This window comes from Delphinapterus leucas, chromosome 6 (genome assembly GCF_059928025.1).
Source record: "Delphinapterus leucas isolate spDelLeu-1000000601 "Yukka" chromosome 6, BTC_Dleu_Yukka2, whole genome shotgun sequence".
Classification (NCBI taxonomy): domain Eukaryota; kingdom Metazoa; phylum Chordata; class Mammalia; order Artiodactyla; family Monodontidae; genus Delphinapterus; species Delphinapterus leucas.
This window is the reverse complement of record NC_143134.1, coordinates 44,166,227-44,226,017: the sequence shown is the minus strand read 5'-3', so window position 1 is coordinate 44,226,017 and position 59,791 is coordinate 44,166,227. Positions and strand designations below refer to the sequence as shown.

Here is a 59,791-nt window from a genome sequence, read left to right as displayed (position 1 = left end):
AAATTACTGCATAATATTTTACTATGTGTTCATTAAGGCCACTCCATAATTTTGTTCAACCATGCCCCACTGTTGGATATTTAAATATTTCCTCTTTTCTACAATTATGATCAATCCTCCAACAAACATTCATGCATTTAAATCTTTAGGCATATCCTCGGATATTTCTTAACATAAATTCCTATACATAGAAATTTGGGTCAAAAAGTATAAATACTTGTTAGGCTTTTGATAAATATTTCCAAATTGCCCTTTAGAAAGGTTGTACTAATTTATGGATGTCCATTTTCCCACAACCTCACCAACGCTGGATATTGGTTTTGTTTTGGATTTAGTTTTCACCAGATTTTGTTTTGTTTTGCTTTGTTTGTTTGTTGTATCCAAAATGTATTGATTGGGATGGTTTCCCATTCACCTTGATTCAGGGTGCTTTTAGCGCTGCTTCCGTCTGAAGGCGCATCCTTCTGTAAGCCTTGCTTTTCCTCCTGCAGGCTGGCAGAGGACAGTAGAGCAGCCAACGCACAAAACTACTGTGTGTGCATGTTGGCTAAAGACGGTGGGTGATTTTATAGCATCCTGGGCATTTCACATCCATGAAGTAGGAATTTGGGCTCTGCACCAGGTGCTTCTTTTTGTGTTTCCTCTTCTCCTCTTCTAGAGAGGGATGAAGGAGATCCTCTGCATGTTCTCGTGGGGAGGTGGTCACCACCCTTCACCAGTTTAATAGTGAAAAGATTGCATTGTTTTATTTTGCATATCTTTGATTGCCAGTGAGGGTGAATATTTTTTATGTCATGGGCCACTTTGGCAAGGTATTTAACTGTCTATCAGGGTAAGGGAAAACTTCTAGTTCTAGATTTTTTTGCTCCAAGGTTTTTATGGGACTATGAGGCTTAGAGTTACCAAGTACTGGGAGTATTGCTGTAAGAGTAAACTTAAGGTGGCAAATTGGAAGGTAAAATGTGAATTAGAGTTGAAGTAGCTTAAAGAACAGCTGGGTGTCATTTCACAGTTGGTCCTGGCTATTAGCGTCCAGGCTGTATGGGAAGCAGTAAGGAGGAACCAGCTCTTCTGGTCCCACTACTGGGGCCAAAGACCCACCACAATGTTCCAGCTAAGTCCAGAACCCCAGGGCTGAGGTGGCTATGATCTTCCAGGCAATGAGAACTCTGGCCTGAGCAGTTCCTTCAGGCTCTTCCGTGAGTGGTCTGTTGCATGTTTCGTGTTCTATGTATTGGGACAGAGCTTGGCTTCTGGGAGGATTTGCGAATGAAAGGGCTTTCTACAGCACTGCTTGCTTGTCTAAGCAGGTCAGACACTCTTGATTCTCACATGAGGTTTTTGTCCAGGATGAAGATTCAGGGACCGAAGTAGGGGAAGGGACAGATGAATGGGCCCAGTCCAAAGCCACAGTTAGACCCCCTGACCAACTGGATTTGACTGATGCAGTAAGTAAGCAACATCCTACCCTCGCTCCTTCCACCTCCTCCAGCCTCAGAGATGTATTGTGCCCAGAACCTAGGTTGTGAGATGTCTGCTGACATCCAGGGGAATCATCAGAGGGGGTGGGGGGCCCTCTACATTTGACCCTGTTGGCATTTCTCTCCCTTAGGAGCTAAAGGAGGAGTTCACCCGGATTCTGACAGCCAACAACCCACACGCACCCCAGAACATCGTCAGGTACAGCTTCAAGGTAAGTCATCCTCTCTGGGGCAGGGGCCTCTAGGTGCTTCTTGCCTTGGTGACTTGCTGTGTTGCAAAAGCCTCTCAGCTCTCATAGAGATCACCTTTAAAATGAGGTCTTTGGCTGAAACCCTGAGATTTTACATGGAGTTTTCCAGAGATTTTGAAGTTTCTTGATGAATCTCCCTTCATTCTCGCTAAAGTGCCCTGCAGAGCCACTCTTTTCAGGAATCCTGAAGTGAATAATTTGGTAGGAGAAATACTTTTCCAGTGTATACAGTGTGTTTGTCACTAACATCAACTATTGGGTCTCCAGAAGCCAGTGTGCCAGTGTCAGGTCCTATATTAGAACTTTTATATAGGATATCTCATTTAATCCTCAGGTTTCTTTGATATAGGAACTATTTTTATCTTTATTTTATAGAAACCAAAGATAAATTAGATAAAACAAATTACAAAAGTCACACAGCCAGGATTCAAAGCAAAATTTGAACTAGTTTGATTGACTCTAAAGCAACATTACACTGCTTCTTTAAAAAAAAAGTATACATATATATACACATACACATATCTATACATACAGACACACACATACAGAGTTTTGAATATATAATAGAAATCTAGAAACCCATGGTACTAATTTTAAGAGTCAAAAGAGCAATGAAAATACAATGGAAATTAAACCTCCCTCTCCTGTTCCTTTCCTTGGGGACAACTACTATTAGCAGTTTCTTTCTCTTCTTTAAAAACAATTTTATTGAGATATAATTTACATATTGAGATAAAATCACCCATTTATTTTTTTAAAAGATGGTATTTAGTTTTTAATTATTAGTGTTTAAGAATTTTATGATATTTGCTGAATTAGCAGATATTCTCTAGTATTAGAAAAATATATTAAAAGATCATTGTGTCTTATCCAGTCAATCATCCATTTTAAAGTGTATAACTCAATGGCTTTTAGTATATTCACAGGTTATGCAACTATCACCACAATCGATTTTAGAACATTTTCATTTCCCCCAAAAGAAACCCCATACCTCTTAGCTGTCACTCCCCAGTCCTCCATTCCTTCCAGCCTTAGGCAACCACTAATCCATTTTCCAGCTCTACAGATTTGCCTGTTCTGCCAGATTCTCTTTCATAAAAAGAGAATCAAACAATATGTCACCTTTTGTGACTGGCTTCCTTCATTTAGCATACTGTTTTCAAGGTTCATCCATGTTGTAATATGTATCAGTACTTCATTTCTTTTTATTGCCAAACAAGATTCAATTTTATGACTCTACCATATTTTATTTATCCATTCATCAATTGATGGACATTTACATTGTCTCTGCATCTTGGCCATTATGAACAATGCTTCTATGAACATTCGTGTACAAGTATTTTTGGCCATGCTGCATGGCTTGTGGTATCTTAGTTCCCTGACCAGGGATTGAACCCAGGCCCTGGCAGTGAAAGCACTGAGTCGTAACTACTAGACCACCAGGGAATTCCCTTGTGAACTGTTTTTTTTAACACACTGCTTCTTATTCAAGACTGAGTAGTCAGCCCCCTCCACAAAGAGGTTAGGACAAATCCAGCATATTTCTTGAGAGGTTCCACTCCTGAGTTGTGCTAATGGCATCCCTTAGGCAGCCTGTAAAGGGGCAGGGGATGGGATGGGCAGAGAGAAGTTGCCTCGCCCCCCTGAGCTTATGCTGGATTTGTGATACACTCTATGGGCTCCTGTTCTCCTGACCTCTGAAAGAGAGTCTCTTTAGGACTCAGTGTGCCAGCCGTGGGAGGCATGCTACGGGCAGAGGATTGGTGTCAATGCACCTCTCTTGGCCCCTGGGAAGCTCAGTTATTAGAAGAGATTCCTGTGAGTCAACTGTCAGCTGGGTAGCCATAGACTCCCAGGCAGGCTCACCTCATGAAACCTTCTAAAGCCTCCCAGGCCTGCCTGGCATCCTCCCACAGAGCTGGCCTCCATCTCATTGGTCCTTCACTGAGATCCAAGAGCTTTAGGTCTCCAAAGCTATTACTTTCCCTTGAAGTGCTGGCCTGAAGAGGCAGATGGTTTGGACCTAGGCATGCCTCTCCTCCTCGCACAGAAACAATGGGATCTGAATTCCATCCCTAAACTGAAGAGGAAGGTCCTAGTCACCACTGGGGATAGGATGACAGTGAAATCTCAAATGATACCTATATGGATAATTTATTCCCGTGGGACCCTCCATCGTCATCATAATAATAGCTACTATTTTTATTGAGCACTTATTATGTGTCAGACTCTGTGTTAATAGATTGCTTTCGTTATTTTCAATACTCAACTATCCTGCAAATTAATTATTATCCTCATTTTGCAGATGAAGAAATTAAGGCTTAGAGTGGTTAAGCCCAAGATCATGCAGATAATAGGGAGTAGAATCAAAATTTGAATCCAATTCTGCCTACATCCATAGATCATGCTCTTAACCACTGCACTGTCCCATCTTCCCATCCATCTGAGTTACTGAGAAAAGAAGAGCTTTGTGGTGACTTTTTGAGGCAGAACATCCCAGTCTGTATGCAGAAATAGTGATTCTTGCAGTCCTCCAGGGATAGCTGTGTCTGGTACCAACCCATGGGTTGGTTTCCTCTCTGGTGAGTTTACCCCAGTGTGCCATACAACTGTAATAATTTTCTCTATGACTTGCAAAGGGTTGGAAAGAACTTTTTTGAAAAATGAAGTGACCCCTGGTCTCAAAGTCAACTTTAGGACTAGGATGCTGATCAAAGAAGGGGCAGCCTAGGGCTTCCCTGGTGGTGCAGTGGTTGAGAGTCCGCCTGCCGATGCAGGGGACACGGGTTCGTGCCCCGGTCCGGGAAGATCCCACATGCCGCGGAGCGGCTGGGCACGTGAGCCGTGGCCGCTGAGCCTGTGAGTCCGGAGCCTGTGCTCCGCAATGGGAGAGGCCACAACAGTGAGAGGCCCGTGTACCTCAAAAAAAAAAAAAAGAGGGGGCAGCCTAGAGGAACAAAACTATAGGCTCTATGAAAGCAGGGATCATATCTGCTTTTGCTAAGCTTTGTATCTCTGGAACCTAGAATATACTTGACACATTGTGTCTATTCAAAAATTATTTGTTGAAGAAGGAATGAACCCAGTTGCCTGGGCAAGTGCCTTGTGTGACTTGACAAGTGCCTAACCCAAATCTTTTCTAGATTTCTGTGATCCTCTTGTATGGAACAGGGGGACTGGGGACTTGGTGTCTCTGAGGATCTATCCAGCCCTGGCATCCATTAAATAGAGTGGAGAAAAAGCCAGGCCAGGTGTGTTTGATGACTGTTTGTGACCTCCCTGAGGTCTGGTTAGACAGGTGAGACAGGATCCCTTGGCATGGATGTAGGAGCCAGTGATAGGTAAATCCAGAGCTGCTCAGAATTGGAAGAATGTATTTTAAAATATGTCTTTGACAGCTACATATAAACTAATAATGAAATTAAAACATTCTCTAACATCATATATAAAAGGAAACTCAAAATGGATTAAAGACCTAAACGTAAGACTGGAAACCATAAAACTCCCAGAGGAAAACATAGGCAGAACCCTCTTTGACATAAATTGTAGCAATATTTTTTTTTTGGATCTGTTTATTAAAGCAAAGGAAATAAAAGCAAAAATAAACAAATGGGATCTAATTAAACTTAAAAGCTTTTGCACAGCAAAGGAAACCATCGAGAAAATGAAAAGACAACCCACTGAATGGGAGAAAATATTTGCAAATAATATGACCAATAAGGGGGTTAATATCCAAAATATATAAACAGCTCATACAACTCAACATTAAAAAAACAAACAACCCTGTTAAAAAATGGGCAGAAGACCTGACTAGACATTTTTCCAAAGAGGACATGCAGATGGCCAACAGGCACATGAAAAGATGCTCAACATCACTAATTATCAGGGAAATGCAAATAAAAACCACAATGAGATATCACCTCACACCTGTCAGAATGGCTATCATCAAAAGACCACAAATAACAAATGTTGGTGAGGATATGGAGAAAAGGGGACCCTCGTACACTGTTGGTGGGAATGTAAATTGGTGCAGACACTGTGGAAAACAATATAGAGGTTTCTCAAAAAACGAAAATAGAACTACCGTATGACCCAGCAATTCCACTCCTGAGTATATATCTGAAAAAACCAGAAACACTAATTCAAAAAGATATATGCACCCCAATGTTCATAGCAGCACTGTTTACAATTGCCAAGATATGAAAGCAAGCTATGTGTCCATCAACAGATGAATGGATAAAGGTGTGGTATATATATACAATGGAAAACTACTCAGCTATAAAAATGAAATTTTGCCATTTGCATCAACATGGATGGACTTGGAGGATGTTATCCTAAGTGAAATAAGTCAAACAGAGAAAGACAAATACTGTATGATACCACTTAATGTGGAATCTAAAAAACACAACAAACTAATGAATATAACAAAAGAGAAGCAGATTCACAAATATAGAAAACAAACCGGTCGTTACCAGTGGTGAGGGGTAGGGGAGAGGGGAAATATAAGGGTAGGGGATTAAGAGGTACAAATTATTAGGTATAAAATAAGCTACAAGGATATATTGTACAACACAGGGAATATAACCAATATTTTATAACAACTATAATTGGAGTATAACCTTTAAAAATTGTGAATCACTATATTGTACACCTGTAACTTATATAATATTGTACATCAACTATACTTCAATAAAATTTTAAAAGAATAATGGAAATAAAAATAAACAAATAGGGGCTTCCCTGGTGGCACAGTGGTTAGGAATCCTCCTGCCAATGCAGGGGACACGGGTTTGAGCCCTGGTCCGGGAAGATCCCACATGCTGCGGAGCAACTAAGCCCGTGCACCACAACTGCTGAGCCTGCACTCTAAAGCCTGTGAGCCACAGCTACTGAGCCCATGTACTGCAACTACTGAAGCCCACATGCCTAAAGCCCGTGCTCTGCAACAAGAGAAGCCACTGCAATGAGAAGCCTGTACACCGCAACGAAGAGTAGCTTCCCCCTCGCCACAACCAGAGACAAGCCCGCGTGCAGCAACAAAGACCCAACACAACCAAAAATAAAATAAAATGAATTAATTAAAAAATAAAAATAAACAAATGGGACCTAGTGAAACTTAAAAGCTTTTGCACAGCAAAGGAAACTATAAACAAGACAAAAAGACAATCCTCAGGGCTTCCCTGGTGGCACAGTGGTTGAGAGTCCACCTGCTGATGCAGGGGACACGGGTTCGTGCCCCGGTCTGGGAAGATCCCACACGCCGCGGAGCGGCTGGGCCCGTGAGCCATGGCTGCTGAGCCTGTGCGTCCGGAGCCTGTGCTCCGCAACGGGAGAGGCCACGACAGTGAGAGGCCCACGTACCGCCAAAATAAAAAAAGACACATGCACCCCAATGTCCACTTCAGCACTATTTACAATAGCCAGGTCATGGAAGCAACCTAAATGCCCATCGACAGACGAATGGATAAAGATGTGGTACATATATACAATGGAATATTACTCAGCCATAAAAAGGAACGAAATTGGGTCATTTGTAGAGACGTGGATGGACCTAGAGACTGTCATACAAAGTGAGGTAAGTCAGAAAGAGAAAAACAAATATCGTATATTAAGGCATATATATGGAGTCTAGAAAACTGGTGCAGAAGAACCAGTTTGCAAGGCAGAAATAGAGACACAGATGTAGAGAACACGCATATGGACACCAAGGGGGGAAAGTGGGGGTGGTGGTGGGGGTGGTGGGATGAATTGGGAGATTGGGATTGACATATATACACTAATATGTATAAAACAGATAACAATAAGAACCTGCTGTATAAAAAAAAATTCTTTTAAGAAAAGAAAAGCAAAAAAGTCTTCATGAGAACTTAAAAAAAACTTTATTTCATTTGCTTTCTCTTCTTTAAACTGGCAATGCAATGAAAACTTCAGGTTAACTGAGGATTTAGTAAGTTATAATTCTGTTAATAGATGGACTATCTTAGGCCTTTAGAACAAAGGCAGACTGTATTCTGATTCCAGCCGTTTCAGGGACCTCTGGTCTGACTCAGCCCCTTTCTTCTTAGGAAGGCACATATAAGCTAATCAGCTTTGTGGACCAACTGGCAGTTCACTTCAGCCAAGTCGGAAACCTGATCCCCAAAGACTCGGATGAAGGACGGCGACAGCACTACCTCGATGAGTTAGCAGCAGGTAAGCCTCTGGGCCAGCCTGAGGCTGCAGCCTAGAGCGTGGTCCCCTTTCTCTGGTCACTCTAGGGAAGAGATGGCTAAGCCAGAACTTTGCAGAGCCTCTTCTTACATAAGCCTAACAGCTGGCTGTCCTGGGTAGGTCTGGGAGCTAACCCATGAGGCTCAGGCCAAGGAGAACCCTGGGGAAGGCGAGCTCTGAAAGGCAGAAACCAAGAAGGCCTTACCCCTCCAGGGTATGGGGGAGTGGGCTGGACTTTGAGCTCAACACCAATATCCTACCAAGGTTCTCAGGAGTCCGCCAAGGTGGTGACTTCAGAAACAGAAATCCTTGAAGAAGAAGAAGAACCCAAGGAAGCTGAAGCTGGGAGTCAAACAGATGTGCCTGCCGCTGAGGTTCAGTATAATATTGCTCTCCATCCCACCCCTTTTCCGCTCCAGCTATGGCTGGAGGCTTCAGGGGTGACTCACCGGGGCTGGGGGCTGAAGGTGAGAAGTCAAGAGACCTCAGGTGCCAACACCTCTGGCATAATCACTCTCTCCCACTTCCATCCTATCCCAGGACACGACTTCTCCCCACTCCCCATCCTGCACCACCACCTTCTCACAGCTGAGTCCTGGTCCTGTGGTCTTTCTTTCCAGGCACCTGAGAAAATGGCCGAAGAAGAATCGATGACTCCTAAGCAGCCCAAGGAACGAAAGCTCACCAACAAGTTCAACTTCAGTGAGAGGGCCTCACAGACCTTCAACAACCCCCTCCGGGTAGAGCAACCCCCCCTCCCCCAAGCCCCTTCCCCTCGCAGCTCCACACTGTGCATAGCGGGGAGGGAGCAGGCCTGACCCAGCCCCAGCAGCCCTCAGCCTGGCAGGTGACAGGGCGGATGGAAGAGTTTCACTCTTCCAGGGGAGCTGGGAGCATGTGTTCAGGTCCCAGTAAGTCATCCAGGCAGGAGTTCAGAGGGAGTAACAGGGAGGCTGGATCGCTCTACTGACAGCCTGAAACTTCAATTGGGCCTTGAAGTGAAGGTCAGGATTTGGGGAAGGAAGGGGAGGCCAGAATGTGCCAGGGAGTCAAGATTAGGAGCCAGTCTGACTGAAGTTGATGGTCTCCGTGATAGACTAGCTGGTAGTTCCCTGGCTCATAAGTGTGGAGGACCCTGAGTACCAGGCTGAAAGAATCTCTCAGGGTTTCAGGTGAGAGACTCACATATGTTAAGGCAGTGTTCTCCACAAATCTGAGAGGAGGGCAGCAATCTACAGGGTGGGGTTTCGGCGGCTCCTAACCACCCTCTGTAGTCCCTAAGCTGACGTTCAGTAATTTGGGTGATACACAATGGGGAGGGGATGCATTCCCCTGGTGGAGTCACAGACCCAACTATTAGGGGGAAACCTTCTCAAGGTGAGGAATATTAGCCCAATGGCCTGCCAGGGGTTGACCTCTGGTCCAGCATTGGAGGCTGGCCAAGGACTGAGTTCTTGCAGATCTGAGTTCTTGCAGATCTGTTCATCCCCCTCTTGGAGTTCTTCCTGGTTGAAACTGGCACAATCAGCCTTCACTGCCCCTACTTTCTAGCTTAGGCTTCTTCTGAAGGAGCCCTGGATGGAAATTTTAGGCTTTCACCATGTCATTTTGTCCTTTGCCCAGGCCATCCTTTAATTCCCCAGTGCTGTGTCCCACCCCTTCCTCGGCTCCAACAAAAATGCTTTCCTGCGGATATACCATTGGGTTAAGTGAGAAGGAGTTGAGGGCTTTCTGTGGGTCACCTGTTGTCACTGTTCTCTAGGACCGAGAATGCCAGATGGAGCCTCCTCCCAGGACAAACTTTTCAGCCACAGCCAATCAGGTGAGACCCTGGGCCAATCTAAAAGCCATCACTCCCTACCCCTCTGTATCCTTGTCTATCTCCCTTGGCAACAAGGGAGACTGGCGTGGTCAAGGATCCCTCTGGAAATCTGCCCTCCTCATCCACCCACCTCCCTCCTCCTTGTCTAGTCTCTGAACTCCAGGCACATGAGACAATAGGTCTCCACCCAGAGAGCTCTATATCAGCCCAGGGCAAGACTGTCCAAGGGGGAAACAGGTATGGCTTCTGGAAGTTCCTGCAAACTGGGAAAACATTCATTCCCCCGGATTCTCTACAGCCTGTGGCACCTCATGGCTGACTCTGAAGTGTTAGCACTCTGACCCTGCCCATCCAGCAGCCTTCAGTGTTCCTGCAGACACTCCTTCCGCCTCAAGTCCCACTGGATAGCCATGCTGATTTGGGCAGGATATGGTGCCAGGTGACCTGAGCTCAGCGCCCAACTCTGCTGCTCACACTGCAAGATCCTAGGCAAATCATGTCACCCTTAATGCCTTAGTCTCTTTCTCTGCCAAATGAGGATGAGAAGCAGCCTCACAGGGTTGTTGGAGGGCTCTGAATAAACCCTGAAGTACAGTGCAGTGTGGAGAACTGGCCCATGGGTGAATTATTAAATGTAAAGTGTGCCTATCTGGCCTCCAGGGAGCAGTGGCTGCTCAGATCTGGGGAGCACACAGTGCGGCCTGGGGCATTTGCCCAGCCTCAGATCCATGCTGCTTCCTCTGCTACTATCCTTGGGCTTCTCTTACTGTCAGAGACAGTTAGCAGGGGTTCCCTTACTTTTGGTTATCTTTTATGCTGATAAGTTTTGCTCATGGCTGTAGACAGCCAGCCTGAGCGAATATGTTTATCCCATCCCTACAGGGGGAGTCATTTTTAAAATTTCCTAGTTCAGAGTCTCATAAATCACTAAGAATACTGTGAGCTAGCTGATCTTTGCCCACTTGTTCTGCCCTAGTGGAGGTGGTAGGCTGGAACGATACTGCATCTCCAGCTGACAACTGAGCCCCTGGGTTGCACGGTGGAAAGCCCAGCCCCGGGGTGCTCTGAGAGCCCCTTCATTCCTGTCCTAGAGCTGACAGCAGGGGAGACACTGAATACATAATTAAGGTGGGCCAAGTAGAGGATACTATGAAGACCTGTGACGGGTTGAAGATCGACTCCTCAAGCCCTAAAGGCTGAAGAGGAGCTGGCTGGGTGGAGGTTTTGCCCTAAGATGATCCTTCTCATCTCTCCCTTGCCTAGTGGGAGATCTATGATGCCTACATAGAAGAGCTTGAGAAGCAGGAAAAGACTAAAGAGAAGGAGAAGACAAAGACCCCAGTGGCTAAAAAAATGGGGAAGATGGCGATGAGGAAGATGACATCTATGGAGTCCCAGGTTTGGTGAGGGCTCCCATGGTTCAGTCACAGAGAATGACTGAGTGGTACCTTGGCTCCTGGGTAGACAGAAGCCTGGCTGTCTGTGAGGACTTCACAGACACTTAAGGCATGATGCTAATGATACTTATGAACAATTCTTTCCTTGTGGGAAGGTGTGAGGAGAGCTACAACTGCCTCTGGCATTCCACAGATCAGCCCAATTTTATATAGGTCTGGAGGCTAGCAGGAATTCAGGATTGTTGGGCTAGGCGGCAACAGAAGACATGAATGTTATTAAAAGCCTGATGTGCACCCTGGAAGAGCTTGGGAGTCTTCCCAGGGCAGAGTGCCATGTGAAGATAAGGCACCACCTCCCTGGCCAAAAGTTCATGGGGTTTGGGAGGGTGATTTTCTCTTGGACCTTCAGTCTTTGGGTTTACTTGCACTCAATTCTTCATGTCCAGGAGCCAAGTCAGAGCTGATCACAGCTGATCATAGAGTCCAAGCCAATGGGTACTGCAACCCTGCGTTGGATTTGCCATGAAGAGCTATGCAAGAGTCATAATAGAGGTCATGGTTGGGAGCTCACTGTAGCCAGCATAGGTTTGGAGATCATCATGGAAGTTAACAGTGATAGGTCACTGCAGGGAGGGTCACCACAGGGAGTTGCTGAGGGGCCACATTTGTCCCTTCAATAGAGAGAGAGCTGGGTCAGGAGCCAGAGTCCCATTAGGGAGATCAGGATGAGTTTGACGTGCAATGGGGAGGGAAGGACAATGTCCACAGGAAGCCAGGGTCAAGTTCAGCACCTCGGAGAGCTCCCAGACAGCTCTCAGGGAAATGGTTCTGCTCCACTCCAGAACAGAAGCCAGATCGTACTCTTCCTTTGTCTGAAGTCTGCCCACTTCCACTCAATTCCATGCCTGTGAAAAGTCACATTTTAGGGGAGGTTTGAGGGTTCCCGGCCCTGGCTTAATAGGAACTGCCCAATTCAGTTTCATTTAATCACAGAGCAAGCACTTGGTGATCATGACCATGCTGAGTACTGGAACCCTGAGGTGAAAGATAAGTCCCTGCCCTGCAGGTTGCCCTGTTCAGACCCTTAACTTTCCCTGCACCGTTCCCTAGAGGTTAGGGGCTTCAGAGGGGCTGTTGGACTGGGTCCAGTTTCGCTTGAAGGTCCATCAGGGGTTTGGCTATGGGCTCTGGGACGTTGGTTAAAGAAACCTTAACTGCAGTCACCAGGACCCACAGACCAGAAGAAAGATCCCTGTGACTGAGACTGAAAACTGTCCTTGGGTCTCAGCCCTACCAGAGTTGGTGTCTAGGGAGGCAGGACCACACTGGGTTCTTCCAGCTTGGCTAACACGAAAGGCTGTGATGCAGGCAGATTCCAGCCCTCTGAACCAAGAAATGCAGTGGAACAGGACACTGGGGGTATAACATAGACAGTTAATACTTTAGTATTCTACTCAACCTCCCCCCAAGGGAATTGATCTCTAACTGGGACTCCCAAGTACTGGGCAAGGCTATCTGTAGAGCAGATTGGGGGTGGCAGTGACCTTCCCCTTTGCTGAGGCCCAGCACATGAACAGAGTGATACCCCTTTCCCAGAGACCCAGATCTGATTAGGCTGGTATAAAATTCAAGTGTGTGGGAGGAGAGAAAGCAGAATAACTTCATGATACTCTGTCAGAAGGTCTGCAGTGGTAGATCTCAGGTTTCTGTCTCACTAATGATTTGGGTAAATGTACAGAAATGAATGTAAGTTTGTCTTATCTGAGAGATTAAGACAGCAAAGGGGGAAAGGGCTCAGAGGCCACAAGTTCAGTCAGAACCAACAAAGAGCTGTGTCTGCTCAAGTAGCATAGTTTCTGGAACCATACTCTCTCCTCAGAGCGCATGTGGATCCCTGAGTCTCCCAGGACCAGGAAAGGGTGGTCAGGCTGGGTAGGAACTGGCTCTCTTTGTGGGGCTGAGAGCACAGGCCCTAGAGTCCACAGATTTGAGTGTACATCCTGGCTTTGCTGTGGAACTGGATTTTTCTAAAACCTGTTCCCTCATCTGTAGACAGCCTAATGATACCTGATTTGCAAGACTGTCATGAGAACCCAAGATAATATATGCACAGCACCTAAAATAGTACTTGCTTGATACTGGTTGACAGGTGGTGGCTGTTAATATGCCATGCATGGCTGATGGAACTGGGAGGGTTCGCCTGAAGGAGTGCTGACTCGAGGAATGAGGCACTGTCCTCCTACATCAGAGGACCTAGCATCTGGCACACAAGTCTCTATGGCTGGAGGACAGAGTTAGGACCATGGGTATAAGACCCAGGGAAGTAGGTTTCAGCTAACAGGCTGTCTTACCGTACAAGATACTGCCTGACTTGGGGAGAGGTGTTTGCCAGGAAGCTGCTGAGGGGGAAGGATTCCTGCTTTGGGTCAGGGAATAGGGGGTAGTGGCTGGGACCAGGTGAACTCTGAGTTGTGATTATAAGACTCCAGTGAATGTCCTTGGTCAGTTTTCTGAAATAAGCTTGGAGTCGGTTTGCAAACTGATGAGAGTCTCAAAGGCAGTCCCCCATGTGTGACTTTGTAAGTAATCCCCCACCACACTGGGCCTCATGTTTCCTCTGACACCACCATCACCATCACCACCGGGCACTGGGCTACTAACACCACAGTGCTTATTACATTTACTCCTACAACGACCCCATGACACAGGTGGCATTATCCATCCCCACTGTATCAGAGTACTCTAAAACACAGAGATGTAATTTACCTAAAGTTGCCACTCAGCTCCTAATCTGTGGGATGGGATGGGGATGCTGGTCCGTGTGGTCCCAGAACCCGTTCTCTTAACCACTGCCTGACACTGTCAGTCCTGGGAAATCTCATCTTTGAGAGCCATGGGCCTGGCCCTCTGGAGCCCCTCTGGAGGGCTGTCCACTCCACTCGTTCATTCCTGCCACCTGCCCTAAACTCTTTAGGCCCTTCTTGCCAGCCCCAAACTCTTTGCTCCTCTTTTAACCTGTTAAATGGTTTACGTTATGGAATTTCACATAATGATGATCTTGTTTTTTTGTTCAGAATGAGTCATTTTCCCCTGACATGAAACTTCACGCTTTCTCCTTGGCCTGGGCCGTGGACAGGGCCCTGGGTTAGGAGTCAGTTCTGCCTTGTACTCCCTGTGTAGAAGCGGGTCTCTTTCCTCTCCCTGGGCCTCGGTGTCCTCCTCAACTCTTGACTAAATAAGTTGGACCAGAAGATCTCTGAGAACTTTAACAGGAGCACTTGTTGCTCAGGCTGGTGAAACTTCTGTCCCCACCAAAGAAGTCTCCTACCTACCCTGTCTGCTGTCCCCTCCAATACCCCTCCTGGGCTCTCTTCAATGCCCTGTCTTGTGCTCAGAGATACGCCTTCCCCAGGATAAGCTCAGGATGAAAGAGCAGGAGGCAGGCTCTGCCCAGGGGCCAAGTATGGCAGTGCAGACTCCTTGTGCCACTTGTGAGCTGGGCATTCCCAGAAGAGGATGTTGGGGAGAACTGGGCCTTGAGGCACAAAGAGATACCTTTACAGAGCTATCTGGGGTGGGTGGTGTCAAAGAGGCATCGCTGAACCAATTGTAAGTCAGGGCTGTGGCTCAGGGCACGACCTTCCAGATGCTGGCTTAGGACCTGTGGCTCCTGTATCTCCACAGAGTGATGACATCACCAAAGTGACCCAAGCTGCTAAAATCGTGGAGCGGATGGTCAGCCAGAACACATATGATGATGTTGCTCAAGGTTAGACTTAAAGTGCTGGCAACTACTATTATTACCTGTATTAAAAATCCCTCGTACAGGGGCTTCCCTGGTGGCGCAGGGGTTGAGAGTCCACCTGCCGATGCAGGGGACACGGGTTTGTGCCCTGGTCCGGGAAGATCCCACATGCCGCGGAGCGGCTGGGCCCGTGAGCCATGGTCGCTGAGCCTGTGCGTCCGGAGCCTGTGCTCCGCAACGGGAGAGGCCACAACAGTGAGAGGCCCGCGTACCGCAAAAAAAAAAAAAAAAAAAAAAAAATCCCTCATACAAAACGAGTATTTGAGTGTCCCATGCTAGGTCCTACAGGTGCAAGGGGAGAAAAAATAATCCCTTCTCTGGATGTCACTAGGGAGATAAGGCTTAACACAGGTCAAACAGGAACAATGGCGTAAGAAAAAAATGGGTGTGGTGATGAGATCTGACAATGGTGCAGCAAAAAATCTCCACATTAGTGATTTAATAGCATCTTTCTAACAATCCTGGGAGGCGGCAGAGCAGAGATTTTTATCGCTTCTTCACACACGACAAAGCTAAGGCCAAGGCCACCTGACTGGTGAAAGGCAGAGAGGACCCAAACCTAGGTCTTAAGCCACCTAATTCTGTGCTCTGTTTTCTACTCTGTCCAGCTTAGGGACCATATAAGTGATAGAATGCAGACAGAAACTGCTCTGGGGATCGTCAAGAATGGAGGAGGGGAAGTGAGGAGTGGCAGCAGTCGAGGAAGGCTTCAGGGAGGGCTGAGCTGGATGCCAAGGGATAAGCAGAGTTTGAGTGGGAGATTAGCAGAGGGCAGGTGTGCTGGGCAGGAGACAGCACGAGCAGTGACTCAGTGGTGAAAATGAATTGGAAAGGACTCTGGGAACAAGGGGCAGCAGGCTCAGTGACCCCGACAGGGGCTCTGTTGGAAAGTGGTGAGAGTTCAGGCTGGAGAAGTGGTCGGGGCCACTTAAGAAAGGGCCTCGAATGTCACGCAGGGAATCTGAGCTTTCTCTGCAGAGAGTTCAAAGATACTGTCCAGGCAGGGACACAGCCCGAGGAGAGCAGGGCTGGAGGAGGGTACCACTGGGCAGAATACAGCGGCAGGGGCGAGGGTGAGGTTCCGGTGTGGGTAGAGTGGGCCTCACTGCACCTTACCCAGAATGCATCATCAGGGTTGGAGAAAAAGGTGCAGTTACAACAGTGAACAGCAAGCACCAGCCTTCCCTGGGAATGGCCTGTGTACCAGGCATTGTACTGTGCAATTTACATGTATTATTCTATTTCATCCTGACAGCCACACTGTCGGGTGAAAACCACTATCATCTCCATTTTATAGATGAGACATTCAGGCTGAAATGTCACCACTTGTTCGAAAACACAGCTAGTGTGAGGTGTGAGCGGCACAATCAGGACTCGAACACAGGCCCCCTGGATCCATAGCCTAAGCACTTTAGCACGAGGCCACAGAGCCACTGAGCTGGAAGAGACATTTCAAATAAACACTCAATAGGTCTATGTGAGTGATTAATTAGTGACGAGGTGAAGAAAGAGATTGATTCAGAAACGCTTAAATCCTGGGGGCCTGGGAAATTCTGGTGTCTTTGACAGAGCCAGGGAAACGGAATCCTTCCCATGGCATGAACAGCACATTCCCAAGTGGCTTGTATTTCCCTAAGAGGTTGTGCATTTATCTGGAGCAGCTGCCTCCCCAGAGCTGGCAGCTCCCCACTGCTGGCTGGTCTCCTCTGCTGACAGCCCAGGGCTCTTCTTGGTGACCTGATGCTCATTGCTCACCCATGGGACAGAGAAACCAGGGCTGCCAAGACCAGCAGCCTAAACAAGCCCCCTTGTTATCATTCAGGCTGGAAAACGACCTTGAGTGCTTTTCAAAGCTGTCAAAGTACACGGCAGCTGTGAATGAATTTGTCACTCACACAGCTTGGCTTCCTGAAACCCAGACTCTGCAATCAGCCCACCAAAGAGCTGCAAACATGATTAATATCCATGGAGAAATTGGCCTTGGTGAACCTTTTTCATCTATAAGAACACAGTCACAGAAAAATGCATTGAACCTTGATTTTTTAAAATTGCATACACTTTTCCCTTTGGGAAGAAGTGAAAACAGAGAAGTGTTACCAATTAATCTCCTCTCTGAAACGAAGTCTTTTCAAAGTTAGTCTGAGCTCAGGGGTCTCTGATGTGATCAAGGCTCATGCCTCTGACCACTCTAATTTTTTTTTTTTTTTGTCTGAGCCATTTTTGAGGGCTGAACGTAGTGCCCAAACCTCGAAGTGTGGGGCGTTGTGAGAGAGGCTGGGGCCGTGCCTGGGCATGTCCTTGACCACGTTGGATAAGAGGATCATTTTCTAATGGGTTGGAAAGAAGACCGAGAACCATTTCCCTTCTGTTGATCTATTTTGTTCCCTTTTTTGAACAGTCATCAGGTGTCTGCTCTGTGGCTGGCCCCTGTGCTAGGGACTGCGGGTCCAGAGATGAAAATAACGTACTTCCTGCTCCCCAGGAGCCATCTGCCAGAGGGGGGAGACAGGCAAAAGGATAAAGAGAGGCAACGACGCTGTATGACACACGTTTCAGCAGACGAGAGGCAGGGCTGGGACGGAGGAGGAGGTGAACTCTGCTCAGCAAGAAAGTGAAGGCCTCACAGAGCAGGGGGAGTTTGATCTGGATCTAGAGTGAGTGGGAGTTTTCAGGAGGAGCAGGACATTTTAGACGCTGTTTGATACAGAGGGTAGGTGAACAGTTGGCTGGAAATGACATGGAAGTAGTGGCCAGCAGCCTCGGTCTGACCAGGGAGCCCCTGTGCAAGGGGTTTTCAGGGCAGCAGGGGAGGTGGTTTATCCTGCAGAATGTGGACTGGAGGAGTGTCCGGAGGTAGAGAGACCAGCTAGGAGGGTGGCGTAAGAGTCTGGGTGATGGCTTTTGGGGCCTGAACCTAGGAAGTGGCTATGGGTCTGGAGAGAAGTGAATGGACTAAAAAGATAATCAGAAGGAAAACATGAGAAATGATGGGAAAAGATCAGTCAAGGTTTACCAAGATTTCTGGTTTAGACAAGTACAAGGATGGAGGGGGCTTCTTCCTAAGTTAGAGGAAACGGGAGGTAGAGACAGTTTAGGACAGGAGATGAACTTGAGCTCAAAGGACCCATGAGGGAGCCAGGCAGCTTCACTCCAGCGGGGCTTGGCCGTGGATATGAAGATGGACAGACCTGGAATTATTATCCTCAAGGACATAGCCACTTTAGTGTAATTTACCTCCAAAAACAACAATGACAGTAACAACAACATTGTAGAGAGCTTACTCTGTGCCAGGTATTTTTCTAAGTACTTTACATATATTAGCAATTAATCCCCACAACAGTCCTTTGAGATAGGTACTATTACTATTCCCACTCTGAAATACAAAGAGGTTAATTGTTTTGGCCAAGGAGGTCCAGAGAGAAAGTGGCAGTCCCAGGGCTGACTCAGCCTGTGTGTGTTTAAGATTTTAAGTACTACGAGGATGCAGCTGACGAATACCGGGACCAGGAGGGTACGCTGCTGCCTCTCTGGAAGTTCCAAAATGACAAAGCCAAGCGCCTGGCCGTCACCGCCCTCTGCTGGTGAGTATAGACATTGCAGAAAACCTGGACTCCCTGAGCGCCTGCTGCGTGCCAAGCCCTGAGCAGGGCGCTTCTACCGCGCTTAATCACTTTGAAGGTGACGCGTAGCATTACGGAAAAACGTGAGACTGGGATTCTTATGGGATCGTCCCAGGTCTCTAAGCTCAACAGTAGATGTCTACAGTGTAGTTAAGGCACCACTGTACAGGGGAGAGCCATGTCCATTTCCTGGGCCAAGGGGTTCTTATTTCTCTTGCAGGAATCCAAAGTACAATGATCTGTTTGCGGTGGGACATGGCTCCTGTAAGTAATCCGGCTATTTGTTCATTTTCTCACTCAACCAGCAAACACGAAGTACCTACTCAGTGCAGAGCTCTTTGCCAGGTGTGAAAGATACAAAGATGACTAAGTCTAGCGCCCTCAGGGTGCTCACAGTCCAATGGAGAAGACCCACTGTCATACTGGTAATTAGTGCTGGATGAAGGAATATGCCAAAATGAGCCTCGAAGGAGTTATTATGGTAAAGGGAGCAGCATATGCAAAGGTCTGGAGGCATGAGCGATATGGGGAGGAAATGAAGCTGTAGAGGGGGCCAGGGTTAGCCCCCAAAGGGCTTGGTAAGCCATTCCAGGAAACTTGGACCTTCTCCGGAGGGGAAAACACTGAAGGAGTTTGACAAGGGCTGGGACACAACCACTGCAGGGGGGATTTGCAGGCGTGAGACTGGAGGCTGGAGACCAGCTAGGAGACTGGGGAGGCATCCCAAGGAGAGATGGCAGGATCTGAACCACCAGCGTGGAGTGGAGATGGAGAAGTGGATTTGAGAAGGATGAGAAGGTAGACTGGACCAGACCTGGGGAGGGATTTGGTGGTGAGGCCTGAAGGAGGAGAGTTTCCTGAGCAGGCCCTGGAGCAGGCGGGGTGGGGAAGGGGGGCAAGCGCTTGATGTTCATCACTGGCCCCGAACCCTGGGAGACCACCGCCTTCCGGGATGCTCCCGTCCCGCCAGTTTCCATCACCCCACAGCAGGAGGCAACACTGTGGATACCGTGTGGCACTTTGCTTTCCCTTCGTGTTCCTTGGTCCCTGCAGAAGCCCCTGCCTCTGCACTGGCCTGGGCGTTCCCTCTTCCTAACGGGAGAGGGCCCCATACTTCGCGCTAGCCGCAGCTCCCTAGGCGAACAACATGTTCTCTGGCTAGGAGGATTAGCTTCTGCGGACAGAAAGACCTTCCCATTCTCTAAGCTGCTTCTGGCTGGCAGGCGTACAAGCTCCTGGTCTCTGCCCCTCAGACCGCCTGTCCGCCCAGCCCATTCTTTGACCAGTGTCGGGGAGGGAGGGGAGGGCCAGGAGGAGTGGGTGTTTGTCATTCCTCTCAGGGAGAAGCCCTTGGAGCTGCGCCCAGTCTCATGGTCTGGGCCGCCTTTGAGGATGCCCTAAATGCCCGCTTTGTGTCCCCACTCCTGAGGACGGGCTACTGCCAAGAGGGAAGCGCCCACCCCCTCTGGCAGGGAACTAGCACATTCCTCCCCCTCTGCTGCAGCTACTGGGCCGGGAACAGGGCAGGGGGCTGAGCAGGCCCTCCCAGGAGTGGGTGTGGACCCCTCTCTGAGGCTGATCAGCCCAGGCTCTCTGCCCAGGACTGAGGTAGGGATGTGGGGTGCTCCCCAGCAGATGGGAGGAGAAACTGCTTCAGCTCTAGCCCTATCCTCCTCTCGCTGAGGGCCAGGAGGGGCGTCAGCTGGTTGGGGTCATATAGAGGTTGTCCATGGGGGCAGCCTTAGCCAGGAGCGGTGGAGAAGAGTAACCCACCCCACAGGAATCGATGGCCCCAAGCCCAACAGGCCCAGAGGCCTCCTTTGGGCAGGCACACACCCAGGAAGGGTCTCCTTGTCCTTTGTTGGCCACACCCACGTCCCTGGATGGCACTGCTATCAGGGGCAGACCTTCTGGCTGGAGGGTCGCTTCCCAGTGGTGTGACCTCGGTCAGAAGCTGCTCTCAGCCTTGGTGTTTTCACCGGTGACCCGGAGAGGCTGACACCTGCGGGCCCTTTGTCCCAGGGCCATCATGAGACATGCGTGGAAGAAAAGCAGCAAATGTGCCCCATGAGCTGTAGGAACCACTCGCATAAAGGACAACCATTGCTGACTTGTCTGGCATTCTGTCTCCTAGCTTTCCTGCAGGACCCTCCGGGGCCCTGAGCAGAGAGCGGGGGCTATAGGGACAGAGGGGTATCAGACAAGGCCCCTACCTCTTCTCTTAGAGAGCTGGGCCCGGCAGTGGCGGCGGCGGTGGTATTTGCTGTCACTGGTATGGGAGCTGTTGACCAGTTTTCCAACGGGCATCTATTCTCCAGAGCCTTGTACATGTCAGCATCAATCTGCAGAGGCCTGAGCAGAGCCAGCCTGGGCTGGAATGCAGAGGGGCCCCTGCATTCACTCCTGAGGTCACCCCTGGGAGTCCCATGCTCTCAAGTGCCCAGGTGCCTCCCTGGAAGAAAGAGGGGCAAAGCTGAGGCAGGCAAAAGGCACCCTAGTTACTGGGCGGGGTCATTGTGAGGGGCAGCTGGCTCACCAGCATCCATCACACTGTCTTTGGAAATTCCCAGCAGCCAACCTCCCAGTATCAGACTCGGCCTCCTGTGGCCAGACTCTAAAGTGAGAATTTGGATTTGTTGTTGGGTTTGACCCTGATGAGCTCAGCCCAGGGCTCTTTTGCCTGGAATTCCCAGATGTGGATTCTCTGACCCAGCCAAATAAGACTTGGGCAGGGGTAGGCATGCACCCTAGGAAGGACTGGGGCCAAGGCTGGTCGTCTGGAGCCAGGCCAGGAGCAAGCTGGTGAGGAAAAGAGCCCAGGCAACTACCTGCAACCGCACAGAAGCGATCACACCCGCCTCCCCTCGTGGCTGCTGGGTACCAGATGGTGGACATGTCAGGCTGCATATAGGGCAGAGACTGGGGTGCCCTCTAGGGCCAGGCTCCATGTCTCAGCAGAGTGAAGAAAGGCTGTCAGCAGGTGAAAGCAGATAGAGGAACACTGGAAGGAAAAGGAGGTAGTCTAGGAAGAGCTGGCCCACGGGGCAAAGCTGGGATGCAATTATATCAGCCTGCTGCACTGAAGGGGTGCTTTCCAGCCCATTAGGCAGTTCACAGCAGGGAACTGGGGACTCCTTGTGATCTGCTGGGCAGGGATGGTGGAACACATCCTAGACACTGTGTGGTCCTGACTGGCTATCACACACGAGACAGGGAGGAAGCCTCCCAGCAGGACACATCTTAGAAAGGCAGAAAAGCCAGCTGTCCCTCAGCCCAGCCTCTGAGGGACAACACCCTCAAAAGGGGCCAGAGTCAGGCCTTGAGTCCCAGCGCTAAACCCATTCCCACTCTGCCCCACCACCTCCTGGCCGGTCCGTCAGCCTGCCCAGGCCAGGGATGAACTTGTAGGGATTTAAATCTTTCCTGATCATTTATTTGTCAGCTTCACTAATTAAGCAGTGTTAATTTCATTTACTGAAAATGGAAATTCATCCACCTCATTTCTCCCTGTTCATCCTCCACACACAAAATCCATCACTCCTCAGCTGCAGGCTGTGTAAAATTTACAGGACTAATTATCTTGTCAGGTCTCTTTGTAAATACAGTCCATAAAGGCCACTGTGCTCACTGGGTTGTAGTGCAAGGGCATTCCCATTGTTAGTTTAATTACTGGTTAGTTATTTAGGTTCTCAAATGTTTGCCTCATTTTCCCTAAATCAAATTAAATGTCCCGCTTGATGTATTCTGTCTCCAAGGCTGTGCTCTTATTTCCCACACTGTTTAAATATGACTTCTAATCAGGTGAGAGCTCTTGGAAAAGCCCAGCTACCTGGAAGGCTGGATCCAGCCTGGCAGCACGGTCTGTGGGCCACACTGGAGGTTTGGAACACTCTAGCACTGATGTACTTTCTTGGGGGCAGCCTTGGGCCAGTCCCCTGCCTTTGGAGATGAAAATCCTAACCCAAGGGGCATATCTGTTCCTGGAGTCCAAGGTGGCAGGGCTGGAGTGTGGGAAACTGAGGGAGGGTTTCATTATTGTCATCAGAAGAGCTGGGGATCATTGCCTCTATCCCCCTGACTTCTAGAGGGATTGCTTCCAAACCACTGCAGAAAAAGGTACCATCTGCGGGGCTGTTGGGCTGCACCCCACAGGCCTGCAAGCCTGGTAACCGCCCAGCTGTGAGACCAAAGAAGGAGCCCAGAGAAAGTGACAGAGACACCCGCAACTTATTGGATAGGGAATCTTACAAGTCAGAAGCAGAAGGTCCTGGAGCAACACCCACACCGTGTATGGCAGACTGCACACAGGACATGGCCACCATCCTTGCTGCTGGGGGAGAAGGAGGCTACCATTTATAGGGGGAATTGGCATCAGGTTGGCTCATCAGTTGCCAGGGAAACCAGCAGCTGGGGCAGGGGGCAAGCACGTAGGTAGTTACTGATTCAGTCCTATGATTAATTAGATGGTCATGTGAGTAAGGTGTAGATGAAGCAGGGACTGGTTGATCAGGGGATGCGCAGAGAGCAAGAGAACAGCCATCCTGAGTGGCCTCTCCCTCTGATTCCTAAAAGTAGAGTTTGGGTCCACCTTCCCTGAAAGCCTACTGTATTAGTTTCCTATTGCTGAAGTAACAAATTACCGTGAACATGATGGCTTAAAACAACACAGATTTATTATCTTACAGTTCTGGAGGTCAGACATCTAAACTGCGTTTTGCTGAGCAAAAACCAGGTGTCAGCAGGACCATCCACTTCCCCGCCTTTCCCAGTTTGGAGGCTGCCCATATTCCACGGCTTGTGGCCTCCTTCCAGCTAGCAATTGCATCATTGCGATATCTGCTTCTGTTGTCACACCTCCTTCTCTGACTCTCCTGCCTCTTTCCTTCCCTTATAAGGACTCCTATGATTACACTGGGTCCACCCGGATAATCCCCATCTCAAGGTCTTTAATTTAATCACATCTACAAAATCTCTTTTGCTGTGCAAAGTAACATATTTATGGGCTCCGGAGATTAGGACATGGACATTTGGGGGGCATTATTCTGCCTACCACGGCCCCCTCCGAGTGCCTTTTTCATGCCTTAATAAGGGAGTCCTTAAACAGCTGCTGCCTTAGAGTCAGCTCTGGGCTGGATTCGTTTGGGACCCACGGGAAGAGAGGAGGAGGCCTGCTGACCGACACTGTCTTGGTATCGTTGTCTCTGCAGCTTGGCATCTACTTCCCTCTGACCACTGACCTGGCTTTAGCCAGATGCCCCAACATGCCCTCTGTCTGCCTTGCCATCCCCGAATCCTGAGCAGAAGCCCAGGCTTCTCCTGACAGCCAGAACTCTCCAGAGTGATCTAGAGCTCTTCCTTGTAGGGCAGGGGTAGAGCTGTGAGGCGGAGGCCCACACTGGTGATTGCCAGTCCAGGAAGGCATCCATCCATGCTACTCACTGGGCACTACTCTGCTAGGGCCCTGGCAGAGGGAGCTGAGGGCAGTGAGAGCTTTGGTCTATGGTGGAATTAAGCCACCCGTCCCCTGAGACCATGGCTTTCTGAGAACCACCAGATCAGCCTCTATTAGGGAGTTGATTCTCCTCCCCCACATCTCGTGGATCATTGAAGGTCAGAGTCAGGGAGGCCTTAGAGATTATCCAGCAGAGCAGGGTTAGCAGGAGACAACTCTCTCACTGGAGACAGTAAGCCTGCTGGGCCACACCAGGGCATGCTCCCTCCATCCTTTGGTGGCAGGCTAAGGAAAAGACCTGCTCACAGCCACCTGTAATAATGCGGTACAGGTAGAGGAGTTCCTGGGGGTAGGGTGGGCACTCACAGAGGAGAGGCTGAACGGTCTAGAAGGCTTCCTGGAGAAGGGCAAAAGTGCAAAGTGGAGCTAAGGCCAGGCCAGCGGCCCTCTCCCCCTGTCTTGGAGTCACACACCATGTGGTTTCTCCTCCCCACCTCCCCTCCGCCCTCCCTCTGTCTTTCTCTCCCTTTCCCTTCCTCTATCCCTCTTTCCCTTTCACCCAGCCACACATACTCTCTGAAATCCTATGGCCTAGAATAACCTGGAATTCCTTCACTGGCCCCAGACTTCAGGGCTCCTGCCTCTTTATGTAATGGATTGTGGAGTCGGGGGCTCCCATCTGTGTCACTGGGCCCTCCGGTCCTGCTGTGGGGAGCCAGGTAGTCTGTGGGATTCAGCACAAAGTACCCCAGGGCCCAGGGCCCAAGGCTCTGTGAGCCTTGAGCCTGATGGGATTCTATCTCTCACTGGGAACTGAGGTGCTGTAGGTGACCTTGATGCCAATGTCTTACTGGGACTGCTGGTGACCTGGCTGGCGGCATCATACTGGGAATGATGGCAGGCTGGGCGATGATGTCACTAGGACTGCTGGTAGCCTGAGCAACAATATCACATGGGGACCATTGGTGGTCTGAGTAGTGATGTCATTTTAGGACTTCTAGAAGACAAGATGATGCTATCATGCTGGCACCTTTGCAGGTTAGGGCAGTGATGTCACGTTGGGCACACTTAGAGAGTGGAACAGTGAGGTCTCATAGGGGGCTGGAGATGGGCATGAGAAGATCATAGAATAAGACAGAGTGGAGAGGAAGCCCCAGCTGAATGAGAATTTTTCTCTGCTTTCCTGGTGAGGTTTGGCAGACAAAGCCTTGAACTGGAATTCAGGAAACACATGGTCTAGCCATGATTAGAAGCTGTGATCTTTTTTTTTTTGGCTGCATTGGGTCTTCGTTGCGGTGCGTGGGCTTCTCATTGCGGTGGCCTCTCTTGTTGCAGAGCACAGCCTCTAGGTGCATGGGCTTCAGTAGTTGCAGCACGTGGGCTCAGTAGTTCAGTAGTTGTGGCGCACGGGCTCAGTTGCCCCCCGGCATGTGGGATCTTCCCGGACCAGGGATCGAACCTGTGTCCCCTGCATTGGCAGGCAGATTCTTAACCACTGCGCCACCAGGGAAGTCCCGAGAAGCTGTGATCTTTATGTCGGGAGGGCTTGTTTGGTTGCGAATAGCAGAGACCCCTAGGGCCAGGTTAAGAACGGGAGGCTTACTGTCAGGATGCATGTGGCCTGGGAACGCAGGCAGGACCTCAGGCCTTAGTGTGGCTGGTTGCTCTCTGTGTCCCTGCCTCGTGAAATCCACGCTTCTCTCTGCCAGAAGTTTTCTCTCGTCATGCCTGACTGCCCTGGCCCTTACTCATTCTCTAGTCCGAGATTCTGGAAGGATTGGCTGTGCCAGTCGCCCCACCACCCCAACAGGTCTGGTGCCCCCTTCTCCTCCTTCCTCCACCTCCATGTAAAGATCAGATCAGTGCCACTACCCCGAGCAGAGTAACTGCAGCAATAAACAGGCTATTGGGTGTGGCAAACACCAAGCAATGGGTCTAACGCACTAGGGGACACCATTCTCCCCCCTGGCCTCAGTTTACCCAACTATAAAATCCAGGGGCCATAGTTCAGTGTCTAGTCCCAGTGGTTCTGTGAGTGGGTCAGAGACGTCCTCACTGCAGAGTTACTAAGCTGACCTAGGGTTTCCAACCCTCCTTTCCTGGTTCCACTGGTCATGAAGGCTCTGTGTGTGTGCAGGGGCACACGGTGCTGGAAGCGTGTCTAGAGAAAGTGAGTCATCACTGCTGTCCCTCAAGGGGCCAGATACCGTGGCACAGTGAGAGCAAGTGTGAGGTCATGCCTGCCTTTGCCCCTTGGTGCCATAAGGAGAGCATCTGAGAACTCAGCCTGAGCATCACTCACCCAGCCACCCTGCCTTTCATTCCCCCTCTGGCCCGCCCACTCCCACTCTGTCAGTCTTGCCCGGCATCAAGGCCAGATTGGATGTCAAGGGCATCTACAGCTCACCTCTGGCCTGGCATTTAATACTTTGATTACCCAGCGAGGGCTTGCCCATTCAGCCATGGGGTCTGGCTCCCTGTCACCACACTAGGGGCTGCTGAGGGCAAGCCCACGTCTCCAGTGGGGTGTGTCTGTCCCTGCCAGGCTCAGCCCAGGGAGAGGCCCAGATCAGGTGCTCAGGATTTGGGTCATGAATTAAAGGAACAGCAAGTGACTGTCACACTGCCCGGTTCAAGCCCTTCATGGTCTGGGTGGGAAAGACACTCCCCTCAGCCAACTGCAGATCTCTCCCTGAATTCAAGAGTCAGCCCTTGGGGCCCAGCCTGGAGCCCTACGCGGTGAGGTACTGCCAGCTCCCATCCCCCACCTCAAGGCCAGTCTTTGAGATAGTGCCGGGCACAGGGTGACCCAACCTGGATTTCCTCACTTTCCCCAGAGCAGAAGCATTTTCCTTCCTGAACCACTGCGTGCCCTCCCCGTGGCTCAGGCTGGACCCTTGTACCTTCCACTCCAGGGGCAGCCCCCTCCTTGCACAGGAAGACTCCCGTGCAGTTGATCAGGGGAGGGGTTCCTGACAGGAGTCCCAGAGCTGGTGACAGTTAGCCACGGCAAGGGAAGGTGGGCTCCCCCACAGACAGCTGCGCTGGTGGGCAGGCCGGCTGCCCTCAGCTTCCAGCTCTGCCCACCTAAGGCCAGCCTGGCTCCTGGCTGCTCCCTGCTCCCTAACCCTGGCTCCCAGGAAGCATCCGTTGTGCTTGCAGAGTGCCCAGGGTGAGGATACCTGGGACCTGGTCATAGCTGGGCTCATGCCCAGAACCCAGGGAGCCCAGCCCAGACTGTCCCTGAGCCCAGCCCAGTCACCTGCTCCCTCAAGAAAGGGGCAGCCTTAGACACAAGACAGAGAGAATGACTCAGCAAAACTCACCAAGTTGGGGTTGCTTCCTTATCCTTCCCGCCCATGGGCTCCTCACCTCAGGACTGGCCACTCGGAGGAGGGCCCAGGCCTGCAGTGGCCAGGGGCAGAGGAGATAGCCCTGGGGAGCCGGCGGAGCTAAAAGGCTGCCTTAGCATAGGGCCCCCAAGACAGGGGGCTGCTCTAGACTTCCACCTCTCCAGCTCTGGCTCTTCTGAGCTTGGGAAGGGTCCTGGGCTGGTGGCGGGAGAGCGGGAATGGACGGCTGGGACTGTATTCCATTCAGTGACTGTGTTATCAGGATGGGCGCCAAGTGCGCGGAGCATGAAGGAGTGTGGGAGGCGTTCCCTTGCCATGGGGCGGGCCGGGAGGAGGACGTCTGCTGAGCGGTCCACTGTTGATCACCGAAGGCTGCGCCCAGGCCAGAGGGATAGCACGGTGGCCTATGGAAGCCTGACTGGCTGGCCTGGGACCTTGCGAATCTGGGAGCATGCTTAGAGCTAGGGCTCAGGCTGCAGCTGGGGACTGTGGGACCAGAGGGTCTGGGAAGATGCCCACAGGTGGCTAGTGTGGGACTCCTACAGGCAATTCCGTGTTAGTCCAGACTGAACTCCTGTCCCTGGCTGGGGACGAGGGGTACATGGCCATTATCCCAACACCTAAGGGCAGGAGATGGGCTGGGCATTTGGACCCTCTCTGAGGATACTGCTCCTTCCCAAGCCCACCCACATTCTTCACTTAACAACTCTTTGAGCCTGCAGCACCCCCTTTCCTGTACCCCGGGGAGACTAAGGAGAATGTCCGTCCCTCAGATATGCCCGGTCACCTTATCTGTTGGATCCTCTCGTGAACCCTGAGAAGGGGGTGGGTCAAGTCGCATGATTCTGTCTCACGGACAGAGAAGATGAAGCTCCGAGAGGTCTCCCACGCTCTCTGTCAGAGGCAGAACTGGGCAGGGCTTGTCCACCCTGTGAGGGAGGGGCCAGGGCTTCCCCAACAGGGACTGTCCAATCACCGCCACCCTCTTCCCTGGGCCAGATGACTTCATGAAGCAGAGCCGGGGCATGCTGCTGTTCTATAGCATGAAGAACCCCAGCTTCCCCGAATACACCTTCAGCAGCGAGAGCGGCATCCTGTGTCTGGATGTGCACGTGGACCACCCCTACCTAGTGGTGGTGGGCCACTACGACGGCAACGTGGCCATTTACAACCTCAAGAAGCCCTACTCCCAGCCCTCCTTTCGCAGCTCAGCCAAGTCTGGCAAGCACACAGACCCTGTGTGGCAGGTCAGCCTTGGACCAGGGTGGGAGAAGTGGGTGGGACTGAGTAGCGTGTGGGCCTGGGAGCCACCGGACGAGGGGCCTTGGGGAGGAGAGGGCCACAGGCAAGGGCATGGGGATGACAGCTACCAGCTTAGAGACCAAGGAGCTGGGTGTGAGAAGGGTCAGAGAAGGGCACAGGCGAGGCGTCAGGAGGCAAGAGGGTTTGTGGTAAGAGCTGGGGTCCGCTGCCTCAGAGCTCCCATCAAGCAGGGCCCATCTGTCTGCTAAGGATCTCGGATCTCTTAGAAGTAGTGGTCAGTGACACAGAGCCCGTGGTGGGAAGCCCCCAGGGCCTGATGGGCCTCTGCTGAGTGTGTCAAGGGCTCCGAGGGTCTATGATCTTCCTCAGCTCCCCACAGGGGCTCTCTTCTGCCATCTGGGCTAGATTTGGGGAACTCCCAGAGAGGGGTAGGCACTGCCCGTTCTCTGCCTTCTTGGTGGGGCTGTAAGGCCTGGTAGGTGATGTCTGTCCCTGAGGCTTCTGTGTAACACCCATCTTCTCCAGTCAGGCATAGAATGGGACCATTACCTAGTCACTGGGGCTAGATTTCACCCTGACTCTGCGCCTCCCATCTTATTGCGCTGGGAGTGGATTTCACAGTTTCATTCTCAGAGTCTCTTAGCTCTGGCTTTGCAGGCCCTTCCTCACTGTGTTCCAAAGGTCCCCCTCCTTCTGAGGCTGTGTACCCTCACCCCATGGGCAGGCCTGGGAGAGTCTAAGCATAGATTTCTGCCTCAAGTTGCCCAAGGCCTCTGGGCTCCTCAGGCAGTGCTGAGATCTGTCTTCTCACCTTCCTCTCCCCCTTGCCCTGACAGGGTCTGCAGGCGGGCTCTGCACCCCTGCCTGTCTGGCCCTGAGCTTCCTGAGTCATGTGGACACCCCAGGCACTGGCTCTCAGCTCCCAGACAGTCCTGAGCAGAGGGAGGGCTGTCCAGGCACAGGGGATATGGTGGCCTCTCAGCTTCATCCTTTACCCAGAGCTGGGGCACCCCCTCCCCCTAAACACCCTCCCCACAGTTCTCGACCAAAGCAGGAGCCCGACTTGCAGCCTCAGGAGTTCTCTCCTCTGAAAAGCCCACCTCCCCATTCATCGCGTCCAGGCCCGCAGAAGTCTCCAGACACGGGGAGGGTGTCTGCAGAGACTTTAAAGCCCAGGGCGAGGAGAAAAGACTTGCTTTGATCAAACTGAACCAGCACCAGCCCTGGCCCGGCTTTCCCAGCACGGGCAGACAGCCCAGGGCCAAGCACGGAGCATCTCCGGGTGGCCTGACTATCCTCCTCAAGCCCAGGAGAGGGCAAGGGGCCAAGGCCAGCTACCCTACTCCCACTCTGCTCTGTTCTCTGAATCAAATCGCAGGTTGGAGAGAGAAGTAGGGTGTGCAGGAGACACAGTTTCCCCTTCACTGGGCGGGTGCCAGGGACACTGGACGGGGTGGCCTTCTGTTCTCCCACCATCCTGTCAGGAAAACAGGGCTGCTGCCTTTGCAAAACCGAAGACTCAGAGTTCTTGGCTGGAATCAGGGCTTGCGACATGGGAGGGGCCTGCCTCTCACTCCTTTAATGACTTCCTGTTCTCTTCTTTCGCTCTCATTCCCTCCCTGCCTCCTCATTCATCCATTCATTCATCAACTCCTGCCTGTTCTCTCCTCTAGGAGCTGAGGATGCTCAGGGCTTGGTGTCTGGATACGGCAGCCACAGCTGAGCAGGATACGGAGTGTGCTAAGGAGGGCTCATGGGGGCGCTGAGGACTGTCCAGATTGTCTGGGATGGGGACCAGGGGCCAGAGGGCCAGGGAGGTCTTCCTAAAGGAAGGAACACCTAAGCTGAATCGTGAAGAATGAGGAAGTATTCGTTAGATGAAGAAGGGTACAAAGGGGTCACGCGTGCACCGGAAAGACACGGGCAGGCAGAGGGGCCTGCTGGGCAACAACACACCGCGTGGAGCTCAGCGTCAGGGACTCCTGAGCTCAGTCATGAGTGTGCTTCTCTAGCAAGTAGGAAGCTTGGACTTTGCATGTTAGTGGTTTCAAATGAAGTGTCAGTACAGAAGCCCGATGTATGAATAAGATGAGAGTGGGGCTGCTCTGGTAGGGTCAGGGCCCTGATTGCTTGAGGGTCCCCTGTTACCACTCCCCGTGTCCCCTGAGCTACTTTCACAAGGCTCCTAAGAGTTTGTCCCAGCAGAGTTTGAAAATCCCTGCCCAACCATCAGAGGGTTTGGGGCAGAGAAGTCCCACAGTCAGGTAGTGTCTCGGAGATGTCCTCTGGCCACAGCATGAGAGATCTTGAAGCCTGAGCTACAACAGGGGCAGTGGAGATAAAAATGAGGAGGTAGGGTTGAGAGCTGTCGAGGCAGTCAAATCATGAACAGGAAACGACTGATTGGATATGGGGAAAAGGAAAAATTGGTGACGGTGCCTGGGACTCCGGCTTGGGGGACCCAGTAGGAAATCCATGGATTTCTGGCCGGAAGTTAATATAAGAAGCCAGAGGAGGAGATGTCCTACTGGCAGTTGACTGTATATCCTGGAGCTTGAAGAAGAGCCAGGCTGACGAATGAGGTGTCAGAGACATCAGAGTCTAAGTCCTTCTCAACAGGACTGTGTCTTGGGAGGAACGAGATAGGTTGTTTTAGATCTCAGATGCCAGGCTGGGGGCAGACGGACTTTGTTCCGTTGGCAGCGGGGAGCCATGGAAGGTTTTGGAGCCAGGGAGAGAACCGTCTGTCCGAAGGAGAGTGCAGCCCTGTTCAGGCCCCGCTGTGAAGCTTCAGCCACGACACTCCGCAGGGTGTGTGTGTGTGTGTATATATTCTGTGCTACACCGGGGAAGGGAAGGGGGCAGGAAGGATATGAGCAGACCCCTGGGGTCAAACATGCCTGCCCTAATCAGATAAGGCAAAAGAGAAGGAATCGGTGAAACAGGCCTCCGTCTCCTCCCTACCACCTGCTTCCTGGGCATTCATGCATTGTCTTAACCCCACTTCCACCTGCCCCCTCTTGGCCCTCTTTATTCCTACCCTCCCACCTGGACCCCAGGAGCACGTGTGTGACTTGCACACACACGCGCACACACACACGTACATGGCTCACTTGCATATACACACACACACCACCCCCCAGCTGGGCATCAGGCTGCTAAGTGGGGTGTGAAATACAATTTCCGTGCACGCTGGTGGCCGCTCATTCAACACTTCCCTTGGCAGCTCCCTCGCGCCTCTTACAGCCTGGCCTTTGACACCCCCTGTCCCCTCCCGCCTTTAAAGGGACTGCCTTTACACAGAAGAGGAAGCGGTCTCAGCGTCAGGGCTGCTCTGACTTGTGCCTCACAAGCTCTGTGGTGCTCTAGGCCCCCCAGTGAAAGCACAAAAGAGCAGCCTGCCCAGACAGACCCTGGCAGGACTGGGTCTGCCCTCCTGTAGCTCTGACCAGCCAGGCCTGGGGCGTGGCCCCGGAAGAGCAATCCCCTCCCCGCTACACACACCCCTCAAGGGCCAGGTGACAACTGTGGTTACAGGCAGCAGCCCTGGGTTCCTGTCCTCCCTCACTGGGCCTCTGCTTGTGACAGTGGGAAGGGACAGTGGCCCCAGCACAGGAGGCCTGGAGGGAACTGGAGGGTGGAAAGATCTGGGCACCCAGCCCTGCCCCAGCTCTCCCAGACGTGGCTTGGCCAGGCCTCCACATCTGGCAACAGAAACTTGAGCCTCAAGCGTGTCGTCTTCATAAGACAACAGCTCTGTCTCCCAAACACTTTCGCATATGTTTGCTTCCAGCCCAGAGAAGATGGGTGGGGCAGGATTATTAACCCCAATTTGCAGATGGAGAAATGCAGCTCACATCTGAGATCTGGGAGCAAGATTCTGGAAGCAGGGGCTAGTGGTGAAGTGAAGTTGGGAACAGAAGAGAGCCGCCTAGAGAAAGGCCAAGCCTGGATGGGGAGGGTGGTGGAGGGAGGCTGTTCCTCCCCACTGCCCAAGGAAGCAGGAAAAAGCCTCCCAAGAGCCTTGCCACCCTGATTCCTAGCATGATGGTAATACTGAGGATATCAGCTAATAATATTTATTGAACACTTCATATTTGCAATGTTCTGACCTAAGGGCTTCACACTCATGGTTTCATTTATTCCTTACAACAAGCCCATGCTATTATGGCTCCTGTTTTGTAAATGAGGAAGCTGGTTGATGGGCTCTGTCCTTCCCAGGCCCTGTAAGGAGGTCAAACCCAGAGCCACTGCCTTCTTACAACTGGGCTCCTAAAACTCAACCCAGGGAGGAAACGGGCACCTCCAGTGCTGAGCCCGGACACTGGGCAGTGCCCCCACTGGCCTGTTGCCTCAGGATGCTCAGGGAGAGAGGAATGAGTGGAAGGAGGGAGGGCGGGGAAATCAGGGGACTCTGGGATATGGGCTCCCAGAACTGGCTTCTGGACCTCAGACGGGTTCTTGAGGGGCCCTAACCCAACACCCTAGAGCTCACAGTTTGGGATGTTTCAGGTCAAGTGGCAGAAGGATGACATGGACCACAACCTTAACTTCTTCTCTGTATCATCTGATGGCAGGATCGTGTCTTGGACGCTCGTGAAGGTGCCTGTTTCCCAGAAAGGGTCATGCAGGGGTGGAGATAGGGAGTGGGGGGAGATGAATGACAGAGGGACCCCCAACCTTGCCGGTCCAGCCCCACCCATGTGCTTCCCCCTCCCTGTGTGACTGCAGAGCGAGCTGGTTCACACAGATGTCATCAAGCTGAAGGTGGAGGACAGCACGACCGAGGGTCTCGAGGGCTTGCAGATACACACAGTGGGTAAGAGCCCCAGCCCCTCACATCCACGCCTGGCCATGTCACCCCAGCCCATGAGGTGTCTGGTCCTCCCTCTTTCTGCCGCACCGTGCCTCCACTTGTGCCTGACCGGAGGTAATGAGAAAGCCTGGCCCAGTGCACCCAGCCCTTGGCCATTTGCAGACCCTCCCTGTTTATGCAGATTGGGTGCTGTTATGCAGATCCAGCCCTGTTTATGCAGATCAGGTCCCTGTTTACCCAGATCCTCTCCCTGTTTACTCAATTCCTCCCCTGTTTATGCAGACTAGAACCCTGTTTGCACAGACCATATCCCTGTTTGCAGACCCTGTTCCTGTTTACCCTGACCCTGACCCTGTTTAACTCAATCCCTGCCTTGTTTATCCAGGCCCCATTCCTGTCTGCAGAAGCCCTGGCCCGTTTGCAGAGTCCCAACTGCCCGGGACAAGCTGCAGGCCAGAGACCCAGTTTCTGTTTGCCTGGCTGGCCCCAGCCGTCCCTCACAAGCACCTGGGCTCAGGCCATCCTGGGTAGAGGAGGTGCTGGGAGCCTCCCTCCCAGAACTGGCCTAAAGCTGTTCCCTCTTCTCCCAAGGCTGTGGCACTGCCTTTGACTTCCACAAAGAGATCGACTACCTGTTCCTAGTGGGCACAGAGGAGGGGAAAATCTACAAGGTGAGGCAGCACTGCCCTCAATGCCAGCTCCTTACAGGGCCTCTTAGACCGGGGAGCTTATCGTTCTCAACAGACCCTATTTGGACAGATCTTAGGGCTCCTCAGTTCTGGAAGGCTTCTTGCGGGAAGAGAATGCATTTCTTGACCTGCTTGGGTGGCGGGAAGAGTGGCCGAGTGCAGGAAAGGGGATGGAGAATCTAGAGGGTGACTTTGGCCCAGCCCAGCATCCTTCCCTCTGGGTCCTGCTCCCTTCCTGGGAGTGGAGGAGGTAGAGCTGGGAGGGGAGGTTGGGGGGCTTGGAACATTCTGGGGAAACTTCCTGGAGGAGATCTGAACTTGAGCTGAGCTTCCAAGGCCAGGTAACAAGAAAATTTATCTCTGAATACCGGGTTCATCCCAGCCGGCAGCAGGATGGAACTTCAAGGCCAGTTTCTGCCAAGTCTCAGTGTTAGTAGGTGAACACCCTTCTGAACCTTCATCCACCCAGAAATAGCTCTGCTGCGAGCTTTTCTTAGGCTCAGAGACTCAGAATGTTAATTACAGGCTGCATCCGGGAGCCCCTGAGGCCCAGGCAGAGCTGGTCTGAATGCAAAAGAGGTCCCCACCCCCACCCCCCTCCCAGTGGCCGTGTGGGAGAGAGGAAGAGGCTAGTTGGCCACTCAGTCTCCTGGAGGGAGGGTGTGAGGGGCCTGCTGGTCAGGGCAAGAAACCAAATGAGAAATCGTGAGATTGGGACTTGCTCCAGGCCCTGTACCTGCTCTCACCTGGGCAAGGTGGGATGTTTATCACTGCTGCAAGGCTTCTGTCCATGCAAGTGGATCCAGCGCTCTGTCTGCCTGTACGCAGGCCTTGGTCTGGACACAGGCGAGACACCACACCTCCCCCAGGGCCCCTTACACCTGCTCTGCCTGGGTTCAGGGAGGGAAGGACTTTTCTGCCAGGCCTGGAATCCTCTGGGCAGACTTCCCTCACCCTCCAGGAAGACTCCCCTGCCCAGCCCCTTAAGCCCCTCCTTTCTCTCTGGTTGCTTTGAGGGTGAGAAATGCAGCCGAGAGCTTGGCCCCAGCTCAGCTGTGACAGTGATGTGGGGCGAGGACAGAAGAGGAATCTCAGGGTCTGACCCTCCAGGGCCCCCAGGGAAGTGGTGGCTGCTGACCTCTCTCACTCCTGAACCCCGCTTCCCCACCCTCACCCCAGTGCTCCAAATCCTACTCCAGCCAGTTCCTCAGCACCTATGACGCCCACAGCATGGCAGTGGATGCTGTGTCCTGGAACCCCTACCACACCAAGGTCTTCATGTCCTGCAGCTCCGACTGGACCGTGAAGATCTGGGACCACACCATCAAGTGAGGGGCCTGCCCTCCCCCAGGCGCCACCCTGGGCTGGGGCCGGCGGGGCTCTGGCACCGTAAGCCCTCTGTGCCCTGAGCTTTCCACCCCTCCCCACTGCAGGACCCCGATGTTCATCTATGACCTAAATTCAGCCGTGGGCGACGTGGCCTGGGCCCCATACTCTTCCACTGTGTTTGCAGCAGTCACCACCAATGGGAAGGTGAGTGCCCCCTTCCTGACCCAGCTGACCCCTACTGAAGGTAGGATGAGCTGTCTCAAGGTCTCCCTCCTGTAGAGCCCACGCCATGCCCAGGTCAGGTGGGGGAAGGCAGAACATAAGGACTGTGTATCCTCAAGGGCCAGGCCACCCAGGGCCCTGTCAAAAGAGAGATCATTCATCCCATGAGGCCTGGAGGAGAGAGTGGGGCTGTTCACCTTGAAGGAGAGAGCACTCTGGGGATTAAGGTGCCATGAGGAGCAGTTATCCTCTCTGAGGGCCCTGGGGAGGGAGCTACAGGGTGGCAGGTGCCAACCTGATGTAAGGAAAAACTTCTGAGCCAGAGTTGATCTGTGACGGAAATAGTGTCTAAAAGGCAACAAGGTCCCCATCCCTGGGAGTGTGCAAGCTGAGTCTGAGAAGGGGAGATGGAAGGGGCTGTATGCCACAATGAGAGTTGGTGAAAGTTCAGAAACAGTTTGTGAGGAAATTCTTCTGCAGTACATTTTCCTTTTGGACTTTGATATAAACTGAGAAGCACCTACCAGAAAAGAATATAGTGATTAAGGCATCACCTTCGAGTCAGTCATCTATTTGCTGAACAAATGCGTAACCAAGGGTCAACTGTGGTTCCCAGCTCCAGGCCAGGGCCTGGTGATTCAGGTTCCTGCTGTCACAGAACTTACGTTCCAGTGAAGGGAAAGAGACAAAAGGAACAACAACAAAACGCCCAATAGAGTTAAGTGCTAGGCAGAGATTAAAAGAGGATGACGTATGTACACCAATGTTTGTAGCAGCATTATTCATAACAGCCAAAAAGTAGAAACAACCCAAATGTCTGTCAACTGATGAATGGGTAAACAATAGGTGCTATATCCACAAGGAGTATTATTCAGTAATAACAAGGAATGAAGTATTGATGCATGCTATATCATGAATGAACCTTGAAAAATGCTTAGGTTAAGAAACCAGTCACAAAAGACCAAACATTGTATGATTCCATCTATATAGGTCTAGAATAGGCAAATCTATAGGGACAAACTAGACGTGTGGTTACCTAGGGCTAGAGGAGCTGGGAGAAAATGGGGAATGACTTGGTAATAGGTATAAGGGTTCTTTTGGGGGTGATGAAAATGTCCTAAAATTGGTTGTGGTGATGGTTACATAACTGTGAATATACTAAAAAAGAGGAATTGTATACTTTAAATGGGTAAATTTTATAGTATGTGAGTTATACCTTCACAATGCTGTTATATCTTTAAAACGAGAGAGAGTGATGTAAAAGAAAAGGACTTGGTGGTCTCTTGGATAGAGTGGTCAGGGAAATCTTCTTTAAAGAGGTGACATTCAAGCTGAGAGCTGCGTCACAAGAAAGAGCCAGCCAGGTGAAGATGCGGGGATGCATTCCAGACAGAGGAACAGCTAGTGCAAATGCCCTGAGGGGAGAATTAGCTGGAAGGGTTTAAGAAACAGGCAGGTAGGGTGTCTGGGGGCTAGTAGGCAAAGGGGTGAGAGCCTGAGATGAGAGCAGACAGTGCAGAATCTACAGTAAGCACATCTGGATTTTATGTAGAGTGCCCAGGGAGACTATTGGAGGATTTTAGATTTTTTAAAGGTAAGTATGGCTGCTGCATGAAGGATGGATGATAGAAAGGCAAGAGCTGAAGCAGGAAGAACAGTTAGGATGCTGCCACAGTCGTCTAGGCAAGAGTTGCTAATGGTTTGGACTTAGGATGCGGTAAAAATAAGATCAAACATTTATTGAGCACCGTTTTTTTAAAAACAGTTTTATTTTATTTTATATTTATTTATTTGGTTGCACCCGGTCTTAGTTGTGGCAGGCGGGCTCCTTAGTTGCAGCTCGCCAGCTCCTTATTTGTGGCATGCAAACTCTTCGTTGTGGCATGCATGTGGGATCTAGTTCCCTGACCAGGGATCAAACCTGGGCCCCCTGCATCGGAAGTGTGGAGTCTTATCCCCTGCGCCACCAGAGAAGTCCCTGTTGAGCACCTTTATGACATGCACTGTCTGAACACCTGACATATATTAGTTGGTAGAAAACCTGGCTCTGCCACTTATTGGCAAGTTAGCCTTAAGAGCCTCTTTCTCTTCATTTATAAAATGGGGATAATAACAGAACCTACCTTATAGAGTGGCTGTGAGGATTATAATTCGATGATGCAACCATGTAACATGCTTGCCCAGAGTCTAGTACATAGTAAGTGCTCCATAAACGGCAGCTGCTCTTACTGTTAATTCTGCATAGACTTAAATTTTTTCCTAAACATTTTATCCCCATTCCCTCAACCACAGGAAAAACAGAGACACAAATTGCCTCTCACACTGCCTAGGCTTCTGTCGACTTTCCCCAGAAAGTTCAGGGGCAGTTACTCTGAGGTGGGCAACAGGGGTCTCATTTCCCCGAGTGTGCTGACACCCACCTCTTCACAGACCCACGTGTTTGACTTGTCCATCAACAAGTACGAGGCCATATGCAACCAGCCTGTGGTGGCCCAAAAGAAGAACAAGCTCACCCATGTGCAGTTCAACCCCATCCACCCCATCATCATTGTGGGCGATGATCGTGGGCACGTCACCTGCCTCAAGCTCTCACCCAATTTGCGCAAGATGCCGAAGGTACGGTTTTGGGGAGTTTGGGCTGCCGTGAGAGAAAGTCTCTAGGATGGCAGGGGGTTGAGAGAAAGGGGAGGAGCCAGGGGGTGGCCCCCAGGTTTCTGGCTTTGGGGGCCCAGGGTAAGGGTGGTGTCATTGCCCAAGTGAGGAGCACAGGAGAAGCAGGAGACAGATCAGTTCTGACATGCTGAATCTGAGTTACCTGTGGGGCCCCCAGGTGGAGACATCAGGTAAGCAGGTGACTATGAGGACCCGAAGCCTGGGGGAAGCACACGGGCATCATTGGCTTGTTTGGTGTCATGCAGGTAGGGGCTTGAGGCTTAGTTTCTGCTTCATTGGCTGGGCTCGCACAGGGCTTCTGAACTGGGAGCTCCAGGTCCACACGGGAAGTAGGAAATGAACCATGAGGAGGGTAACTAGGTCAGCAGCTAGGCAGTCCTCCTTTTGAGCTCTGGTTCCTTTCTGGAATCTCTAATGATCCGGAGGCCCTGCCCAGAGCCCAAGGGCCCTGAATACAGGCCACCAAGCCCAGAGCCATGACCTCGAAGTCTAGCTCTCAGAGTCCCAATTCAGACTTAAGAACCCAGGCCTTAGAATCCAGCGCCCAAAGGTCCAACTTAAAAATCCAGCATCCAAAAACCTAGAGCCCAGTCTTGTCCATTTGGATGCTAGGAGAGAAAATGGAATTTGCTTCCTGCCAGGTTCTGGGCCAGCATCAGAGCTGGGCCGGAGCTGGGCCATGTTGCCCTGATGACTGTACCCCCTGGTTGCAGTTTGAGGCATTTACTTGCAGTTTGAGGCAAGGGCAGGGGCCTGTCTCTTTCAACTGCTGACACCTGCCCCCCGGTGCCCCTACCAAGGCAGGGGCCACCGCACTAACCCTCCCGCGCCAGCCTGGCCTATTCCCCACTAGGGCCAGGGAGGCAAGGGCTGGGAGTTTGGCCGGGCCTGTAATTGTAGCCAGCTGGGGGAGAGGGTGGACTTGGCTATAAATACTCAGAAGGCTGCTGAGTGCCTGCAGCTGTGGCCCAGAGGCTGTGGTGGGCTGGGGGTGGGATGGGATGGGATGGGATGGGGGGCAGGGGGGGTGGGTGTGGTCTAAAACTCTGCTAAGCCCAGCTAGCTGGCCTCAAGGAGGGGGAAGAAGGCAGTATAATTTGTGGAACAGATAAAATCTGCTCTTAATTTAGTGAGGAGAGAAACCCAGGCTTGAGCTAGGAGAGCTGGACAGCCCTGTGGGAGGGATGGTGGTGACCCCTTGGGGCTGGGGTATGACCATCACACCTTGAAGGCAGTAGATCTGGGTGGGGGCCTGCCCTGCCCACTTTCACCCAGGGATGCAAGGATCTCCCACAGTCCCAGCTCCTCTCAGAGCAATGCTCAGCATCTATATCTCTGAGGACCTGAGGACACGGGTACCTGGGAATCAGAGGACCTGAGCAGGTGATAGCTGGGGGCTAGTTCTTGGGTGGATTGGCAGTTCCTGTGAAATCGCCACCTGACTCTATCAGCAGCCAAGTGATTCGGGCCAAAGGAAGTCCTCTGGGCATCCCTACCGCCCCTCTCTGCAGGATGCAGTCTCCCTGATCTTCCCAAGAGGGCTTGGCCACAGAGGACCGACTTCCCAGCCCAAGGAGCTTCCCAGGATTGGTGTCAGAGCCCAACTTGTCAAAGGTCAAGGCCTACTTTCCCCAACTGCAGTATAGATAGAAACAGTTTGGGCAGAACTTGCCCAAAGTCATATAGGGAGTTAATGACAAAGCTGGAACTAAAAGCCAGATCTCCTGACTCTCAGGAGATGAGGTGAGGGCAAGAGAACACGAGGTTAATTTGGGAGGGAGAGGGGGGTGAGAGAGAAAAAGACATCTTTGTCCTCTGCCTCAGGAATGCAGACATGAGCCAGGGAGTGGCAAAGGCACTGGGCCGCACGGGGAGGGGGAGACAGATTTGGGAACAGGCGCAGAGGTCACACCAGGAGGAAATCTGAGTTCCACAGGGTGGCAGCAGCCAAGATGGGGCCAGGAAGGGGCCTGCTGGCCCTGCATTCTCCTCCCACCTCACAGCCCGGGCCAGATCCACGCTGGGCCCTCAGCAGGCAAGGCTGGGGCAGGTGCCAGTGAGCAGTGGGCACAGGTGGCTGAGAGGGCGGGGGCCCGGGCACAAAGGGAAGGCAGGAAATGGCAGCTGCCCCAGCCTAGCCCACACCCCACCGCCTGGACAGAAGGGAGGATGGCACTGGTGCTGGTCTGCCAGGGAGCTCTCAGGGCCTGAGTGACACATACCCCAGTGTCCCAGCTCTCTTTTTCTCAGGGCCCAGCTTACCAGCTAAAGGATTAGCGTGCCCTGTAGGCAGGGGTGAGGGGTCATAAATTCAGGACCCGCCCTTCTGAGGGACAGTCCCAGCCAAGGACATCTGGAATCACACAGGATATCCCATCAGCCCTCCTGGGTCTCCTGACACCTGCCCCCACCCTGGGTATGTCTGACACAGCGGGCCTGGCCCCAAACGGTACCCCACTCCCAACCTGACCTGAAAGTGCTAGGTAACAGTACTAGGTGAGGGCACCTGTGGCTTTGTCCACACTCTTTTCCCTCCACAAACACACACCTCTTAGCTCCGTGTTAGGACTCAGCCAGGGACCTTCCTGTGGGAAGGGTGCTCCCAACAGGTAGAGGCCCTGGGCTACAGCTCTTCCTGGCTTCCCCCACTCCTCCCAGCATAAGGATCCTATGTTGATCTGAGGTTCAGAAACACAGCTGGATGTCTCTTGCAGGCCTCAGCTGGGCCCCTGCCACCCAACCTGGGATGGGGAAGGATCCTCCGGGGGCGTTGGGGGCGGCAGGCAGGGGTCCGGAATCTAACTGGGCAGGAGAGAGGCATGGCACAGCTGCCTAAGCTGGGCACAGGAGGTGGTGCTGGGAAGTAGAGTGAGGTGGCCCATCCCTCACCATTCCTCCCCCATGTGTACTTCCCTTCTCACCAGGAAAAGAAGGGCCAGGAAGTGCAGAAGGGTCCAGCTGTGGAGATCGCAAAACTGGACAAACTGCTGAACCTGGTGAGGGAAGTAAAACCCAAGACCTGAGGGCCTGGCCCCAGGGCCTGGCCCCAGTCTTGAACCCCATACTTGTAGCACCTGACCCTGGTACCGCAGCCCAGGCTTAGCACCCAGTATGTGTGCGACCACACCCCTGATCAGGTCCCAGCACCTGCCCTTAGCACCCTGCTCCATCCCTGGTCCCAGCACCTCACCCCAGGACTTGGCCCCCAACCACCATTACCCCCTCCTTCTCTGTGCAAATAAATTTGTGTCTGGAAGCCCACCCACAACCTTTCATTTTGTTACAGCAAGGACCCCAGGAAGAGGAGAAAATCTCAGGGTAGAGCCATAGTTCCATTTATTATCCAGCAAACAGTAGGAGGACCAGAGAAGGGGCCCAGCCTGGACACCCTCCCATTATTGCCATGGATTGCTTCCCCAACCTCGAGGGCCTGGAGGCGCTTGGCCTAGGGGTTGGTGGACCCAGCCCCGACCACTGGGATGGAGCAAAGTCCAGATGGCCCTGGCCCTAGCACCAACTCATGAATCCCCCACCCCAGGCCTGTCTACCGAGGGCCAGCAGAGCCCCTCTTGGAGCCAGGCCGACCAGACTCTGGGCTGCTGGGTCCATCTCCAGACAGGCTGGACTCTGAGTTCTGGACCCCAGGCTGGCTGGACCCTGGGATCCCGATTCCAGGTTCCAAGTGGGGTGGACTTAAGTCCCAGACTCCGGGCTAGGCCAGGGGCCTTCAGGGCTGCAGCAGGTAGCTGCCTTCATGGCTGAGCTTCTGGGGCGGGGGCGCCTTCTCGGGACAGGGGCCAGGGCTGGCGTTGGGACTAGACTCGGAGAGGGCGTCGATGTTGGCAGAACGGGAGCGGCAGGCCCAGCAGAGAATGACCCAGAGCAGCAGCAGCAAGAAGCCTACGAGGCCGTTGCAGATGATGGCGATGAGGGCCCCCTGGGAGACGGCTGCCCCCATGACGGGCAGCACCCTCAGACAGGCACAGGCTGAGAAGCTGCCTCGACGGCAAGGCCCATGCCGAGGCGGGACTCCGGTATAGCCGGCCTTCCAAGGAGGCTGTCCTGTCCACACACTCAATGATTCCCGGGCAGTGAAGACGTCCGCCTGCAGTTCTCAGCCTGTGGGGGGTACAGAGCAAAGGCAAAGGGTGGTGAGGAGGAAGGGGTGGGGTTAGGCCTAGGAGGAGAGGCGTAGGGAAGACAGCCCGCTCCCACACCTCTGGCCTCCCAGCAGGCCTCAGTACCCCACAGAGCCAACACCTGACTCTGGGCACCTGGATGGGGGTGTGGCTACTGTGGGGAAGCTGCATTAGGCAGCCTATAACTCATTCTCCTTTGGACCAGTGGGCATGGCCTGGCCCTGCCCACTGACCATCCAGCCCTCAGAAGAACTGTGTGAGTGGGTGGGATTGAGGAAGACCAAGGCCTTGAAGGATGGGCACTGTGACCAGCTTCGGTGTGGCCTGGGCACCTCCCCCGACTCAGGACTCCAGCCAGCCAGCCCAGGAGACCTCCAGAGGCGCCAGCTCACACGGAGGGAACTTTGTGGAGGCCTGGCAGGCATGTGTGGGTCTGTGTTATCTAAGACTGTGTACCTAGGTGCACCTCTCTGTGAGACTCTCTCTCCAGGTCAGGTGCATGTGTCTGTGTGTCTGGCCCTTACTCTGTCCCTTGGTTCCCTTGCCTGGATCTGTGCCTCTGCCTCTGTATACCCACCTCCGTGTGTACCTGTCTGTCTCTCCGTAGCTCTCTTTATATCTGTCTCTCTCTGTGTCCCCATCTCTGAGTCTATAAGGGTCTCTCTTGTGTCTCGTTTCTCTCCCAGTCTGTTTCTTTGTGTATCTCTGTATCAGTCTCTGTGTGTCTCTTTCTCCCTGTCTCTGTGTGTATGGGTCTCTTGTGTCTCCGTCTCTCTTTCTTCCCCGCTGTGTGTCCGTCTGTCCCCGTGGACGTGTCTCTATCCCCTCTCCGTGCGGTCTGTCTCTGTAGTTCTGTGGGTCTCTTGTGTGCCTCTGTCTTTGTGTGTGTCTCTTTCTCCCCGGCTGTGTCTCTGTCTCCGTGTGTGTCTATGTCTCATCTCCGTCTCTGGTTTTCAACGCCCCCCCATGCCCGTGGTGGGAGGGCCCCTCTTACCTGAGTTGAGCCCGGTGCGCGCCCGCGGGAGGGTCCGGGGCAGCGGGATGCAGGGCGCCGACTGCTGCTCGGGAGCCTGCGGGCGGGGAGCAGCGGGAGGCGGGCAGGGGTGACTTCCCCTCCCCCCGACCCTCCCCCTGGGCAGCGCAGCCTCCGCCGGCCGCTCCCGCGGCGGCGCGACCGGGGCGGCCTCTGCCGCGGGCGGTCTGCGGCGAGCGGGGACCTCCTCCCCCTGGGGCGGCGCCTCCTCCGCGGCCGAGGCCGCTCGCCTGCTCGCACGGCGGCGCTCGGGCGGCGGCGGCCGTCTGGGCGCGGGGCTCGGCTGGGCTCGGCTGCGTTCGGCTACGTTCGGCTGGGCTCGACTGGTCTCCCGGCTGGGCTCGGCCAGGCTCGACCGGCAGCAAAAACAGGGAAAGAGCCCCGCCTTCTCGGAGGCCAGCGGCCGGCGGCCCGTCGGAGGAGGAGCCATCCCTCGCAGCTGCCGCCATTTAATTGGCTGGCCGTGCCAGGCTCCCTTGCCATTGGTTGTACGCCGGTGTGTAGACTGGCCCGCCCCTTGTGCAGGCGGGGCGGGGGCGGGAAGAGGGCTGAAGGGGCTACTCAGTGTGGATCCCTCCACTGGGGGGAAGGGGGCGGGGCCCACCTACTTGAGGGGATTTCTTGCACTTTCAACACCCGGAAGATCTGCACACCCAACATCTGAGAAAGGCCAGAGTCGCCGTACCCCTCTACCAGGAGACCACCCTTCCATATCTGCGAGAGGTCTCTGTCCCCATCATCTGGAGGGAGGCACTGGGATACAACATCTGGGAGGAGACCGAACCTTCTGGTCTTGGAAGTCCCCTATACTCCGGCACGTCCACTCCCACCTGGGTGTGGACTCTGCATCCCCACTTCAGAGGGTCTGTAGTTGGTTCCACATTCCCTGGCCCCAGGAGGTGTGAGCAGCTCTGCCAACATAAGTTGTTTTGACACATTTATTGAGTTCCCACCCAGTACTGGTCAGGGGTTTGTACTTTACCCTGCTATGGGGGAGCCTAGGACAGAGAGGAATGGGGTATTCCGAGGGATGGCTCAGCCCTGGCTGGAATAGGACCAGGCATGACCCTCCATCCTAGAAGCTCCTGACTCCTCCATCCTAGAAGCTCTCCTAAGAGAAAGGTCACCTTGGGCAGGAGCCCTCAGGTAGGGCTTCCTACCCTACTTCATATGCAAGTGATTCCTAAGTGTTCTGAATGGACCCTTCTCTCATTCCACTGGACATATTCTCCCATGGATAAGCGCAGCTCTAAAGCTATACCATGAAGTCTCTCAGTGCTCCCAAATCCGATGTTAACTTATCTCTGGAATTCTAGACGCAGATCCAAGTGCCAAGCAGAATCAGGGTGGTGTTGATTACTGGTTCTGCCACTTAACTAACTTTGTGATCTTGGGGCAATTTACTCAACCTCTTTTAGCCTCAGCTTCTTTATCTGTAAAATGGTTTTAGTAACAGCTACCTCTCAGGATTGTAATTCACTATTTATACCAGACCAACCATAGCTCAGCAAATACCAAGTGACACAACTCCAAGGACCACATGGGTAAGGAGCCCCTTCCCCCAGTGAGATCCCTATAAAACCAAGTGCTATCTTGAAAATGAGAAAGGGAAGGGTAAAATAACCTGAAAAACTGAGCCATCCAAACCTACTGAATTTCTTAGAGACTGACTAAAATAAATTTTTAGACCTGCCTGAGTTTACCAGAGTGGATTAATTTTAGTTTCCCCTGCCCCTGTTACTCAGCAGGGTGGGGGCATTGTGAACAAGATCAAATCAGTTCTAGGAAAGAGAGAAGACTAATAATATTGCACATCTGAGTGTAATATGAGTGAATTTGTGACCCAGCTGCTGGAGTTCAGATTTTATCCTAAAGACAGTGGGGAGCCACTGAAGAAATTTTGAACAGAGGAGTAAATGTGATCATATCCAGAAATTAGAAGGATGATTTGGGCTGCTGGGTGGAAGGAGGGATTGAAGGCATTTGAGAGTAAAGGCAAGAAGTAATGACAGGGCATTGAAATGAGGTAGGGGAATAGGAGTAGAGAGAACAGGAAAGCACTGAAAATATTGGAGAGTTAAAACTGGCAGGACTTAGAGACCTAGACCTATAGGGTATGGGGGGTAAGAGGGAGGAAAAAGTCTGGGATAACTCCCAGCTTGGTGATAGGGATACCGTGATGCTATTTACTAAGATAGAGAACACAGGAGAAGAGGTAAGTTTCAACAGAGGGTTGGGGTGGGGAGGTGATGAATTCTCTTTTGGATATGTTGAATTTGAGGTACGAATTGGACACCCAAGTTGAGATGTTCAATAGACAGTTGGATAAACAGGTCTGAGGTTCAGGAGAGAGGTCCAGGCTGAAAATAACATTGTGTGAGTTTCAGCAAAACAGTAGTAGTCAAACCAGAAAAGTGGAAGAACTCACCCAAGAAGAATAGGAACTGGTTTAAAGAAAAAGATATATTTATAATCAGATACCTGAAACCTAAAGACAAGGATGCCTCAAGAACAACTGGAACTAATAGACACAAAAGCCATTAGGTTCTCTCTCCACTTCTCTCTCTTACTTTCTGCCTGTCTCCTTCATTTCCGTCCCCTGCCCTGCCCCAGCATTGTCATCCCCACCCCCAGTCTGGCTTCCAATGCTCTTCTGGTCCACGTGGTGAAAAACAAGACTTCAGACAATCCCATAGCTTAAAATCTTAATGTCTAGGCATCCAACAAGACACTGGCTTCGTTTTCTTGGTTGCAGTTTGCAGATTTCTCAGGAAGTACTCTGACTGGCTCAGCTTAGTTAGATGCTTAACTCTGGACCAATCAACTGGGGCCAAGGGATCGATGAGGATCAAATTGCCTAACATGACCCACATCATAACTGCATGGACACTGGGATGAGTGGAGGAGGAGAAGAGAGATTCTGAAAAAGCAGAATGGCAGTTGTTCACTATAGTCCATCCTTTGCCCAACACAAACACATTTTTTCCCTATATGTATGATTCCCAAAATGCCCTCACCTATATAATCCAACCGTCTCACTGTACATATGCCAATAAATTCATTTCCTTTTCAGTGGAGGGCAGCTCAATGACACATCCAGCTACTGCTTCTGGAGGTTATATCATAGGACCAATATTCTTCGTATATAGTTTCCCTGGGTAATGTCCCTTCATGTTCTAGTCAGGTCTCTATAGGGTGTGAACATGGCTTCTAATAATCCCATTACCTTTGTTTGAACTGCCTTTGAACTACCTTTAAACCACTCCTCCCCACGCCCCAAAAAAACCTCCTGATATTTAGAGATGGAAGAAATAGAGAATAAAATGGAGGAAAAAGAAAGCATTGTATAGTGGTCACTATCCAGAACATTGTCTATAATATTTTGGCCATGAATAACAATGAAAATGATGGGACTAGGAAATCTCTTGGCAGCTGTGTGTTGACTCACTTCTTTGGCTGCAGAGTTCCTCCATCAGCCAATCTGGCTGCCCCAGGTTTTGCCCACAAAGACAAGATTTCTTACCCAGCGCTCTGAGAGCACCATTGTGGAGGATTTCTCTGTGGGGTACTCTACTAGTTAGCACTACACTTTCTGGTGGTGTCTTAGGGATTTTCCTGGAATTGAGCAATCACAGACCTCTGCATTTATGAGGATTGGGTATGGTTTTATTTTTCCTCCCAGATGATACAATTCTTTTACAACTATTCTTTTAAAATCAGCCATCTGTTAGTCTCATCTGTGGGGGGGTGGGGAGAATTCCTTTGGCTAATACTATATTTCATTGATCCTAAGGCACACTTTTTTCTAGTTTAAACAGCTCTGAAATCAGAATATGTCTTACAATTAATGGCATGTAATAGTTTTTAAGCCTCTTTTTTTTAGTTATTCATTTAGTAATTCAAATAACTTGCCTCATAATTGATGGAACATGTGATTTACTAAATATAGTAATTTTATCAGTCAGAGTTCTTTATCACAAATAATAGAATCCACTGGATAGTTGAAGCATAAAAGGGATTTGTTAAAAGATATTACTTAAGGGGCTTCCCTGGTGGCGCAGTGGTTGAGAGTCCGCCTGCCGATGCAGGGGACACGGGTTCGTGCCCCGGTCTGGGAAGATCCCACATGCCGCGGAGCGGCTGGGCCCGTGAGCCATGGCCGCTGAGCCTGCACGTCCAGAGCCTGTGCTCCGCAACGAGAGAGGCCACAACAGTGAGAGGCCCACGTACTGAAAAAAAAAAGATATTACTTAGCTCAGAATCGTTAGGAGGGCTAGGGAAATGGACTTGAGGATAAGTTTCTAGGAACAACACCCAAACCATACCATACAACCTGATGAGGAAATCACAGTCATTACCACTCCAAATACTAAGCTCTATGGCACTTCTGTGGTAAGAACTCAGTTCTGCAACCACTAGGAAACCAATGCTGTTACTACTACCATTCCCAAAAGCTAGATACTTGCGCTATACGAAAATGAAGTCCTATGTCCAACCTGCTTCCTTTCTTCATCAGTCAGAATTCGTTAGGCAACACAGTAGTTACAAACAACCCCCAGATCTTACTGGCTTAAAATAGCAAAGATATATTTCTTGCTCAGCTACAGTTCCAGCATGGGTGAAGTGGGGAGGAAGGGCCTTGCTCACTGCGGTCACTCAAGGATCTAAGCTTTTGGAAGCTCCACCATCTTACAATGATGCCACCTTCTTGATATGAACCTTCAGAGTTGGCTGTGGCAGAAGAGAGTGAGGGAAAACGTGTACTGGCTTCTGCTCACATTGCATCGATCAAAACGAATCTCGTGGCCACAAGTGCAATCCTCCTGGTGCTTAGAAGGAGAGGAGAACCAGAAATATTGGTGAACTTTGGTGATATTTACCTTGCTCATATCGCTCACTTCCAATCAAAATCTCACGTGGGGGAAGTAGCATGCCTATAGACAAGCTGCAAGGGGTGCTGGGAATTTTAGTTCTGACTTCTGTACTGAGGAGGCTAGGTTTTAAAATGGGAATTTTCCCGTGTAGAAAAACTATTTAAAAGTTGAACACATCCATGAATACAACAGACTTCCACTTCCATAATCAATACTAGAATTTTGTAGGACCATGCTCTCTGAATCTTCAGGTTTGCCAAGAAGATGCAAGGTCTGTGCAAGCTCTTGGAGCAGTTTTCCTTTTGTAGCACTACATCTGGGGGCTCTTTCAATCTCTCTGACTATGGCTTCTGGCTTCATGGGACATCTTAGGCTGGAGTAACAGGACTGGAAACCTTTCTTCTTCAACCTGCCCTTGAATGATGCCTTTGCCTCGCCTGCATTCCATTCAACTCATTTTACGATGAGAGGCACCATCACATGCGCCTGGAAGGGTAAATCCAAAATGGTGGTCTGCAAGCAGTTAGAGGACAACAGAGTAAGTGTTAACTTATTTAACTTGGATAACGAAATGTGTTTCATTCTTGACCTCAGACTGCTAGGAGCTAGGTCATTATGTGCCTGGCTGAACTGTAGACGCTGAGTTATTGGCCGTTCACTGATGTTGATGCCCTGATTAGGAAACTGAGAGGTCCCGGAAATCAGGGTGGAGGTACGTTGGAAGAGCCAGAGGAATTGAACAAGCCCTGCTTTTTGTCCCCACCCTGCCTTCTCTCTCTCCTTTTTTCTCTCCTGACAAGCTTCTTATGCTTTCTCAGTCCACATAATAATAATAACAAACCCAGCTTCTGACAGTTCTCAATTTTATAGCTTAAATCCAGGTACCTAACAAAATGTTGGCTCATCCCTTTCAGTTCCAGTTCAGGCTTATTCTTCTCAGTTCCAGGTCCAAAATTTCTAGGGACTGGCTCTCATCAGCCTGGCTTTGGTCAGATGCCATTCCCTGCACCAGTGACCTGTGGAGGGGGTGGACGGTGGGGTCATAGGATGGTGACTCCCCTGATAACCATATGAGTTCCCACCAGAAGGGAAACAAAATGTAAAAGCAGATACCATACTAACGTTCATGGGTGCAGGGGAAAAGATAAATATTCAACATAAATAAGGAAGAAGCTCTCAGAGAGAAGGAAAACTGGGAGGGAACATAGTTTTAAGGAAGCCAAGAAAGGACAGAGGTTCAAGAAGGAGGGAGAGGTCAGCAATCCAAAATGTCAAAGAAGGTCCAGTAGTTTATAGAAAGGGACCATTGGATTGAAGAACAAGGAGGTTGTTGATTATCTTGGCAAGAAGTAGTTGCAGTGGACAGTAGAGATGGGGTATGTGGTGGACGCCAGATTTTAGTGGTTTCGTGAGTAAGAAGTGGATGCAGTATAGATGATTGACTGGAAAAGTTAGGTGGAAGGAGAAGAGATACAGAAGGATGTAGATTAGAGGAAGTTTTCTTTTTTTCTAAAAATTTCTTATGTGTTTCTTACACAGGCATGTTTAAATACTGGTGAGAAGGAACCAGGAGAAAGGATATAATTGATAGCTATTTTTATCATTACTCTCCATCTCCCCTGGGCTGTACACATCCAGGCATGCAGGGAGAGGGATGAGGGATGGAAGCTAAGGCCCTGGCAGAAGATGTGAACCACTTCAACTTTTGCTAGGCCACACTGGAAAGTAGGGCAGAGAGAGGAGGTGCCTGGCCTCAGCATTGGGTGACCCAGGTTGGGGCCCAGGGAGTACCCAAGGCCCTGGGATCGTACCATGGTCTGTGCCCAGACAGAGAGGCCTTGTGTAGAGAACAAAGGGGCCCAGGGCTGCAGCCAGCAAGTGGGGGCAGGGTAGACACAAAGCAGTTACACTCTGGGACAGGCAAACTTGCCACGTGCTGTGGTTCCTATCTCAGAACCGTGCCTGTCGCTGCCCCCTCCGCACTTACTCCTTCCTCCTCCTGCTTTCTCAGCTCCACTTCCCCGCCTCCCATCACTCCTCAGCCGCTGCCCCCAACTTCTGCTCTCAGCATCCCTGAAGCTGGCTCACCAAGGTCACTTTCATCTCCTTGTCACAGCCAATGAATACTTTTCTGCCTTTATCTTTGTTGACTTCTTGGCAGCAGTGAGGCTGTTGAGCAGTGCCGCCCTTCTTGAAACCCTACCTTTCCTTGTCTTCCACGAAGCCACTCTCTCTGGGAACGTTTATTCCTCCTCCTAAAATGACAACTATTGTTTATGAAGCACCCAGAGCTGTACGTGCATCACAGATATCCCTCACCTTCATACAGACCAGGTCCATGGAGCAGATGAGGGAACCGGGGCTCAAGGCAATCAGGGGGCTTTTCTAAGGCTCTACAGCAGCAGTGATAGCCTGGATTATAACCCGAATTTGCTGCATTGCCCCCAGCTCCGGCATGCTGCTTGGCTGCCTCACCTCTCTGGTCCCTCCTCAGCCTCCTTGGTGGGCTGTGCTCTCTGCACCCACTCCTCTCTCCTCCCCTCCCCTCCCCTCCCCCCTCCCCACCCCTGCTGCTGCTGTTGTTACAATATTAAGAGCTAAGATTTATGGAGTGTTTACAACATAGTAGGCACTGTGCTAAGTTCTTTATACACAACATCTCATAAAATCCTTACAACCCTATGAGGTAGGTGCTGTTTTCCCATTTTCCACTTAAGGAAACTGAGCCTTAAGGAGATTAATCACCTTGTCCCAGGTCAAAAGGAGCCCGAGTTTGTCTGACCCCAGAGCGCATTCTTGTAACAACTGGCCAGATGGTTTCGTGCCCTACACTTGACATGTCTACATCTGACCTCGGCTACCCCTTACGTGCTATGTAACCACAGGCAAGTGATTGAATGTCTGAGCCATGGTTATTATCAACTTCCCCAGAGTCTGTACTCCTTCTGTGCTCACCAGTTCAATAAACAGTCCTACCATCTTCCAAATCAACAGGGGTTGCAAGTGACTCTTCCCTCTCCACCCCACATCCATCAAGACGTGGGGTGGAGAGGGAAGGGAGAGGGCAGACTGTGTGCTCTTCAAAGCACAGTTCTCCAAACTGGTGGTTACCAGTGGGGAAAGGGAAGTGGGGAGGGAAAACAGAGAGGTAGGGGAGTAAGAGGTACAAACTATTAGGTATAAAATAAGCTACAAGGATATACTGTACAACACATAGAATATAGCCAATATTTTATAAAAATTATAAATGGAGCATAACCTTTAAAAATTGGGCTTCCCTGGTGGCTCAGTGGTTGAAAGTCTGCCTGCCGATGCAGGGGACGCAGGTTCATGCCCCGATCCGGGAAGATCCCACATGCCGCAGAGTGGCTGGGCCCGTGAGCCGTGGCCGCTGAGCCTGCACATCCAGAGCCTGTGCTCCGCAACGGGAGAGACCACAACAGTGAGAGGCCCGCGTACCGCAAAAAAAAAAAAAAAAAATTGTGAATCACTATATTGTATGCCTATAACATATAACATTGTACAGCAACTATACTTCAATTTTTTTAAGAATGAAAAAAAGGCCAGAAGAAGCTCAGTAGTCACTGCCCCAGCCCTAGTCCTTCGACCTGCCCTCAGGCCTCACACATCATTCACTCAAAGCGCCTCACTCAGGCCTGCTGCTGCTCTCATCACCATGGGTTCCACATTCTCTTCCTCCTTCCCATCCTCTGCACGGCCCCCAGAGCAATCTTTCCCAAACACAAACCTGGCCAGGTCTCCCCAGCCCCCAGGGCCCCCTGACTCTCAGCAGAAGCCCCTGAACCTCAGCCTGGCTTTCAAAGCCCAGCCTGCCCAGCCCCACCTCCTCTGCTACCCCGGCTCCCGCAGGAGGGGCCTCACATTCCTGCCCTTACCCCCCCGCCCCGGGGCCGTGTCCCCTCCCTCTCCACAGTCCTCCCCACAACTGGTATATGTTCCTTCTGGTGACACTGAGCCCAGAGGTGGGTGTGCTCGGGTGTGCAAAACTGGTGATGTTTCTCTATTTTAGAAACTAAATATTATATACACGAAATATATATTTATATATAAATTATATACATTTACATAAATACATAAGCCAAATATATAACTATATTTTATAAACTAAATATATGGTTGCATAACAACGAGAATACACTTAATAGCACAGAACTATACACTGAAATGGTTAAAGTGGTAAAACCAAACCAAACCAAACTAAATGTAACTCCTCTCCAAGGTCCCAGTCCCTGGAGCAGTAGGAAGGTCATTTGGGGGGCCCCTCCTCACCCCATCCTCTCTAACTGTGCAGAGGTCCTGGGTATTTGACGCTGTGATTCACATGGTCTCTGCTGAGATTCCCAGGCTGGAGCTCAATGTCCAGGAGCCTCCCTTCCCAAGCCCACCCTGACCCCTCTCCTAGGGCATCTTTAGGGAGTGTTTATGGGTCCCATCTGCCCATGCAAACGCAGACCCCCCTCTTCATTTGGAAGGACTCTCTGGATGGCTTTGCCCCCTCTCCCCTCTCCTTAGCAAAATCCCCGCAAGAAGCTTAGGCCTTCAGAAGGCAGAGTCAGGAAGATGTCTGTGGCTGGCTCAGCCTTGGGCCTGAGATCCTCACCCCACGAGACAGGGAGAAAAAAAGGCCCAGCCTTCTGCCTGAGACAGGAAATAGAAGACAGGAGGCAACTCAGGGAGCTAAGCCGGCACACCAACACCTGCCTCAGGCGGTCAGATCTCTAGGGGGCAGCAATCAAAAGGTATCTTTTCCTGCTTGTACAGACACACACTAACACACAGACACACACTAACACACAGACACATAACCCATAATCAGAGACACACAGCAAAGAAGCAGAGACATGTATGCAGAAACAACAAGCTTAGCCACAGACACGGGCATGTACATGAAAACACACATCCATATGGGACACATGTGTCTAACACTCACTACACATATATTACATATCCAGGAAAACACACTTAAAGAGGTTCACAGGTCTCCATAATACACACACACACACACACACACACACACGTGCCCGCCCAAAGGTAAACCTACCAACAGACTCAACAGCTGTCAGCAAATGTGTTTTGGACCAATGACCGAGGAAAGAAGTCAGAGAGAAAGACCCAGATCAGTTTTCTAGAGATTGGAAGAGTGTGTGTTATGTGGAGGAGAGGCTGGTGGGAGAGAGCCAGGTAGAAACAGGGAAGGAAGAGATCCTGACACCAAGGAATGAGTGTAATGATTATTTATATGGTTCCAACTACTCACCTAGCCCTCATTTACCCATCTGTTCATTTAATAGTTACTGAGCTGGGTTCTCTGCTGGGCTTGGTAGGCAGAGAGCCTGGTCCCCAGCCCTGTCCTCGCAGGCATGAGCTGTGAGGGAGAGAGGCCTATCCGTGAGCAGCTGTAACAGAGATGGCAAGTGCTGTGATGGGGGATACACACTCTGGGCAGCAGTGGAAGGTAGGCAATGTCAGGGAAACTTGAACTGAATATTGAACAAGTAGGAGTTGGGGGGATGAAAGAGATGGGTGAGGAGGTCAACTTAGGCTAAAGGAACAGCATATAGGAATGTCTGATATTAGTTTTCTGTTGCTGTTTTAATAAATTATCGTACATTTAGTGGCTTCAAACAACACAGATTATTCTCTTACAGTCTGAAGGTCAGAGGTCTGAAATCAGTTTCACTGGGCTAACGTCAAGGTGTGGGCAGACTTGGTTCCTTTTGGAGGCTCTGAGAGGATAATCAATTTCCTTGCCCTTTCAGCTTCTAGTGGCCGCATGTGTTCTTTGGCTTGCGGACCCTTCCTACATCTTCCAGCCTCTGCTTCCATCATCCCATCACCTTCCCCTCTGACTCCGACGACTCCTGCCTCATTTCTATTAGGATGGCTGTGATTACATCCACAGCACCTGATAATCCAGGATAATCTTCCCATTTTAAGAGGCTTAACTTAATCACAGTTGTAAAATCCTTTTACCATGTAAATTAACATTCCCAGGTTTGGGGAATTAGGATGTGACTTTATTTGGGGGCCATTATTCAGCCTACCACGGGGTGGGGGGGTATATTATCTCACAATTTTCAAAACATCCTCTAATGTAAATCTTGTTATCTGCAGATTGAAGAGGAATCTGAGGCTCGAGATTAGGTGATTTACCTTAAACCAAAAGAGATAGATAGATTGATAGATAGATAGATGATAGTCTTTTAAAACTGAAACAAGTTACATGCTTATTATTTTTAAATGATTTATAAGCCATATAAAAGAATACAGAGAAAAATGCAAGAAGTCACTCAAAAATCTCACCACGCAGAAATGGTCAGTATTAACATTTGTGTGCGAAAAGCATTGAGAGATTGAGAGAGAGAGGTAGAAATAGAGCCAGACAGATAGAAAAATGAATGAGACATACTACAGAAGCTATTTTCTTAACCAAAGTACAAAGTGTACTGTTACTTGAATTTAATAGAAGGGAAAGAAACTAAAGTGAAAATGAAGGAATAGCTGAACTTCAGCTAATATTCCTTCACCTCAAAAAAATATTCATTCTTAAAAGACCCCTCTCAAGAAAAACGATTTCAGTTAAGAGATTGGAGTAGGATTTTTACAATTATGTTTCAGTTTTATATGCATATTAGTTGCTCTGAACTGTGAAAGAAAATGTGATTAGTACTTCTGCCCTCCTTCGCACTCCTTTTCTCCATTCCAGATTATATTGCCAGTGTTGTTTTTACTTTATCAGGCTTTATAATATTTACATTCTGTTCTGCAACTAAAATTCCTAAGGTTGAATCTTAATCTAAATGGAGTTAAGTCCTTTTACCATGAATTTCCCTTTCTCAGCCCCTTATTTTGATTCATCTCTTGGCTGATTGGATTTTGTCATTGAGTAGTTTTTCCAGAAGGGCTCACGAGTTCTGTATCCCCAAATTCATGATTGAGATCAACCCCTTGGTTGGTTATGTTTTGGGGTGATACTTTTTTACCCTCAGAACTTTGTAGATTTTGATTCATTATCTTCGTTTGATGAATGTTATCTTGGAGAAATCTGAGATCAGACTGAATTTTCCCCCTGAGATGACTTGCCTTTTCTGCCTAGATTCCCAAAGTATTCTTATTTTATCCTCTAAGTTTGGTTACTAAATCAGTGTGTCTTAATGTCAGTGCTATTCCGTATCAATTCTTCTAGCATATGGTGTGCACTTCCAATCTGAATATTCAGTTCTTCCTTCATTTCAGGGAAAGCTTTCCTGTGTTTCATACCTTAATAACTTTTTCTGTTCCATTTTTGGAACCTCAACTTTAGGGCTGCTAACAGTTATGCTTATGGTAGCTTGTCTTCGTCCTATCTATTAACTTCACTCTAATTGCTTTAATATCTTTACCTTTTCCCATCACATTTACTCAATATCTCAAGCCTTTCCTACACATTACTTTGGTGTCCAGTCGTATCCATTCTGTGTTTTGCTGTTCCTGGTTTATTTATTACATCTGTAATGGTATTGTTTTGGTCCTTTATTATTTTCCCTTAGTTCCGTGATCTCCCTTTTCATCTCATTCTGTTGTTTTATCTTGTCTTTGAGTTCTTGTTCTATTGATTTCATGCTATTATTAAGGCCTTTTATAACAGGAAGAACTTGCCAGAATCTGCTTTTATTCCTTTGGTTGTGTTTTCTTCTAGATTGGGCTCTTTATCTATTTTTGCATTCTGTCCTCCTTGTTCCTTTCCTTCCCTCCCTCCCTCCCTTCCTTCTTTCCTTCCTTCCCACCTACATTGTGGCCGTGGTCTCTGTGCCTAGAGGCCATGCCCTTTCCTTCCCTCTTACATCTGCCATGGCTCACATTTAGCACACCTCTCCTTGCTCCGGAGTTGAGCCCCTTCCCATCTTGTCTGGACCAGTTTATCTTCCCCTGGGAGCTACGGTTTAAAAGTTGACTGTTGCTTTCACACCCACCCGCCCCAGTTCTGCAGCCTGAGGGTGGCTTGGCTGGGGCTGCCTGCTGACCTTGATGGGGCCTGAGCGCTGCCTCTCCTCTGAGGCCCTGTTAGACATGCTGCTCCAGCTGGCGGGTGGGGCACATCCCATCCTGTGGGCTTTGGCTTGCCGCCCTAACCTCAGCCCAGCACCCTGGAAGATGCCGAGCCAAGGCAGCTCTTCCTGCCTCTCCCGAGGTCTCGTGGAGGAACATAGGGGCTTCAATTTACAAAGGGTTTTTTCCCCCAGATTTTTCCTAAGGTTACCTACTCACTCAACAGTCCACATCTCTCAGATTACAGTATATTAGTGAGAATTCTTGGTGTTCTGTTGACTTGCCTTTTCTCAATGCTACTTTTGGGCATGGGGTTAGGAGACACACCACTCACTCATTGCACCAGAATCTTCTGTTATTTTCCTTGGTATCACATTTTAAGGTTTATAAAAGGAATCTCCAGGCTTCCCTGGTGGCGCAGTGGTTGGGAGTCCACTGCCAATGCAGGCGACACAGGTTCGAATCCTGGTCTGGGAAGATCCCACGTGCCGTGGAGAAACTAAGCCCGTGCGCCACAACTACTGAGCCCGCGCACCACAACTACTGAAGCCTGCGCGCCTAGAGCCCGTGTTCCGCGGCGGGAGAAGCCACCGCCGTGAGGGGCAGGCGCATCGCAGCGAAGAGTGGCCCCCGCTCGCTGCAACTAGAGAAGGCCTGCGTGCAGCAACGAAGACCTAACGCAGTCAAAAATAAATAAATGAAATAAATACATTAAAAAAAATTTCCTTGTTTGGTTGGACTTGAGCTCGTAACAGCATTTTTGTTTTGGTTTGTTTTGGCTTTTGTTCAGTTTGTTAGTGGGTGGGTAGGATGGAGTGGAGTGATTCTGTGACTGTGGTGTCACTTTGCCGTCCTGTCTCTGAGATTCCCAGACTTGCTCTGTCCATACCTCCTCCCTCAGAGCCCTCCTCTGGGCAAGATCCTAGCAGCACCGCCCCCATCACTTTCAGGTCCCAGAGGTGAGACAGGGGCCCGCCGGACTAGGCCTCAGCACACAGTGGGTGCCCAGCCCACGGTAAAGCGGGAATGAGCAGGGAGTGTCTCATGCGGGCCGCATCAGAGGGACCTCAAATGCTTCACAGGAGCGCATCGGGCAGGGAACAGCATGAACCAGGGCATGGTGATAGGAGAGCTAGAAACAATGATCGGGGATCGGGGTAGGGTGGGGTGAGGGTGAGGTGTCCAGCTGAAGGGAGCAGAAGGAGAGAAGCTGGAGAGGAGGGCAGGCAGGGCCTAGGCGTGCAGACTGGCCTGGGGGCTGCCCCTGTGTGTGACCAAAGCCCTTAGTGTCTGGACTCTCGGGGATACTCTGGTGGGCAGGGGCGGGCACAGGTAGGGGAAGCCTGGTCCTACCTCTCCTCCCCATCTCAGTCCCTGCCAGGGAAACTTCTCTGACTGAGCCACTCCCATGGCCTCCCTGTCCTGGTGTCCCAAGAGGCTCCTGCTCTCTCCGCCACAGCCACAGGCAAGGCCTCTGCCCAGCCACACTGGGCACACACTGACACATCACAGACATGCCCCCTGCTCACCCAGTCACACAAAAGCGTAACTGCACGGCCGTGCACCATCACACAAACTTGCCCGTGATGGTGCAGTGACACACGCTATCGCCAGCACACTTTGCACACAGCCCCGCACTGTCTGGCTCCCTCTGGGGCCTTTGGCTCTGATTCTCCTGAGAGCTTGCCCTGCCCCCTGGTGGCCACTCCCCAAGCCACTGACCTTCTGGAAGGACCCAAACGGTCCACCCACTCCAGGGCCTGGTTCCTGTGCAGAGAAGCTTCTAGCCTTAACAACCTCTCCCCTCAGACTGGTGCCGTCTGACAAGCCATCTCGGACCCACTTGCTCCCAGGTAGGCCTCTCCTATCAGGCCAACGCTGTTAGGTGAGGCCTTCTCAAACAGGCTGACCAACTCTCTCAGTCTCCTGGGGCTGAGGGGTATTCAGGGCTAAAACTGGGCAAGTCTCAGGCAAACTATGACGAGTTGGTGAGCCTATTCTGGGACCTGTCTGCCTCCAGAGTAGCTTCTCCTGAGACTGGACCCTTCAGATGCTCTCTGGATCAGCCTATCCCCTCAGACTGGCCCTCCCAAACACGATCTCTTCAGCAGTGTGTCCCGCACCAGTCTCCCCTCAAACTAACCCTGTCACGCAGGCCTTCTCAGACCCGCTCAACTTCAGGTTAGCCTTCCCCATCATAGTGGCTCTGTCAGATAAAGCCCCTTCCAGCCTCTCTCCTCAGACTGGCTCCATCCGACTCCTCTCCTCAGACCTCCTTCCCCTCCACCCTCCTCTGAGGAGAGGAGAGGGGTGTGAGGACTACACTCCAGCCCTTCGTGCCCCCAGGTCTTTAGCCTTACATCCACAGGCAGGTGCTACCACCTGAAGGTCCTTTCTCTACCTGTCCACATCCAGTAGCTCTGGCCTGTGGGCACAGTGAACACGTGGGCCCCAAGACATAGAGACACACAGGTGCCAAGCATTCCATTCTCACCATGTGACAATGAACTTTCTCAGAGTCCCAGCCTAGGGAGTTAAGTGAGCTCACCGGCTCTGGAGGGTTCTCAAAGCCAGAGGTATTCCTGCCTGCTGTCTCCCAACCACCTTCCCTCTCCTGGCTGGCTGCTGGGAGGCAGATGTGGGATGCATGTGCTGACAGCTGCCTGCCCGGGAGACTGAAGGGCAGGCAGGCGGCCGAGAGGGGGCAGCAGAAGCCAGGATAGCCCCCGGCTCAGACCAGAGAGGCACAGCAGTCACAGGCTGGGGTCTGGACCAGGGCAGGAACACACAGAGGGAGGCAGAGAGGGAAGGACTGCCAGACTCAGGGAAGAGGAACAGAGACACAGAGCTGGTGATGGAGATAACACACACAGAGAGACAGAAACACAGAGAGACACAGAGAGACTCTGAGATGGAGATAGACCCCGAGAGACCGAGGGAGGAAGGCAGAAAAAGCGAAGACTGAGAAATAGGAAGGAGGGACAGAGGCAAAGACAGGGATGGCGACAGAGAAAGAGACGGCTAGAGAGACAAAGAGGGCAGCAGAGACAGGAGACATAGAGAGAGAGAGATGGGAGAGGGACATGCAGAGAGAAACACAAGGACAGGGACCAGGACAAAGACATGTTCAGCGATAGGCATGGGACGGAGACAGAGACAGGAATGGGTTCAGAGAGAAGAGGATGGGGCAGAGACAAGTTAGTGTTATAGGAATGGGGCACAGAGGAGGGTTCCCATCCCCAGTGCCCCTTGAAGGAGGAAGGAGAACTGTAGTGAGCTGAAAGGCTGGGCTGCTGTGCACCTTGGGCCTGGG

General features: G+C 51.1%; 3 protein-coding genes and 1 pseudogene across 3 annotated transcripts; 1 reads left to right on the top strand and 3 right to left on the bottom strand.

Moving 5' to 3' along the window:
• Positions 1–432: 432 nt before the first annotated feature.
• On the bottom strand, positions 433–1,005 carry LOC111163110 (small ribosomal subunit protein eS27-like pseudogene; annotated as a pseudogene).
• A 140-nt stretch (positions 1,006–1,145) lies between these two features.
• On the top strand, positions 1,146–41,637 carry DNAI1 (dynein axonemal intermediate chain 1). Its single transcript, XM_089912625.1, has 18 exons — positions 1,146–1,157; positions 1,338–1,448; positions 1,613–1,693; positions 7,798–7,924; positions 8,168–8,682; positions 9,705–9,764; positions 11,028–11,162; positions 14,846–14,930; positions 18,430–18,547; positions 18,807–18,850; positions 28,391–28,638; positions 33,167–33,256; positions 33,386–33,473; positions 34,062–34,141; positions 35,339–35,487; positions 35,593–35,692; positions 38,141–38,326; positions 41,308–41,637. Exons 1-18 carry the CDS (start codon positions 1,146–1,148, stop codon positions 41,404–41,406), a joined length of 2,328 nt encoding a protein of 775 aa, XP_089768751.1. The 3' UTR covers positions 41,407–41,637.
• Positions 41,638–41,640: 3 nt separating this feature from the next.
• ENHO (energy homeostasis associated) lies at positions 41,641–42,465 on the bottom strand. Its single transcript, XM_089913102.1, has one exon. The coding sequence runs from the start codon at positions 42,339–42,341 to the stop codon at positions 42,111–42,113; it is 231 nt and encodes a 76-aa protein (XP_089769228.1). The 5' UTR covers positions 42,342–42,465; the 3' UTR covers positions 41,641–42,110.
• LOC111163108 (uncharacterized) lies at positions 42,356–43,985 on the bottom strand. The gene is given in 9 exon segments (XM_022551573.3): positions 42,356–42,406; positions 42,408–42,458; positions 42,461–42,502; positions 43,517–43,543; positions 43,545–43,586; positions 43,588–43,641; positions 43,643–43,794; positions 43,797–43,919; positions 43,922–43,985. Coding segments are annotated over 9 exon segments (606 nt in total).
• Positions 43,986–59,791: the final 15,806 nt, after the last annotated feature.

What these genes read in the sequence shown, in the direction of transcription:
- DNAI1 (XM_089912625.1), top strand. An exon ending in CCTCGATGAGTTAGCAGCAG is followed by an intron (nt 7,925 to 8,167) that starts GTAAGCCTCTGG and finishes GGTATGGGGGAG; the next exon opens with TGGGCTGGACTTTGAGCTCA. An exon ending in TGACATCTATGGAGTCCCAG is followed by an intron (nt 11,163 to 14,845) that starts GTTTGGTGAGGG and finishes GTATCTCCACAG; the next exon opens with AGTGATGACATCACCAAAGT.
- ENHO (XM_089913102.1), bottom strand. Translation starts at nt 42,341, where the DNA reads ATGGGGGCAGCCGTCTCCCAGGGGGCCCTCATCGCCATCATCTGCAAC.